This window comes from Maylandia zebra, linkage group LG15 (assembly GCF_041146795.1).
Source record: "Maylandia zebra isolate NMK-2024a linkage group LG15, Mzebra_GT3a, whole genome shotgun sequence".
NCBI classification, from domain to species: domain Eukaryota; kingdom Metazoa; phylum Chordata; class Actinopteri; order Cichliformes; family Cichlidae; genus Maylandia; species Maylandia zebra.
In genome coordinates this window covers 5,906,115-5,978,203 of record NC_135181.1, presented here as the reverse complement: position 1 = coordinate 5,978,203, position 72,089 = coordinate 5,906,115, and the positions used below count along the sequence as shown (strand labels likewise).

The 72,089-nt window shown below is 38.3% G+C and overlaps 1 protein-coding gene across 1 annotated transcript; it reads left to right on the top strand.

The window, feature by feature from the left end:
* Positions 1-25,816: 25,816 nt before the first annotated feature.
* On the top strand, positions 25,817-71,744 carry syndig1l (synapse differentiation inducing 1-like). The gene is made up of 4 exons (XM_004542079.3): positions 25,817-26,356; positions 33,241-33,884; positions 57,969-58,106; positions 67,818-71,744. The coding sequence occupies exons 2-4, from the start codon at positions 33,372-33,374 to the stop codon at positions 67,974-67,976; spliced, it is 810 nt and encodes a 269-aa protein (XP_004542136.1). The 5' UTR covers positions 25,817-26,356; positions 33,241-33,371; the 3' UTR covers positions 67,977-71,744.
* Positions 71,745-72,089: the final 345 nt, after the last annotated feature.

The following is a 72,089-nucleotide window of genomic DNA, read 5'->3' as shown; positions in this document are numbered from 1 at the left end:
GTAGGCACACTGAAAAATTCAGCCCTATCCTCCTCTGCTTTTTGGAGGTGGTCTACTTGTCATACCTGCATGCATGTCTTGCAATGCAGATGAGCTGTAAGATCCAATTTGTTTGTGTGGAGATGACTCGAATTCCTTTGCCACAGAACATTAGGGCTGCAAATTAATATCCCTGGGCTCACTGGCTCACAGGTCTGTTTCGAGACAGAAGACAGGCATTCTGGGATAATGGCAGATGCATGGAGAGAATTCTTTAAGACCCGCAGTGCCTTGTCTTTATAAACCCTTCTCCACTCCAACATTTTCCTGCTTTCCCCTTATGGTTTCATTTGTCACCTGTAGCGACCTTCTCCTAAATGAGTGCAAAAGAAAGCGAGCTCATCTCTAGTGTCGTGCTCAGAGTTACAACATCTATAGTCTCTGTCATTCTCCGCAGACACTCACGGGGAACGACTGGAGGGAATACAAATGAGCAACAAAGTATTTGAGGGACAAAAACCTGATACAGATCTCAGCTAGATGACAATATGTACAGGTCCTCACTGGTTTTACTGATACTGCTATTTATTTCAGTCATTATTAGGATTTTCTTTTTCAAAACAGAAAAAAAAAACAAAAGTTTATTTAAATAAATAAATGTTGACAATCAAGAATTAAATTCAAAAGGAATAACAAAAAGTATTTATTAAGATTATGTAGGCTCAAGTTTAAGCTTATTGTGCCTACACTTTAATACATACAGACATTTTTTATTTGCTTTTGTGTTAGGTATTGAAAGGTTACTTACACTGTCTTATTTTATTTATTTTTTCATTGCAAACATAGGCAGTGATGTTGAAATATGGTACATGAACGTAATTAAATGATACATTTACTCCATGTCATAATGTAAATTTGCTGCTGGCAAAACTGGTGCAGTCTACCATCTGTTCTTGATCATTAACATTCACTATGCTTCTTACAGTACATGATTGTTTGGCTGTTGAAAGGCTGCACATAATACATAATTGTTTGGTTCTCTGCATTTTAGATACAGTTTTAAGGAAGCTGGTTTTCCCTACTTGACAATAGTTGGATAACAACTGATGCTACTCTCAGGTCTGTACATATGCCCCGTAAAAAACGGAATTGCTTTTAAAATTTATCCTTTTATATAATTTTTCTTAAATGCAACAAGTGAGATACTTGTTGGTAAATCTAATGTAGACACACATTCAATGTTGGACAAAAGGCTCAGCTGAAAAAGAAACGACATTCTACCTCCCTGTTAATGGGTTTGTACCAGCCTGTTCATTATGAGCAATGTATTCTCACTCACATGTGATCACACACTCATGCACTGATGATGGGTTAGGAGCATATTCTCATCATAACAAAAGTTTTGGTGTCATTTTCTAACATAAGAAAGAACAATAGTGGACAGCAGTATGAATAAGAAGGCAAGAGAGAGGACAGATGCATAATCAAAAGGCAAATCTTACCCATCTCTGAGAAGCACCTGACCCATGTTCTCAGTTACCATATAATTGGATATGCACAAGGTGTGCTTTGGCCACAGTGTTATGATGTGCCAGCTGAGAAAACGCTGAGAGCCTTCCTGGGAATCATACTCTCAACTCTTTGTTTAGGACACTTAGCCATCACAGGTAAACGTTTTCTATACCCTTTGGATCAGCTAATTACTCCTGTACAGGAGGTCTTGACCAACTCCTTCTTCAAAGGGTTCAAGTTTCTGATACGAAGAATTGGTCCCCAACAGTTAATGCAGAAACTGAATTGAGTTGGTAGTGAGAAGACTCAAATAGCTCTGACTTCTTACCTCTGGATGTCTATCCCAGCCTAATTTTTTAATATGCAAGCTTAATTGTGTGAAGGCTTATCATATGAAACTAACCAAGACATCACAAACCTCTAAAACAGGACATAACCAAAGCTGAAAAGGTTTTTTTTTTTTACACCACCTCCATTGCTTTTTCCTCCTTTGACTCTCTTGCTTCAATATTTCTGCAGTCAGTGCGTCAAGGCACCAGCAAAAAGACAGCAGCATTTGATGCCCTGGAGAAAGCACTGGTTTTCCTCAAGAAGTCAGACCTTATCAGGACAAGTAACTGACCTTATCACATACTTCTATCAATTGTTTCTTTTGTAATGCTTATCCTGACCCAATGCTTGTGATATTTTCAGTCTTTTTACTTCCTTATTTATTTATCTTTATTTATTTATTAGCACACATGCTTCAAGGTTAAATTAAAGTACCAAATAATAATGTTCAGTTGTGCTATGAGCTAGCTTTTAACACATGCAGCATATAATAATAATAATAATAATAATAATAATAATAATAATAATAATAATAATAATAATAATAATATATACCTCCAGAGTTTGAAAGTTGTGAGGAAAATTTCAGGTGTCACAGCTGTGTTAAAATATTAATGTTTATAAACAGGAGAAGTTGCTGAGAGTCTGTGAAAAGTTGGATTAAATTCCACCTGAATATATTTGTGACTTTGACACTCTTGTCGGAAGTTAATAGCTGCCAGGTGGGTAAAGTCTAACCTTTTTGTTCGCGTTTAATGTGGTTGAAGGTTTGCATGCAGCATACTAAACACAACCAGCTCAAAGTAAACAAAAAAGCTGGTGTTGTGGGCTGCTTATCTCTAAAAGCCTTCCTCTGAAGGTAAGATCAGTAGGTAAGAACATCAGTCACGTACGCTCCTCTACAGCATAGTGCCTACACAGTGCTGCTGCATTTTTTAAAAGATACCTCTGGACCATGAACAATGATAGTGTATGTTTATTGCATGCCAGACCTGTACAGTAAGGGAAATGATGATTTGATCCCCTGCTGAATCTTTAAGTGTGCTCACTTACAATGAAACAAAGAATCCCATGTTTTTAGGGTAGTTTCATTTTAATGGAGAGCATCAACCAAAAATTCACAGAACATAAACAAATATTATATAAAAGTTAGAAATTGATTAGCATGTCAGTGAGCGAAATAAGTATTAGATCCCCTATAACCCAGACCCCCACAGATTGCCCATGTGACACACAGATTCCAATCAGTTCGAGATACTCCTGATCGAAACACGTTACGTGTATGAAGCACGCCTGTTCAAGGAGATCTGTCAAAGGACATCAGCGACAAGGCTGTAGACCTGCACAAGGCTGGAACGGGCTACAAGACAATCAGCAAAAAAATTAATGAGCAGGTGAAAAATTATGCTGTGATTATTTAGAAATTGTCATGGCTGTGTAGAGGCAGGCAGGATGATAGACCCAAATCCAGGAGTCCAACCACGAAAGACGTAAACTGAGAAAGGCAGCTTTTATCGCTGTAGAAAAACTCATCTTTACAAAAAAACGTGACAAAATAAAACAGACTTCAAATGCTGAACTAGAACCTACACTGGGGAACAGGTAACCGAACTAAGACCACTTGGGACACGACGAGAGGAGACACACCACAACGAGTGTAATAGCAGTAGTTGTAGTAGTATGACGCAACAAAGAGCGCCGGAGGACACGCACTATAAATACACAGGCAGGAACATGAGGGAACAAGGAACAGGTGGGAACACAGCCAGGAGAAATTAGACCTAACAAGACAGGGGAAGCAAAATTAGAATCACTCACGTGAAACAGACTTTCAAAGCATAACAGGAAACACCCAACAGACACAGACTTGACACTGATCCAAAAGGGACGCATGAACAAAACCTAAGAACTAGAAATCACCGAACAAAGAACTAGAGCACTAGAAATACAGAGAAAGAAACCTAAACACTAATAGTGATAACAATGATGAAAATCAAACATCAAATCAGAACACAAGTCAATTACAGCAAAGAAATCATAGAACAATAATAATAACAGACAAAACACTGGGACACCGACCCAGGACAGTGACAGAAATAGAAGATATATAACTGACGATCATTTGCTCTTGCCTCATGGAGTGAGGATGATCATGAGAAACGTGGTGGATCAGCCCAAAACTACATGGTAGGAGCTGTTAATGATCTTGCAGCACCCGACAGGTCACTGTGCTCAAGAAGGCGTTAACTTTAAGTTTGCCAGTGAACATCTAAATGATTCAGAGAAGGCATGGGAGGATGGAGTGTGTGGAGGGACAGAAATGCGGAGCATGACTCAAAAAAAACCACGCCCACAGTGTTTTTCTGCTAAGAGTGCAGGACAAAACAGAATTCTTCATCAAGTACTAAGTCATATTTTCCTTGGGGATGAAATACTGTAATGAAATACTGGACATTCTGTCCCTCTTCATTAAAATAAAACTACCATAAAAATTAAAGACTAACATTTCTTTGTAAGTGAGCAAACTTACAAATTCAGCAGGAGAGCAAATCAGTTTTTCATATACTCATACTGGTTGTCAAAGACCAAACTCAGCCATCAGGGGCAAAAGCCTCAGTGCAATCTAGGACAAACATTTAGGAGTCAGTGTTTTCTGCAAACGACTGCAAACGCACATCTCAGACAGCTTCGAATTGAACTGTGTAAAGAAGTCTTAAGAAAAATTCATGCTTTGAAGACACAGAAACTGCGGCCTGCATGTTATCAACACACCACTGTCATCCCTCTGAACCGAGTACAAAAAAGACAACCAGCTGAAAGCACAGAGTATTTTTTTAATTGCTGTTTCATCCTTTGACGTGTCTGTTTAAATCCGAGACACTTGTTTCAGCAGTTTAAATGAAATACCACTCTTTTTAAAGGTTACTCTTTGTTTACGCATTAATGGGATTTTACAGTCAGGATAAAAGCAGATCACAGCAGCTTTTCAAACAATGGGTTTTGTGTTCTCACCACCAAACAAAATAAAGAACAAAACCGGTCTGAAAATAATCAAACTCAAAGTGGACCCATCCTTGGTCCTCCACACACACTGTTCTGAAGGGGCTTTGGAGGTCTTTCATGACTTTTGTTCTCGTTTGAATAAGAATTGAGCAATCATAGCATATTATTGGAGAAGGCTGCGTCTAGACATATCTCTCCACTTCAGCGATGTCTTTTATGACCACAGTTTAATTTAGGCAAATCTTCAAAAGTGCTCATGAAATGTATTTTCTTGCCCTCCCCCGTGTTAAACATTAATTGTTTTTATGCTTGTAAGCACCCTTCTGTTTATGGTTCCTAGCTTTCTACTAATAAGCTTCACTGGGAATCCATCAAGCCTTTCATTTTAATAGTTTTCCATTTTTTTGTTAAGACTGACGGTTTTTTGTTTTCGCTTTTTTCATTTACCACCTTTAAATCTCACGCAGCAATGTATCATTTATCCCAAGACATCATTCCTCCCTTTTATAAGACTTGGAAAAAAAAAAAAAAAAGCTCCTACATCCTTTTTGTTTGCACAGAAAAACTACAGGTCTATTTTAATGATATCGTTAGTACCATACACGGCACAATGAAATGGATTAAGACCAGTCACTTGTTAAAAAATTGAATAAACAATGAAAGGATTAAGAAAAATATCAATTAATTCTGGCGAATAAAATTGAAAGGGGAAAAAAAGGTAATCCAGGCATAAAGACTTACTGGCACTAACATTAATTCTTTATCAAAAGGTCTCCTGTCAGAATAAAGTGAGCAGAGTGCTCTGTTCAACTGTGCATTGTAATTTTTCAATGTCACTTGCTTAAATGAATAGTTTAGATAAGAGAATTAAGAAATCACAGATTTGTTCAGTTACCAAGGGAATAAGCTTATCCAGTGTGTAATTTACTAGACAGGTATTAGCGTTATGACTGATGAGAGTAAAGTAGCTCGTCAGTTTTAATTGTGGTCATTATGCTGCATGGAAGGTGAACAGACTCTAAAAGACTGGCATGCTAGAGAGCCTTTTTGTGAAAAAAATATGTTAGTGTTGGCCTAAAGGTGAAAGTGTTAGGCTGGGTCCTTTGCTCAAAGCTTCTTAAAAGTGTCTTATGCTTAACAACTAGTAGCCTTGTTAAACAGCATTTCTCTGGAACTAGTCTGTTATCTTTCAGTGGCTAATATTTCCCCAGGTGGTATGTCAAGGCATAATCTGGATTACAAGCACATCTCATGACTGATGGTCACTCTAAGGCAAAACAGCACCCTATAGTGAGGATACATTGCATCACATTTAAAATACATAATATTATTGTCATGAACTGGCTGTGTGGATGCAGAAGAGGACCCAAACGCAAAACTCACGGAGACAAAAAGCTGAACTCAAAATCACTGCCTTATTGCAGGCTTCACAAAGAAACAGAACTAAACTGGGAATGCTAACAGAAGACCGAGGGACCACAGAAAGACACACAGGTTCCGGGAGGAGACATTGACGACGCGACACTGAACTGAGGGAGACATGCACATAAATACACAGAGGGTTAACGAGGGAAGTGGGAGTACACGGGGAACACAGCTGACACAGATAATCATAATGAGACAGGGCAGGAGTGAACACAACATGACGCATACTGACGAGAAACTGTCAAAGTAAAACAGGAAGTACACAGAGGTTCAGACAGGAGGAGACAGAGCACAGACATAACGGGCTGGGGAAAACATTAAATGAAACACGAGGGGAAACGAGGGCTCACAGATACACAGAGGGGCACACAGGGGGTAATCAAATAAGGAACATCTTTAACAGAACCTAGGAACCACGGCATACGGAACAAAATACAAAAATACAAGAAAACTAAGAATGCTGGGCCAACATGGCCCAGGACCATGACAATTATGGCAGTTCTTTGGAAACACATCTCACAGATGAGTTCTTTAAGGCAATTTCAACCTTTGCCTATAGCCAGAGTTACTTTATCCTACTATATATTATATGCAAGAATGAAAGAAATATGATTACAACATAGTTGTAAAACATTGGTCTCAGCTAATTTCTGTATGGGGTTATTTTTTTCAATTACTGATTAGATATTTGCCATGTTATGGTGGAGGAGCTTTTTTAGTTTTTGTAAGTGTCATTGTCTTACAAATAATATGTTTTTTTGTACTAACTTATGTGCCCAATAATTTTATTAGTGGATAGATTGATTAGCCTACTGATAAAGTTAGCATTGATTAGCAGGTATCTGACTGCAGTATACCCATACAGCCTGTAGATGGGCTTTGATCAAGAAAATATGGTCACTTGGGGCTCCAAAAGACTATAAGACAGAAGTCATGTTATATATTGTAGATTATACTATTATATATCGACTTTGTATTATAACTAATTTGACTTTGATACTGAAAAACACAGAGTTGGCCAAGAAAATTTGCGGTCTGGTTGGCAGCCAGGTGGGGTCTGAGTGGAGTCAGATTCCAACTCTGAAATATAAATAGTCTACCCCGGCCTTCAGCTCTTCCTCCTCTTTGATCAGGAACCTCTACATCTCTGGTGCACTGCTGCAATGCTTTGGGTCTCTTATAAAGTGCCTCTCAGGGCCCTTTGATTCCACCACCTACCTGCTCTTGTTTGTGATGTGCCTGGTCACGACTGTTTCAAACCCCAACCAGCCGTCCTCTCAGCTTCATGTGAAAGGAATCCCTACAGACTTCTCCACACTCACAGGACCACGCCACCAGTGCATACTGAACAAGTGAGTCTGGGCAAGTGTTTGAATCTCACCAACAAATGCTCCCAGGTGCATTATGACTCTAGCATCTCAGTGTTCTTGGAAATAACCAAACTTTTAATTAAATTATCATGACTGTAATATATTTTATAAAAATGGTACATATACATAGATCTTTATATTACCTTTTAAGTCTTGTGTTAATTTAGTGTATTCTCTTTAGTTGTATAGTCTAATTTTTATATAGGAAAGTTTTCACGTTTTTACGTGGGTGCAAAATTAGCTTTTATTGGGGATAAGGAATGAGCATAAAATCAAAATCAAACCTTTTTTTTCATATTTTTCAGTTGGCACTTTTAAAATAACTGCACCTTGCAGAATGACAGGCCTAATTTCACTGTCCCTAAATGCTCAGCCAAGCCTGCAGTGGCTCAGTCTGACTTGTGAAGATCCTGGATAAATGATTGGCAACTGTTTAATGAGGGCCTGCATACCTTTGATTACTAGGCCCCACTAATGAACAGCATGTCAGTTTTGCCCTATTAGCACAGAATACAGTCTTGGCTACCCTGGGTAATCAGTCGAAATGCCAGTCAAAGGGCACATTTGATATTTCATGCAGCTCCCTGTGGAAAATCTGAATAATCAATTCAAATTTTTAGATAGTATTTCTCTGGGGTGATGTCATCTGCTCTGCGTTGATGGCTAGAACACCTTTGAACACACCATGATAGCATGATTGTAGTTAATGATGATCTCCCAATATTTATCATACAAGTTACTGTTGACATTACTTTTTCTTTTCTTTTCTTTTTCAGGAGTGGAACAAATGCATATTTCCATTACAGACAGCCACTCACAATGTATTTTCCCCACCTTATTCATTTTTAATCATGCTTTGAGCATACATTTCTGCTCATATGCAGATGATAGTTATCCCTATTTAGCAGTATTGTGCCATATACCCCGCCAGACCAGAAAAGGGATCACACATTATAATATTTTGTTGGACCATCTTTAGCTTTGATGATGGCACCATTTAACATGGCATCTGAACAAGTTTATGCAAAATCACATTATTTTTTTCCACCTGGCGATCTCCTGATACTTATGATGGAAGACTGTGACTGCTAAAGTCTTCTCATTAATATCCCAAAGATTTTAAGGGGTTAAGGTCTCTGTGGTAGCCAGTCCAAGTGTGAAAATGAGGTCTCATGTTCCTACAACGGAGAACAGGAAGGCTGAGCAGAGGGTAATTAACAAAGCCCAAAAGAATCATTGGTTTCTCTTTGCCACCCCTGGAGGTCATTGCCAGATCCTGCCAGACATCCTGCCAGTTGTCTCAAGAAAACCAGGGCCCTCACAGGTGACTGCGTGCACCCTGCCCACCACTTGTTTGATCCGCAGCCCTCGATCAGCACCTCAGGTCAGTCAGGTCCCACACCTCCAGACTCACAAACAGTTTCTTCCCCTGGGCCATTCGGACTGTTAACAAACACAATCATGAAAAATGCAAGAATTCCCCAGCAGTGTAAACCTGGTTTGCTTGTGCAGAAAGATGGTTATTGGAGTCACCTTCATTGTGGGCAGACATCTTAAAAATGAGTCAGAATGCACAATGAATCACTGAAGAAGGAATATTCAGAACTGAGTGCTGAATCACCACCCAAAACTGAGTTTTCAAATACATAAAAAGACAGCAACACAGGGCTAGACACCCACACCTGGGGAGATCAGGATTTGTACAAAAAAAGGGCAAAGAGTCAGGACAGTTTTCATTTGTCTCCATTTCATATACTTTATAGCTCCCAGCACATCTTGAAATAAAAAACACAAAACAAAACACAAAACACAAAATGTATTTAAGCTCTACCTTTAGAGACATTTTGTGAAAATGATGATATTTTGCTCATTTAAAAAAATGCTTATGTGCTTGTTTTGTTTGTCTTGACTGTTTACCTTCATATAGACCAACTGGGCCAACCAGTGCCATGTTAGTAACAGCTCTGGTGAAAATCAGTTCTCTAAGCATAGACTGTGAATGTCACATACACATCTACATACTGTACTCACTGTTTACAATGCAGCAACACAGCACACACTCACAGCTCAGTGGCATGTGGTTTAACAGGAATTAATACAGTTGTGGACATATGTCTTGTAAAAGCTCCAATTTCTTTAAAGCCTCATTTAAGCTATCTCATATGGTCAAATCATTTTGTTAAACACGTAGACTACCAAAGGGATTTATATATGTAAGAAAGTCATGACACCCTCAGGCCACTGAGATTATGAGTGAATGACTCAGCTAGAGGTGGATTTTGGAAGAAGTAGAAAAAAAACTAACTTGGGCTTACTATAACATGCTCATAGAATCTGGCTGTCAAGTTTTTTTCTTCTTCTGTGAATTCAATTAAAATGTCAAACTCTGTGTTGGTTCATGCATAACACTGAGGTATATTATACATTTTCTGAGACAGAGGAGAAGAGAAATTGAGTGGAAAGGTTGGTGAGTCGAGCAGTAGCTCTTTGAGTAAATTGGTTTTGCTACAAAACAGTTGCAAGAGGTTTTCAAAATTATAGGATAGCAGTTAGGGGAGTGAAAGAAAGACTTATTTATTTCTCACAGTTTAGTGGAGTTACTATAAAGTAGATTTCTTGGGCATAATGTATTGAAATTCATCAAGGAATCGAACCGTACCTCTTCACCACTGAGAAAATCTGACATAAGTTCAAAACACCTCAAACTTTTACCCTTTGTTGGTGCTAGAGTTTGAGTATAGTCACTTAAATCTAATGGACTCTTCCTTTAACCATGATCTAGATGTCCCAAATGCAAACAAATGATCTTCTTTTTCTTCTTTCATCTGTTTCCTTTATGGGTCACCACAACACATCATCTGCCTCCATCACTTCCTGTTTCTAGCATATTCTGTCACACCATGCTGCTGCATGTCCTCCTTCACTAAATGCATGAATGAGCTTCCTTTTTTTCTTCAACCTGGCAGCTCTATCTTGGCTTCACATCTTTTTCTCAGTTTCACCCTCTCCAAACCATACATCATAGCAGGTCTCGCTACTATCTTGTAAACCTCCTTTTTCACCCTTGCTGATATCCTCCTGTCATAAATCACCCCTGACACCCCTCTCCAACCACTCCACCCTGTGTATTTTAGCTCACTCCTCTCTACTCCTTGGATCATCACCTTTCCCTCTCTCTTTCTCATTCTCACACATATGTCTTCTGTCTTGCTTTTACTAACTTTCTATTGCTTTTCTCTCCAGTGTGTACCTCCACCTTTCCAGGCCTACTTCTACCTGCTTGCTACTCTCACTACAGATCCTAATGTCGTCTGCAACGCCTCGTCCATCAGCCGATCCCTGAAGAAGATGCTGTTCTCTGACTTAATCCCACATCCATCGTCCCATGTCCCAACACCTCTGTGACTCCTGCACACCTCATATATATATACATACATATATATATATATATATATGTGTGTGTGTGTGTGTGTGTGTGTGTATATATATATATATACATATATATATGTGTGTGTGTGTGTGTGTGTATATAGTATATATATATGTGTGTGTATGTGTATATATATATGGTTTAGTAGACACAGACAGACCGAACGACAGACAGACAGATATACACAAATAGGCCATGAATATTATAAATATGCCATTTATTTCCCAGATGAAGATTAATTAATTCAGCTGCCAATCCATTAGTCATGCCATAAGGGATATGTATTCATCCGTGTTGTTTTGTTCTGATTTGATAACAATCAGAGGTTATCAGTATTCCAGCACCACCCTGCTTTAAATACACTATCACTCAAAACACTGGTGAAAATGTCCTTTGGTTTGAATGAAAATATGATGTTTTATCTAAAACAACTTATAATTGATCAGGCATGTAAATAATGACTCCGATGTGCAGCCTACAGACAGATTGGCAGACCGTCTTCTACATGTTGCATCTTTTCACTCTTTCCATGGGGTCAGTGTCCCAAACCACCCTTCTGTGGGCTCTTACGCTATTGTTGGTTCTTCAGCCGTAACATAGAGATTTTGTCTTTGCTGTGACACTGTTTTTTTCCACTTCCTTTGTTCATGGTGAACTTTGCTATCGCTCCCTTTCCTGTTCCAGCCCACTTTCAACCAATGAGGATTCAACTTATACATAGAATCATCCATGTTGAGCTACATCCTGCTGTTTTTTTGGAAGACTGCACACAGGCACATTTGCCTAGGTTGTCTAGGCTCTGTGCAGGCAAATATCTATGCCAGTGGACACAAAATAGTCTTGAGAAGACTCATAGCAGCCAGGAAGGGAGAAAAAAATTCTACCTCACACACATGCAAAGGAAAACTGACACTAAAGGACGGGGTTGTCACAAATTTCCTTAATGAAACAAACAAAACTGGACAGAAAATGGAACAGAAGAGTTAAAGAGTCAGCCAAGGTTATTATTGTATTGCATGCTTACAATATTATTATTTTTTTTAATTAGGTTTTCAAATGTTGTTTTCCTTTCAATTTGTTTTAAGTCAATACATATATTTACATAGACAAATAATGCCTAAAATGATGTGTTTGTGTTTGTGTTTGTGGCAACATGCCCTACTCTGCTCCTGCCTTCCAAAGTCCTCATCCCTGAACATTTTCATGCCATTATGCAGCAGGAAGCTAAACAGGCTAAATGAACAAGCCAAGAACAAGCCAAGCCATTTAAATGGCATTACATGCTATTTTTAAAACAGAATAACAGTGTGAATCAAACTGCCTGTTTAAATCATCTTTTTGTGTCCTCTTTCTGTGCTGCAAATTTTTAGAACAGCTTACCTGTACCTCAAATGACCTCTCTCTCTCTCTCTCTTCCTCCCTGTTTGTTCATCTCACCAAAATAAGCACAAGAACAAGGAGAAGACACATAAATTCTGGCTTTTCTGAGGGACGACGATTGACAGTGCCTGTTAGAACCTAGTTAGACAAATATGTTATGAGAGGCAGCGTTTTTGGCATCAGAGTTTGATATGTTTTGTTTTCTTGTCTATCCCTGCCATATGGGTCTTTTTGTCTTGGCAGCGCTTGTCTCCCCCCCCCCCCCCCCTTTTTATATTGCAGACACTTCTCGGAGGTATTGCTACTGATGCATTGTGTTCAAATAGTCATTCACCTGACAGTGATGTCACATGTCTTCCTCTGATATTTGTTGTTGAGTTCATATAATCGGTCATCTCACAAGAAACAGCATTCATTGTAATCACCACTTTTATTTCCACCATAAAAAGAGATATGTTTACTTTCAGTACGATTTAGTCATTCACAGGAAATTCTATCAGATTCATTTGCTAAACTGCATATACATGAACACATAAACAGGTAGATTTTGAGGTCTAAAAGATGTGTTGTCTGTAAAGTGCTATACAGTCCTTCTGAACATAGGATTAAAGGGATAATATTATGTTTTATTGAAAGAGGAAGGGCTTTTTGCAATGCCTTTTTCATTGCATGGTATTTCAGCTAAGTCATAGGGGGCATGTTGTGTGAACTGACAGAGTTCTGCAGAAATGAATGAGCCTCAACAGTTCTGTGTGAAACAAGAGGCAAGAGTCTTTGTACAGAGAGATGAATTTAGGAGCGAAAATGTCAATTTCTGTTGTGTGCTAGATTTGAAATGCACCCAAGATGTGAAGGTGAGGCTGAAGGTAATGGTTAAGCATGAAGAAGAAATAACGACCTTTCACTGCATTTTTGCAATGTTTGAGTCTTCTGGCAGTGTTTTGGAAAGAAAAACAGAGTCTTACTTGGATTTTTATTTTTGGACTTTTAATCCATCCATTTTCTTAGAGGTCTATCCAATCTAGGTTGATGGGGAGCCCTTCCCACCTGTCAGGCTGAGAGGCAACGTACACTCTGTATAGGTTGCCAGTGCATCACAAGGCTCTAAATCATCCATCCTTCCGCTTATCCTTTTCAGGGTCGCGGGGGGCGCTGGAGCCTATCCCAGCTGTCATAGGGCGAGAGGCAGGGTACACCCTGGACAGGTCGCCAGTCTGTCGCAGGGCCAACACACAGAGACAGAAAACCATTCGCACTCACATTCATTCACACATTCACACCTAGTGACAATTTGGATTATCCAATTAACCTATCCCCACAAATCAATTTAATGTAATAATTTTAAAAGCAATGTAAACAAATACCTAAAGTGTTTGGAGGATTTTTATATCTGCATAGAAATTTTTTTTAAAGATTATTGCAATTAGGCCTACAGTAATTGCCATTTTGATGAAGTGGAAACCAAGTTATTTGTCTATACAGCTTGTTAGATAACAACAAATGAAATGCAGTGGATTTAGAAGATTATAATTCTAATCAATAAATTAATGCTGTTACTGCTAAAAAAAAAGGGGGGGGGGGGGAGCTGCAAAAACATATTATGCTGAGCTTTGTACATTACTGTAAGCACTAGATAATGTTAAGCATATATTGACATGAACAGACAGATTTATTAATAGTTTGTGCGAGCCCAAAACTCTGTTTTAGTATTTAAAAAAAGACTGTCATCATTACCTAGCCGTGGGGTGTTATTTCAGTTTTGCGAATGAAATGTGTGGACACAATTTGAACTCTCTTAGGTAAGATTTCTTGAAATTTCTTTAAGTAGTCTTCAGAAATAGTTATTCATACTTCTTAAAGGCCATTCAAAGCTCTTCTTTGGATGGTGGCTGCCTTTTGTTCCATTCTCTGATGAGATTATTCCACACTGCTTCAATAATATTAAGGTCCCTGCTCCAGGGAGGCCGATCTGCAACTGATCTTTCATTGTGTGTCTATCCAGGTATGCTTTTACTTCATTGGCAGGGTGTTTGGGATCATTGCCAGGCTGAAAAATGAAGCTATTGTCAGTCAGATGCTGGATAAGCCTAGCACTCGACCTGAGCTGTCATTTTCATCCAGGGGACAGTTGTGTCAACCTATAGGACCACACAATTCACAGTGACTTCTAACAGGAGTTCACCTGTATAACAAAAACATATCGATTCTCCTTCAGCTGTCTCTAATCTATGTCAAATGCTATGTTGATTTCAAACAGAACCACAACCTTTTGGTACATACCTCTACCCCTTCATTAGGTCTGCTCATTTGTTACTCACTAATGTGCACTTCTCTTTGTGGAATGTGTTTGTGAATACACAAATAAATTGGCTATGTCTTTGTTGATAGATTACTGCACTATAAGTAGATAGCCCGCAGAACTACTGTGCAACAGCGCAAATCTGGCCCAGAGTGTCTAAATATGCTTCTGTTCATTGTAACAGACATTCAAATGTTGCTTTTAATGTTAGAAGAAAGGAAAATTAATCTTGGGTTATTGCATCTATGCAAATTTCTCCCAGCTCTTCCACACCACTACAAGGAGCAGTAAGCTAATGAGCAAGCCTAGCATACAATTTGACAACAACAAACATGGCAAACTGCTCGAAATGACTATAAAAGATGTCAGTTAAGGTTTTTCCATGCTGATTAAAGCATGGGAAAATGGGAGGGGGGAGGGGGGGAGAACAGAAATTTATATATGTTCTGCGGGTATATAGATAGATTGGTGAATTTATTGATTTATGTGAACAAATGTTAGAATGATGATCATCTGGGACACCCCTGGTTTAATGTTTCTAAGCTTCCCCAGAATAAACATTGTCATATCTCATGTACTCCAGGCTTTCATATCATGGAAAAGTGGTTGCATAACATTAGTGATTATAAATGGTTGGTGTTCCTGAGCCTATCTGTTTGTCCATCAATGCATCCATTGAACAAGACTTCCAATATATCTCACTCTGTGCTGTGTCTGTTACATACCCAAAGGCATTCCATGTCTGCAGAGACCGATAGCAGGGAAATCGACTGAGCTTGGAAATCAGTTTTAATGAATCACTGTACACCCACACCCCTCCCTTCCACCTCCTTCATTTTTTCAGTCTCTTATACTTATAATGCTTTTCAAAAAATAAATGCAAGAGAGATGAGTTGTTTACCACCTTGTGCTGCTGCCTCCAAGTCTCCCTACCAACCATTCCTTCATCAAAACCACCTGATATGAAAGACGAACCAGAAGCAACAACACCCACCCAGTATTCTTTTAATGATTTCAAGCGAATTGTAATAAGGCACCACACACTCTAAAACCTTTGTAAGTTTATTCTTTGATGTGCCATTGGCAGGCAGGCCAGATAAACAGATTGTGGAGAAAAAGTTTATTAAATGGATTGGTTTCTTTTGCCTCTGAGGCAGTTTGCATTATCACTCGCTGCTTTTGAGATAAAGGAAATTCAAATACCCTTTCATGTACTCTAACATATGTTTATTACAAGTGGTGAAAGGAAAACAAATCAAGAGACAAATGAAATCCGGCAACCAAAAGAGAGCAAGGAAAATAACTCGGTGATGCTAGTGTAGATATGTGGTTTTCCCCAAGAGAATAAAAGGCTTTCAAGTCATGTTAAACTTCCATGTTGTTCATGGAAAATGTGCTTTTTGTTTAAATCTTCACCATCAATTTGTAGAACCGGAAAGAGCTGCGTAATTCATCAAAAGAAAAAAAAAACACTGACACAGTGCACTTCCACAGAAACCCTAAAACAGCATCAGAAAGTATTAGACAGATAAAACATATGTCCTTCCATTCAACTCACACATTACCCAGACATGCTCAGTGCACGTTTTCCCAAGGGGTGTGCTGTAGCACACTTTTTTATACATACAGGTTTGTGCTCAGAGGAACTATAAATAAATAAACGTGTCAACATTTATGCTGATACAGCAGGATAATTAGTGAAGTGTGTTTTATTAAGTTTTGTTCTTAATTTCTGGCCTGCTTTAACCAAGCATATGGAGGAAAGTTGCACTCTGTTCTCTGTCTCTAATGAGTGTGTGGTCTACTGGACGCTATGCCAATACGCCATCAAAGAGAATGATCATCAGTGGCGCACACTTCATTTACTTCCTCGTTTCTCTTTCTAATATTCTCTTTGTCTTCCTCTCCCCCTCACTTGCTCGTTTGCTGTTACCCTCAGCCTCTGGTTCACAGCTCCCTCTCCTCCTCTCTCATGAGTAACATACCTATCGTAGCTGCATTAGGACCACTCTAATCTGTGTGGTGGCGGGGTGGAATGGGATGTTCAGTGGCTTTTTCTCGTCTCCTGGCTGAGAGGACTGTGTAATGTGCTAATGGACTCTACGGCTGCTGTCTGACCTCCACGGTAGAGCATGCAGTCAGAGCTCACAGCTGTGACACCCACCATACCACTATCTCAGCCAAACAAATGCAGCCTCACTGAAATCTTTTTTAAAGTTGCATGAATGCTGGATGTCCACTTCGAAGGTCTCTGGAAAGCAGTGGTGGAAAGTGTTGTCTGACATGCTGGTCCAAAATCTCTCACAAGGGTAAAATTTAGTTGAGATCTTGGTGACTGTGGGGCTTTAGTACATGATTCAATTTTTCCTAGCTGAACCATTCAGTGAGTCTGTTTGCCCTATGGATGGTGATGCTAAGATCCAGGAAATGGCAAGATAGAAAAGTTTGATTTTAAAAAAGAGTTGTTCACTTTGCACTTCTTCCTTGTAAGAGGTAGGTCACAGTGGCACAACAGTACAGAAGACTGTTTCTTTTGGTGTCCGTGCCTTGATGAAGTAGCAGTGGAAAAGTTGTTTGACATGAGCTCAGGGTCTTCTTTTAAAGACTGTGAAAGTCCATATTAGGAGGTTGAAGGTGCAGTTAGGATTATTGATTGTTTTGTGGGGTTTTTTTGTTTTGTTTTGGGGTTTTTTTGGGTGGGGGGGGGGGGATTTTCCCTTTTTACAAAGATGACCCTGTAGACCAAAAGACAATGCTTACCCATTGTTGTGGGATTCTTTCTCAAACTTCTTCAGCAACAGTTGGAAAAGACAATTACAAATATACAGAAGCCTTGAAGGTTCTCAGTCATCCAGGTCATCGTAGTCCAAGGAGCTTGGAAAGAAGCTCTCCAGTCTCCAGTCGCATGATAGGTGAGTCCTAGTAAATAATTTTCTAGTACGTGTACGTTACACATGCTATTTTTAAAAAATTATGATTATTATTTTGCTAGCTATCAAACTCGCTGGAGAAATGATTGAAATGCACTGAGTGTGATGCAGTATGGCAGCGCTATAATGGAATATGCTGTGAACTTGGCTAACATTACTTAGCAGTGATATGAGTTACTTTGCTCAAGTGAAAGCTTTAAACATTAGCCTGATACATAACTAGCTAACTTAAGTCTTTCTGGTTAACCCTCTGGGGTCGACGTCCTAGAGTCTCCATTTCAACTTGGGTCGAACGTGCGGACTTCAAACTATATACCAGTGTTTAAATTGTGTTGATAGGCCACGTAAAACCGATGTTTTTTGTTTTTAATAAAACAGTGGCGTTTACTCCGGGAAGAAACGGTAAAAATGGCGTTTTCTAAGGAGAGCGCTAGCAAATACGCTTTGCTTGTGAGTGAAAAACAACAGTCATTGGTGAAAAAAGAAAAACTCTCCTTCCCTATTGGTGGAAAAATGTACCAATCAAAAAAATGATATGGCAACATGTGGCATTTGGTTGTTTGGGAAGAGAGGGGAGTTTTAGGAGTGAGCGAAAGAGAGAGAGAGACGGTTTTGATACATGAGAAATTTGTGACGTTTACCGTGTTTGGAGTCTCAAGTTAGTGTGTTGTCTTTTGACGGGCGATCGTGGCTCAAGAGTTGGGCGTTCGCCTTGTAATCGGAAGGTTGCCGGTTCGAGCCCCGGCTTGGACAGTCTTGGTCATTGTGTCCTTGGGCAAGACACTTCACCCGTTGCCTTCTGGTGGTGGTCAGAGGGCCCGGTGGCGCCAGTGTCCGGCAGCCTCGCCTCTGTCAGTGCGCCCCAGGGTGGCTGTGGCTACAATGTAGCTTGCCATCACCAGTGTGTGAATGTGTGTGTGAATGGGTGGATGACTGGATATGTAAAGCGCTTTGGGGTCCTTAGGGACTAGTAAAGCGCTATATAAATACAGGCCATTTACCATTTTGTAGTTAGTGTGTAGTGTAGTCGTTGTTTTGTTTTGTGTGTCAGTTCTACTAGTGAATGTGACAGTTGCTGCAAAAAAGCCACCTAAGGCAGATTGCAGTGTAAACGCTGAGTGACACAGCTGTTTGTGACACAACAAGTTTTGCAAAGCTGTCAGACCTGCAAATCCTGCAGGTCTGACAGCTTTGCAAAACTTGTGCATATTTTTAAAAAATGTGCAATTTCTTTTTGCATTTCAAGTTATGAAAATGCCTGTGGTTTTTACAGTCAAAAATATCACTTTCTACTCATATTTTAAATTTTGTCTGAATTTAGATCAATTGTGCTGATACGGTATGTCAAAATGAGTAAATAACAGATAAACAGTTTTTAAAGGTGAAATATAGAGGCCAAATCAAAAGTAGTCAAAAACGGCCAATTATACCCTGGACCCCAGCTTTTTGGAGTATTTGAAATAATGGTAATATGAGTGATCCATATGGTCACAAAGAATAGCCACTTGTTTCTGTGCTACCAAAGTTCCCCGGCTTTCATTCAAAATGTGTTTATCTTCAGTACCTGCACATTAAACTACTTAAAACTCATAAATGTCTTCAAGCTCACACTGAGACCTGTGGGGCACAATCAGCCGCTCAGACAGTACACACATTTATATGTGTATTTGTATATGAATATTTCATACTTTAAGGCTTCCTGTTTATTTAAGGGAGATGAACAAAATACATTGGAATTGTACATAATAATATCACAGATGATAAATTAAATAGATGTGCTGGAGAAGCTTGAAAAGGGACCTTGAAAGTGCTTAAAAGGTGCTTGAATTTGACCCTGAAAAAGGCGTATGAACCCTGTTAATATATTATCATGCTGTTTACAACTACATGAATGTGATTTATTACTATTACTGAAGGTCCGCGGCTCCGAACCGTAGTAAAGGGAGGACCTTTGGCTAATACGTCGGGTTCCGTGTCGGGCTGGTAGCCGAAAAATAGCTTTACTTTGTTGTCTGGGTCAAGTTTGCTAGCGAGAGACAGAGAGAGGCGTTGAAAGGCTGCTCCAACGGAACTTATTGTTTCGGAGGAAAACACGAACACTGTGTACAGTCGAGTTTTAATAGCTTACTTACTCGTCAGGCACTCTTCTTGGCTGCAGTGGTTATTATTATATTTACATGCTTCCAGCTCCCGTTTCTGCTCGATGACAACTCGTAGTTTTCCACTCTCCTTTTTCTCCCCGAGTGTTGCCAACTCCTCAGTAAGGAAAATCGCTATTGGTTGTCCTAAAAGTCGCTAGAAGTCGCTAAATGATGTCATCGCCTAATTTGCACAATTGGTCATGCTAATCTAATTGTAACCTATGTTGTTGGAGAGAGAAATAACATCGTGGAAGAGACATAAAGTGAGTAAAAAACGTCCTAAATGCATTTAGAGTTTATTTAGAACTACAAATTAAATTTCTTTTAGCAATTATTGTTTTTTCTTAATGTCACAATTCCAACCTTGATCCTTTATCCGGGCTTGGACCAGCAAAAGTGACCCGAAATAGGCACTCTGGTGGACTTATTTTGTGTGTGTGTGTGTGTGTGTGTGTGTGTGTGTGTGTGTGTGTGTGTGTGTGTGTGTGTGTGTTTATAAGTAGTTTTAAACCTCGTGATCTACAAAACAGCATAACAGTGAAATAAGAATTGACTGTGTTACAGTGCGGGAGCAGCGGCTTCGTTCATGCGCGATTCATTTGCAGTTCGGACATAGGTGTGAACATCTTCTGCCCTGATAGCAGCTGGGGGAGGACTATCTTCAAAAAAACATAACATAGCTGTCAAACAAAACCCAAACAATCCTGACCCGCGACAACATGAAACAGGAAAATACAGCCGTGTAACTGTATTCTAAATACCACCTTTTTAAACGGTAACTGTTACGGAATACAGTTACTCATATTTTGTATTTTAAATGCGTAATGGCGGTACATGTATTCCGTTACTCCCCAACACTGATCATCAGGGGGTCCTTTGTCCCTCAGACTTAGTTACTTCCCTTTGTATGTTATGAAATGATGGTTTTAAGACAGAGCAGCGACAACTGACAAAGCTGGTGTGCATTCCTTTTTTGATTTATTAGACCATTACACTAAAACAAATTCTTATCTTTATCAGAGCAGCTATTTATGTGCTTTGTTTTTCTTGGCCCTTTTTTGTGAGAAATTTTTCTTATTTTGATGAATAGTCCTCACAGCTCAGTGACACAATGTCTTGAGAATGCTCTATTTCTTTATACTTATAACAGAATTATATGTCTCTGGAAAAGTTGGAAGTCAATTTAATGTTCAGGCAGTGTATAGGGACATATTTTAGACACAGCCATTTTATATCATATCTGAAACTTCTTTATTATTCATTTGCATGCTGAAAACTGTAAAAAAGGCCATAGGAAAGACTTTTATAGCAAAGCCTGTTACCTAAAATTAAATAATTCAATCAAGAAAACATTTAGGCATCAACTTTGCCAGCAGGACCCAACAACAAAAAGAAGAAAAAGAAATATAGAAATATAACATGCACAAAAAAATAAATAAATCAGATTTTCAGGAGATGGAGTGGTATTAAACTGATTTATGCAGTTCTAGTAAGAACAGATCAGATTTTTACCAACAGTAAAACACAAACTCAGTTTGAGGACAGCTGCTGTGTAAAACTGTAAAACACCAACTCTGTGTGACAGCTCATCGTGTGCAGTCTGCAATTTAAAATGTATACCCAGTCATCATAATTAAATATCAATTAGCCTAAATGTGCGCAACACTCTCACTTTGGGTGGTGCCCATATGGATTCGTGCTGATATAGGTAGCCCATATATGAAGCCATAGGTGTTTAATAGTCTCAGTGGAAAGACTCTGCTATTTTTTATATATGCAGTCTTAAAATGAATTAAAAGTCTAACTTTCCACCATAGCTGTGTCCATATGACAACTTCAGCAAACAGAAAAAAAAAAAGAACTGAAAAGATTTCCTTCTCGGTCGAGATACAATTAAAACTTTTTTGTCAAGACATCACAAAAATAAGTAAGGAAAGCATTGTAAATGTAATTGCACAATAATAGCCCCCTCTAATGTCATTATCCCCTTTTAAGAGCTGGAAGAAGCTATAACCATCATTCAGAGCTGGATTTCTGGCTGGTTCTATTTACCTCGGAAAATCCTAACAGAGGCTAAAAAGCATCACTACTGATGAATGTATAACACAATTTATTAGTTCTTTGACTGACCTGAAAAACATCCACACTATTGTAGCTGTATTGTTGTCCTAAAGCCTCTCTGGCGACCACATGCAGTGCAGAGAGGGAAATATGATGTCGGCACCCAGGGGCAGTGTGACATTTTGAATCAAGATATACAAAGCAACACTCAGCAAATCAAAAGTTTTTCTTTCCCTTTGACTTGGACTTTTTCCTTTTCACAGGCGCCTCTAAATTGAGCCACTGGGGCTCTTTACTTTTATCTGGCTGATGTTGTAAGTGGCATCCAGTTGCTTTTCAGCGTGTTTCAATAACCTTGAAAGATAAATGCATGAAGAGTTTAAAACAGTGACAAAACCTCTGCAATTAAAACTGTGAATATAAGCTATTAATGTGGTTATTATCTTATAAAGAGCAAACATGACACTGTGCAAGAAATATAATTGAAAAGTAGGAAAACATTACGCCAAATTTGACAACAGTGTCTGTGCAGTGAACAAACGTTCATTAATTATCATGTACCCATGAATGAAGAAAAGTTCAATCTTTTGATGACTATTTCTATGCTGTACACATTCAGTTTATTCATCACCTCGTACCTTGATGAACACGCTGTGCCTTTGAATTTCTCAAACTACATACAGTAATGTGCAAAGGTTTTTAAAAAATTGCTATTGCTATTTTTCTTTTAAATCACCTAACTCTGACCTATTAATCATTCAAGCATAAAAAAGACACGTTACTCCAGGGATGAACCAGTGTTTTGCCTACAACTTAGCAATTTAAGAAAGAACCAATCTTGAACCGTATCATTAGTCACTTTGTTACTAGCAGCCTGTCACAGCAACACATACTTTGCTCCCATTTCTTAAGTTAAACCTATGAAAAATGCCAAAGATAACATAACTTGAAAGACATAAAACAGTGTTTTTGTATCAACAAGGCAATTACCAAAGAGCTATTAGCCATAAACTTGTCATTTCTCAGCATGGTCTGCAGTCTCTCTTTAAAAAAATCAAATGGAATTGGAAAAGTGGAGTACAAAAGAAGTAGCAGGCATAAAAAGCCATCTACAGCCGATGAAGAGTATCAGAAAGTCCTGTCCTTAAAAAAAAAAAAAAATCCAGCAAATGCCTGACACAGGACCTGAGAAATGCATCTGGCTGATTCATCTACTGTTCATTGAAGCCTCATCAGAAATGGTCTCAGAGGAAGAAGGGTGGCTGTAAAGAAATCCAATTCTTAATGAAGGGAAACAGGAAAAAAGGGATGACATATGCCAAATTGCACAAGAACTGCCCTCAAAATCAGTGCTAGTAGATCTTATGGAGTGATAAATCAAAATTTGACATAGTATGTAAGTATGTTTAGTATGTAAAGGTTGTTATGAGGAGATCAGAGTTACAACAGTGAGTGTCAGCAGTCATCTGTAAAACACAGCAGAGGAGTCATGGTTTCAGGTTGGATTTCAGACAGTAGTATTTGGTATTTTCTCAAATATTGATGGACTTATGAATGCAGAAAAGTGGTGGATCAGATTTTGATCCACCACTTAATTTAGCATGACACCATAAACGGATATCTGGATAGAAAGACACACACAATAGAGCGCTATCAATCATAGATTGGCCTCCCCATAGCCCAGACCTCAACTTAAACAGTGTGAGATCATGATGACAGATGTGTTGAATAAAGGCGGCCATACCAAATATTGACTCTCAAGCTTGTTAGAATTGTACAAACTCTGTTCTTGTCTTATATACACCAAATATATTTTTCCATTTTCCAAGCAAAATATAAAGAAATCAGGGTTAGTTGAAGACTTTTGCACAATCTTTCTTTTTTTAAATTAAGTTGGAAAAGAAAGCCTCACAAAATGTGGGGTTGCTACATCTTTCCTACTATCAATTAAGTATTAAAACAGTCACATAATAACTGTAATTGTCAAACTATGCTGATGTATCTTTATATATCTTTTCAAGAAACTTAAAATGTTCAGATTTCTGTCAACACGTTTCTGTCTCACTGCTTCCTCTCAGTTTAGATGAAGCCTCGTCAGCCCTATTATTTGTTTCCTCTCTGTGCTGTCTCACTGTGCAAATTTAAGCTGATGCCTCAGGGAATGAAGGAGGTCTGAGCTGGTCCTTTTAGAGGAGAAAATGGAGTTCACAAAAACCAGCTGACGTTTAAATTCTCTGAGGATCAGAGGATAGATACAATAAGACTAAACTTTAGACTAGAACTTTCATTAGCAGACAGCATTTTTATTCAGCAAGGTATTTGATGGGTTTAAAAGCCAGTTGCTTAGAAGTATTAAATTGGAGGTCAAATGGCAATTTCACTCCACTGCTGGTTTTTATATGCAATGCATACAGAATAATAGTGCAGGACTGAGTTTCCTAGACACAGTCGACATTTTCAGTTCTAAATATGATCATATTTCTGTAAAAGCTAAGTGAATACTATTGTCCACAGAACCTCAAAGTGTATTTTTCTCCACTTAATGACAATTCTCCCCATTATTAAATAAAACTGAAGATGCTGTAATTAATAACTTGAAAGCCATTGTGACTATTACAGCCCATTGATTTCCTTTATTTTATTTGACAGTTTGCTGTGTTTATAAGTTAATATTCTCTTTTTAAACCTTCCCATGTCTTCTATGCCTCGTCACATGATATTTCAAATTAAAATAGCACCACTGGCATGTTTGTATTCTTTTTCATACTGATAGTCTTCATTATTAAAGTGCTTTGAGAGTTTACAGAGTAATGTGATTGGCTCGCGATTCGGACTTTTAAAACATCACAGACTCTAACGCAACAAGGGGAAACTCGTTGCGCAGCGGTCAACAAAAACTACGGCTACCCAGCCCTCCTCTCTGTCAGAATCAAACCAGTGAATGACAGACTGACAACGCCCTCTTGATGTCACCGCTAGCACCCACGTGACTCTCATTAAACATCACCATAGCAACCAAACAAATGAAAACCCAGTGATCATCAAAATTCAATACATTTAATTATGGCTCCTACACAGACTGATCCCAATATCAATAGTATGGATAACAGCATTGGTATTGGGATTCAATTCGTACTAGTACAACATTATGAATTGATTGTTGTGGAAAGTAAAAATGAATACAGTGAATTGGTCATTAAATGTGGTCAGAACTAGCAAATTGTTGATGGTTTGTTACATAAGTCATGTCACACTGCTCTTTTCTACATAAGCTGCCTTTATAAAATCAGTATCTGATCAATACCAACATTTTTAGTATTGCACGCCATTAAAGGTGTGTGACATCACCTGTACTCAATTAAGCCACGCCCACATAAAAATAAACCTTCAAGTTTACACGAAAAACACAAAATCTCGCAGTACAAAATAATCTACAGCCTACTGCTGTGACTTTGACAATCATATTAGATGGAATCACTGAAAAGTTCATTCAATTCTGCTTTCAGGTCTTTCAAAGTCTATCATAGGAAAGTTGTGGCTCCCCGTGTACTTTGAAATGAAAGATTAAAGTCGCACAGATGTCACAGTGCCTTTACTGAGATCACCGAGTCCATTTTAGCTAATCAAATCAGCAGAGTCACAATAGACATCAGCTGTAGTCCAATCGCTCTAATTGTGGAGGCAGCTTGTGAAAGGTTTTGCTGTCTGCCGTGAAACACTTCGAGATACGACAGTCCACCGCAACTATTTTTTCACGAATAATCACAACAATTACAGAATTATTTTTCTTACTTTTTTTAATCTCTAGCAGAACATGTGTTGTAGTTATTTGCTCTTCCGTGACATAAGCGGCTGCTGTCTGAAATAACTGATTGAAATCATGGAGCGTCTAAATGATGGGCAATTGCCCACACTTCTCAGAGGTGGAGCTTTTAAAGCCTGCCTCTACCTCTTAATGATTTGCAAGAGGAAGAAAACACACACACACACACATCATCATCTGTAAGACAAGATTAACCTCGCTACCGTTTTCAGTACTGTGAAAGTAAGATGCATGCAGACGGGCAGGGGTGGACGCTGCTCTGGGGGCTCTCGCTTTGCGCGCACTGCGAAGCGTGTACACTCCTCACCTCATCTCATCATCCGCGTCTCTAAACCTCCCTACACACTCTCCCGCTCTCTCTCTCTTTCTCGTTCACAGAAGCTATTTTAACTTTGCAAAGACGACAGAATTTCAGTGGCCAAATGGCTTATTGAACAAAGCGACCTTCAAATTTATAGAGGAGAGAAATTACGATACTGTGGCAGGCGGCAGTGGGTTTCTTTTTTTTCCCCCTTTTTTTTCCTGAGCGATTGGCCATTTCTTCAAATGAGAAAGTCTGAGAAATGTCTTTTTCTGTGGGCGACACCATCAGCATCCGAGCCATAATGTACAGGCGAAAACAAGCCAGTCTTTGCGTCCTTCAAACAATATCTGGATTGACGAGAACTCAGAGGTAAGGAAAAAATATGTATAAATCCTTAAAGCGTAAAGAACATTCTTCGGTTATTTGTTAAAAACTGCCTTTTAATAGTGTGCGTTTTGATCTGTTTTTAAGGGTTTTATTTTTATTTAATTGTCTACAGTAAACTCTGTGCACCCAGACGGTGCTTTTACGTGAATACACATGTTCATGTTTAAGTTATAAATAGAAATAAGTAATGAATATGTCGCACTGCAATGTATTCTGTGATGGAGGATGGAGGATGATGCTGATGAAGAACTCTCCACACAGTTTCCACCTGCGATTGCTGGACCAAAAAAAAAAAAAATCCCTTCCTTTTCTTTGTGTGTTTTTAAGTGAGAAGTGCTTTTGGCATGAAGTCATCAAGTCATTCTGTGACCTCCTACTGTAACAGCGCCTTTTGGTTCTTTTGTCCCTCTGCAAATAGACTAGAACACTTGGCCAAAGAATGCACCAGGGTCATTTTTACCTCATAAACATAAACAAAGGGAACCAAAGTGATGATTCTGTGTGCATTCAGGATATATTTTGTTGTTGTTGTTATTATTGTTGTTGTCATGCATGTAGTTAGTTATGGTTTGAGGTACTCTAGCAGCTCTTACACAGTTATAGTTATATCAGAGATTTAGTAGTGAGGGCAAAATAAGGGGGCATACAACAGGAGTGCAAGACCATGCACTCTAACCCACACACTTACACACTTGCACACTCAACACACCCGCACACAAAAACTAACATTACTTCAGATGACTTAAGCCTAACACACACCAACATTAAATCAAGTCATTATATGTGTGGTTTTGCTTTTTGCGGCAGGTCCCCAAAATGTGCCTGTGCAAACAGATTTATGGCCCCTCTATGAGTAACACACACACACACACACACACACACACACACACACACACACACACACACACACACACACACACACACAGATAGAGAGACTGCCCCCTCCCTCTGATCTACCCCTGGTGCCTTTAATAATTGGGGTAGCACAAGCAAAGTCAGGCCTGATCTCTGCTTTAACTGCTTTAATAGATGGAACTGGGAAAAGTGGTACGTTTCAGCTTCCACCTTGTCTTGTTTTTATTGTTTGTTATTTTTTTGTATTTTTTAAAAGGAGATGATTCTCATTCTGTTACTGTACATTCATTCATCTGTCTATCTTCAGAATAACGAGCACGTTTAGAAATGAGTGCTACAGACTAGAAACAACCTAAATGTTGCTATCATCTGCTAATGGAGATTGTGATCAATAGGCAACAACAAAGGCAACTTAGCCAGAGCCTGCATCTCATAAACAACAAAACACTCCAGCAGAGGCATACACGGCTGCTTTTTGCAACGCCCAACCAGTGAATTATTCAAACACGTAACAGAGATGGTGGATTAACATACTGAAGAACACTTTAAATCAACCAACAAAGGTGTGGAAGACAGTAAGCCAGATGATGAGCTCAGGGGCTTCAGAGGAGCCCCGACTTCTATGTTAAAGGGAACTTGCTAAGGGTTTAATGCTTTATCAGCTCACAGATAGACATGTAGACAGAAGGGACAGCAGTGCTGCTGTAAGAGGAATAGGCTTCAGATTAATTTCAAGTGGATTATGGCATTTTACACAGTCTCCTTTGAAGATAATAGTTCATAAAAGGATCAGTCAACATGGTGTTAAGTCAGTTACTTCACTTTGTCATTTTCTGTCTCCTAATCTGTCAGTGGACCTTCACGTGCTGAGGCCGGGAGTAAGATTCACTGACAAATGTAGCCTATGTTGGTATTTGCATTTTCAGCAATAAGATCTCGTGCATTATCCCGATTTGTGATCATCAATAACTGCCGGGCGCTACCTTATTATGCATATTATATGCCAGCCGCTGCCTCTAAATTAAATTACAGGAAGATGAAGTTGTTGTTGTCGGGTGCAGCGAGCAGATCTCTACATGCGGTGCACAGGAAAAGCTGTGAGAGACGCAGTCTGGATGGAACGGATTGGTAAACGTGGCCGACGGATGAGACACATTGGTATTCAGCTGCTCTTCGCCGCCGGCTGAAAATGCCCACGCTTGGCTTCAGGGTCAGAGGTCCAAGGTTGATTGGCAATGGGCTGACATGGGAAAATTGATTGTGCTGACTGGAGTCTAATGGGGTTGGAGCGCACAGACGTATCAGCGCGTCTGACATGTTAGCAGTGCCACAGCCTCATTCTTACCCTCACGCACCTGTATTCTTACAGGTTGTTCTCTAATCTTTTAACCCCTTGTCAGACACCTCTGAGATGTCTTACACGGCAGCACTGCAGCACACAGGCCCCCTCTTGTGCTGTCGCTCTCATGCTGAACTGTTTCCCTTGCAACAACGATTGCTCTGCCTCATTCGCTTTCAGCTATACCTCCCAGCTCCTTACGACTCCATAACCTCTGCTGCCCGCCAACATGCCCAAATGCACTCGACCAGAGAATAGCACAAAAGTGTGATCTCTCTCTCTCTCTCGCTTTCTCCCACCCATCTTCTCTCTCTGTCTCTTTGCTACTCTCCCTTCCTTTCCAAACACCTCCACCCACTCATACACACGTTTATTTACTCACAGCCGCACACGCACAATACACATCCTCCAACAAACAAATGCGCGCACATTAATAAACACACAAATCTGTGGTTATTTCTTCAGCATTTATCATCACCCATACTGAGTTGTCTTCGGCTTGCACTAAAATACTGTATTCACACTTTAATTCCTGTTTGCAGCCAAATAACCCTTGCTCTGCACCAGCATTGTGGCAGCAATGTATTTGCAAGGATGACAGCACCAAAAAGATTACTCAGAGCATCCCTAAGTAATGACACGAAAAGTAATCCGCTGTCAGCTCGTAGCTTTGTGCAGAGTGGGAGTTTTTACAGAAGCAAAAGCTGGGAAGTTTAGAGGAAATGTTTTTTTGGGCTGTGTGCATCACAGCCCATCGTATCTCGTTCCTCAGCCCACGTCAGAGTGAATTATTTAGCATTTATTTTTGCATTAGCTGATGCACTGGTGTGTTTTGACACAAAAGAAAGCAAAATGTTAATTTGTGTATTAGACTCCACCATCTGTCACAAAATCTTGTGTACCTTTTTGGAAGATGAAAATCCCATTTAGCCGTTATCGGAGCAAATTCACTTAGTGACGCAAACTTTGTGTTTTTAACAAAAGAATAGCTGTAGTTTTGAAGTTAGCTGCTAATTGTTTTTGGTAAATACGACAGATTTTTGTCTGTCCAAACTGATTTTTGGTAATGTTACTTTTAACGGGGAAAAATGATCCCGTCTGCCGCTGTGATTGCTGGTCTGATTAAATTTACATTTGCTAAAATTTTAGTTAGTTGGTTCCAAATGAATTAACAGCAAATTCAATTGACTTTTTTATGTTACTCTAGCTTTTAATGGACTCTGTTCAATTCTATTTCATTTATAGAGCGTCAAATCACAACAACAGTCACCTCAAGCTGCTTCCTCCAGGACATATAGGAAGGAAGGGGCAACCTCCCTAACTTGCCTCCCACTCCCACATAATGATTAAATGCAGAGTGGTGTATAAACACATAGTGAGTAATGAAAGGGGAATGAAGAAGAAATACACAGTGCATCGCGGGAAGCCTAACCCTAAAAGTAAAGAGGGTGTTTGTCTCCTGAATCCCAATCTGGGAGCCTGTTCGACAGAAGAGGAGCCTGAAAGCTGAAGGCTCTGCCTCATACTCTACTTTTAAATATCCTAGAAACCACAAATAAGCCAGCAGTCTGAAAGTGAAGTGTTCTGTTGGGGTAATGTGTTCTATGAGGTAGAGTGCACTCCAATTCATCTGGCAGATTTAGTAAATGTAGCGATGACATAACCCCAATAACTACCTCCCACCACCACCATAAGTTGTATACCCAACCAGTCACTGGTTGAAGGGTACATACAATTTCACTCAGCTGAGGTTTCATTCAACTTTGCCTTCAACAGAGCCTACTCACTACTATCCCATTGAAGCTCTCAGGCTTGGTGGCAGTCCCACATGATTATGGTAATCGCAGCTGTACTTTAGTATTAATGCAGTCGTGATTTATTGATGTTAAAATGCTATTTGTGGCCCCTTTAAGTCTTGATCCTTTGATGTCCTTTGACATTTTGAAAACACTTGGACATGGGGTGTGTTATGTAACGTTTATCACTCACTCCCTGTTGGAACCAATTAATATAAAGCAGTAGAAATACTAAAATATAAATTAACTTTGTGTCCACAAAATCTGCATGGATTATTCATTAACCCCACCAGGGAGATTACAGCTGATTTTCAGCAATGCTTGTAGCTGTCAGGGCTGCTAGCTGTGGATTTTTGACACTTAAGCACACATGGGTCAGAGAGCATCCTGCTGCTTAAACAACAGCACGTAACACACACAACATCAGCATCTAAAGTATTTGGCAATCCCAGGGCCGGCTCATCTTTTTTTACAAGGTACTCACACTTATCTGACGAACTGAAGAAGTATGTGATCCCCAGGGCTATGCGCGGACCAAAAGGAGCACTGTCATGGAACAACAATGTCAGCATATTCAGACGCAGGAGGTCCAACAGGGAGGAACCATGAAAACTTTGCTGGCTGTCCAGTGCTTACAGAGCTTCAGGAAATCTGGGAGCATGGGGCTTGTGTTTTATTCATGGCGCAGAAAACATAAAAAGGATAGCTAACAAAAATCCTACATCGAGGTAATTTGAGGAAGCGAAAGAAAGAAAACTGCAACATATAAAGTAAATAAGGGAAGGGGAGTCGGGGAATCTGAGAAGGAAGTGATGAATACGCAGAAAATTAAAGAGTATACAGAGTATAATGAGGGAGCTGTTACATACAAAGCATGGATGGAGGAATAAAGAGAAGAAATGTTAATAGAAAGAGTCTTTAGGTGATTCTAAATCAGTTTCCCCTCCAGGAACCTGAGTATGTTGGACTTTTATAGGGGCTTTTGTTCTTTTGTTCTAGAGTTTATTCCAAAAACAACTGCCTGTTTTGAGATGAATTATTTGTCAGAAAAAACAAAAACAAAGCCTAAATATTTTCACAACTTCTCCTGATCATCTCTCATCTTCCTCTAAGGGAGGAATAAATGTATGGCACAGAACACAAAAGCCTACACAGTATGAAGAATTAAACGTTATTCTAATATGATCACCAGTGCTTTACAACCACAATCAATCTACAAAGAAAGTACACGAATCTTCCGTGACATTATTAACCTATGAACTGACAGACTATTATCCTTATCCCATCACCATAATGCCAGTTTGCATTTTGTGTAATCTTGTTGTCTTCAATTGGAAATACATTACCTTCAAGCATTTAGAAATACGCCAGCAAGCCAGATATACATGATTGGGGTCAGGACCCCCCAGAAATAATCTGCTCTTGGCATTTCTATTTTAAACGCAGATTAATCAGACAAGAGTTCAGGGTGCCGACTGGGAGGCAGAAAACTCTGGACTATTTTTGCAGTATGGAAATAGCTGGGAAGGGGGGAAGTTTGTAATTTGGTTTGGATTGCTTTTTAGGACTGACTGAGGCCTATAAGTCTGGTGTTAAGTATTTGGTCCATCCTCTGAAGCTCACACTTTTCTTAGCTTTGCACTGCAATCAATATTATACCTACATGTTTATAATGCTAATAATCAATGTTGGCTTCAGTATTACAAGCCTGTAGCTATTTAAGGCTGCACATCTGCAGTATACATTCATGGCAGAATACCAGATTTTTAAACAGATATAACAACTATATTTATATACATAGTTCCCGCTCCTAAAATATAGATATATGGAAGCCAATTACAAATGTAATTTATGTCTGGATATAAACTTATGAGAAACTGTTTATTAAAGTATAATATTTAAGAATGTTAAATTCAAAACCCACTTCTAAACTGCAGGTTTATACACAATCAAAATAAGAATTATTTTAAAATCTGCATTTACATGTATCCAACTTGGAGTCTACTCAAACACCAGGTAACTCCTGTTAACAGGGGATCATTATTTGCTCCCTAACTAATGAGGCCATTTAAGTCTTTGGGAACATTCTGCATGTTCCCTTATTTCTCAAAGGGTCTCTACAGTGAATGTATCCACATGTTTGATTTGGCACAGATTTTATACCATATTTTTTCAGGGGGGGTTGTGACCCCCAGAAGCAGTAATTCGTGTGTTCGAGTGTAAGATGAATGTGTGAACCACTATTATGAATCATCACAATACAGTTACAGAATACTAGCAAGTCATTTTTAATGCTCTACCCGCTGTGTTATGTCCATCGTCAACCGATTTTATTTATCGTACATTTCATAGCCGATGTGTAACTGATTTTAGTATAATGAGTCATAAATTTATACATACATGGGAGCCTTCTGAGCTTTATATGCGTAGGAGGCCTCAGCTTATCAGGATCAGACTGTGACAGTAATGACACCCCAATGATCTCTATAAACAATGTAGTGATAAAAATCAAATTAGGTGGACAGAGAACACATGGACACTGATGGTGGAGGTTGATATTTTTAGTAGATGGAAATTTCTATGATGTACTGCTGTTAATACTCCAGTGTGTGTGTGTGTGTTCATGTTACTTTATGTGTCTAGAGCAAGGAAGCAAATTAAACTTAATTGAGTCGTCTGCAGGGTGCACCTCTCGACAAGCAGAATGTTGTAAAATTTGTTTCTGCTGAGGAAACGACAGCTAAACTTTGATCTGATGCGAGCGAGATTTGAGTAACTGCTACCTGCTGGTACATGACAAATAAAATTCTCCTTCCAAGTTTTCCACTGACTCTAAAAACGCTCCCCGTCTCTATTGCTGTTTCTTTTTCCTCTAGGTCTCAGAGTGCTTAATGCCATTAACTCCTTCACTGACATAAACCAGTCACCGAGGAGCCTCTTTCACATCACTCTTTCATCTCCCTGCTGTCACCGAGAAGCTCCTTCCACTTTTTTACCCCTGCTGATTATGGAGAATCTCAGTGAACTCCAAAATCCTTTGCTGGACAAAAACAGTAAACACATGATCAATGGTTACGGAGGAGAATTCCCCAACAATCATTATCAGGAAAACATTATAAACTACTTTGCTGGAGGAGGAGGAGGTGGAGGAGGTGAAGGTGGAGGAGGAGGAAAAGTGAGTAATGGCAATGCAGTGAGCGGAAGTTACAATACCAACGGGAAGGTGAAATCCCAGCAGTTTTTGGATGCCACCTCGCTACATCTGGCAGTAGAAGCCTTCTACAGACCCAATTTCATCCTATACAAGGAGGACAGTGGCAGCATTAAGGCTAAGGAATACAGAAATGAGTGCTGTGAGACCACCTTCACTGAGAAAAAGGCAAAGGAGGTGTCCAACACAACAGGGGCAGACACGCCCAGCACGGAAGAACCCCAGACGAAGCTGCTGGAGGACGGCGAACACATCAAGATCCAAACGGTTTCCTATGAGGTGGAGGAGGAGGAGTATGTGGAATATGAGGTAAGGGCAAAAAATGCATTCAGCATGGAAAGACAATGCATGATAGAAAGCTTGCATTATTTTAGATACTTTTTAAAATTTGCTCTGTTCTTAACAAAAAGCACGTAGAACTAAAATTAAAATAGAAGAATCCAAAAGTAATAAAAAAATGAACTTGTTTAGCGCCTTTCAAGAAACCCAAGGGTGCTTTACATGCTTTACAAAAGTATATAAGTAAACAAAAAGGCTGGAGGGTGAACGCTTTGTTGAAGAGATTATTTTTGAGAGGTTCCTTAAGAGTTCAGTGTGGGGTGTTTCAAAGTTCAGATTACAGAGAGTTCCAGAGGGTGGGGCCTGCCACACTGAAGGCTCTGTCCCCAGAGGTGTGGAGGGTGGTGCGTGGGACAAAAGCAGGCCCATTGCATTAGAGACTGTTTGTATGGGTGCAGCAGGTCAGATAGGTACCGAAGGACCAGAATGTTGAGGGATTTGTAAGTGAATTGTACCGAATAGTACCATATATATAATATTTTAATATACATATAAATTTCAGTTCAGTCATTCATAGACGCATGTGCAGTTTCGTAGGAAAAACCCAAAGCAGGCAGCTAATGTGGGTGTGCATGTGTTTCTGTTAATTGACAGCAAGCTTGCTTGTATTCCTGTGGTAGATCTGCATTTATATCATCACACCAAAGGATTGAGCTTAGCTCCTGGATCAGTCTGCCATTTTTGCTAAACACAAATCCATTTGATCCACTGACCTTGGCCTCAATTCCCAACTCTTGTAAAATTCATCGTTAGATAATAATAAATCACCCATGTCTGCCTCACACAGGAATATTAGGTACCACAGCTTTAGCCACAGTATTTTCACTCTCAACCGACATGACCAATAGCACAAAGCACTCCAAAGGATTTAGGGGATTGGACTGGTGGAATAGGGTGTTAAGAGTCGACCAGTGTCCTGCAACGCTTGATGGACTGGCTGCCACACACCTGAGTCCACTAGAATGAACCTGGACTGCAGTGATAAACATGCAGCTGCAGAAATGCTGCGTGAAATGGGTATATATAGCTCATAGAAATTTCCTCATCCTGGCAGGATGAGCTGAGGAAAAAATTTGATGTGCAAATGTCAAGAGCAAATAAAATCCAGATTTTCTGATGTGAAGGTTTATTCCATTGTAGTTGTAGATTTGCACACAAAATAAGAGCGAATACATGAGTTACAATTCTTACTGAATTCACACAAAGTCTCTATTCATAGACTTCTAGAGGTTCCTTTTAACCCACTCAAAGGTTAAGCGAACACATTACCATATAGTTCATATTTTTCCACACACTTCCTGTTTAAAAATGAACAAGTGCTTAAAAAAGCATCATCAGGCCCCACAGCCAGATTTGAGATGTAAAAGAGGCAAATACACAGTGGGACTCATTATGTAGCCTCCCAACAGGAGATCATTGACACCACAAAGTGTGTGGTGTCTCTACCACCAGGCCCACAGTCTGACACAATGTGCAGAAGGAAGACTAGAAAGCCCCTACACTGACATGCAAAAACTCGTCTGTGTCTACCATTCGAAACACTGCCATACAGGATGTATTTGCAATGTAACTAGCAAACAGCTACCAATCAATAGCATATTGATTTGTTCTCTCATGCAAAAAAAATACACATCAGTAACTTGCACAGAATGCAAGTTACTAGTTTTTGTATTCTTCACTGCCTTTGCTAGCACTCTGCTATAGTTTTTATGTACTTTTATTCCAAACAGTAACCTGAAAGTCACAGCAGGACTGTGGCTATGGACAATAAAAAACACATGGATTTAGCTTATAGGTTGTAAAAATAGATCCAATATCAAAGTGCCTTATAACTTAATTCTGTCTAAAGGCCTTAAAATGGGAATGGGTCTATGGAACGTATATAGGAAAACCGCTTTTTGACTTGACCTTTATATAAACACCCTCTCTCTAAATTTCTTACTTACTTTATTGGCTTAGTCAAATTTGGGTCACACTGAATTAAAACAAATTGAGCCTATTTTGCAAGTCTCGGCCTTAGTGTGTTTCAAAATGAACGACTATCTGTGGTAGGAAATTGTATGCTTATTGGCTAACAACTTGCCAGTATCAAGTTGTTAGCTCGTGAGCATGCAGTTTTCAGTCAGACTAGGGCCTCCTCGTCATGTAATTTCTTTTCATTGTTTCCAACCAAGATGATGATGGCAGAAACTCCCATATTGAGGCTCCAAAACCGATGGGTAATATCACAGCACCTATACCCACCTTTTATACAGTCTATGATTTTGACTCCCATATAACAGCCCATATAAATCCCATATAAAAGTTTGTTCTTTAGAGATCGTAGCAGAAACTCAACAGGGTGCCTTTAATGACCCACCTGAAACTGAAAATCCTAAATCCTAAATGTGAAGAGGTACTAGATTATTTTGTGTAGCACATGTGGACTTTTAAGGCATATTGTGAAATATGAAAAATACAGTTTGCCTAATGTAACACAATTTTATTTGTTTAAAGCATAACATGGGTGCCAATTTGTGTGACACTCTGCAAGCGCTGCCATATATTACCATCCTTTGTTTTAGGCACTAGGTCTTACATGACCAATGCTCAACTGATCCAAAATCCAGCCTCGTTTCCTTTCACAATGTAATTACAAAGAAGAAGAAGTTTTCCTTTTCCTTTTTTTTTTTGTTTACTCCACATTGACTTTTTGGAGTTTTTAATCCTTTTATCTAGTCTGCTTCTCTTTATTTGCAGCTCCTCCTTAGTGAGTTGTATTGATTTAATAAAGGGATCAGTAAGGTGTAATGGTTTTTGCCTGACTCAGCTGAATAGAGCAATGAGAAAAGAGTTTTTCTCTATGGTTTCTTTCTTTCTTTTAGAACCATTGGTATTGCTTAACCAAAACTACTTCTTTTGCGATGTCTAATCCATAATCATCATTATTCCTGTAACCAGGAATGATACCACCAGTGTAAAAAGCATATTATCTATAAAGTTTCTGAATTACTAAAACTAATAACTAGAAAGCTAATCAACCAAACTCAGCAACAAAAAAATTTGCAGGCTTATAGAACAGCAAACATTGAAGTGCAGTGCTTCCGACTACATAATGTGATCTATGTCTGCTTGAAGCATGATTCTGGTGATTAGAGTTGTGGTATTTTTGTCAGCTTGGTTAAGATTTGGGCAAAAGCCTTTTTACTGGTGCGCTGGACCTTAATACTACTGTATGTGCCGGTTTTATATAAAGACAGAAATATGAATGCAAATTCTTTAGATCAAATATATAAAGCCCATTCGCTTAGAATCACTTATAAACAGACCTTTGCAGCGTTTCAGGCAGGCACAGTGTTAGCATTAGTCACAAACCCCATTCCTGGCCAGTTGGGCCCATCCAAAAACATGCTTTATAAATCAGGCAGTCTTCATTTACACAGAAAGCTGTTGGGGTCATAATTTGTGTCATTCTCTCTGCTGCCATTTTAATATCACCACCTGCCGTTTCTCTTCATTTCTCTTAATTGGATGCCATTTTGAAAAGGCTGTTAACCTGATCCACCCAATCCCAAAAGAACTAGTATAGCAGCTGATATCCTCATAGATCTTCTCACCTTTTTGGCATCATTTAAATTAGTATGAACTTTATCTGGACTGCTAGTCATTTCCTTCACTTCCCATTTCAATCAAATGAGTTGAGATTTGCTCTTGTTGGACTTTTTTTATTAACCAATGTAAAATGATCCAATTTGGCAGTCCAGCTATGGGTTATTCTTAACAATTAGAAACTTACTTGTTCACTGTCATCTAATAATCATAATGGGTTTAAAAAATATATAAAGAAACTCAAAGTTCCTGATCTCAAAATTGAAGCTGATGTGAAAGTGTAATAAACCAGCTTTTTGATTCCTATTGTAACAGACTACAAAAAAGTAACCATGTGAGTTAATGGTCATTTTCAATTGTGTATGATATTTATTTTGTAAACTGTTTCCATTTTTAAAATAGACAGCAGACTACCGTGTGTATGTTCACTGTCTGCTAAGGTTCTACCTTGGAACCATAACTCACTCATGATGTGCAATTTCAAGAAATGTGATGATGTGATGTTACCTTGGCTATATCCTTTTCTTAATACACAGTGTTTATAGTATGTAGAATCACAAAATACATTTAAAAGTCTAAATTTTGATATATAATTTTTTAATCATATAATCCGTATCTGCATTGTGAATCGATACATCACTCATGCTAAATAGATTTATCCCTTAATTGAGTGAAAAACTCATTTATAGGGTTCTCTTACGTTCCCTATAGTAAACCCCAGATTGTCATGAAAGGTATTTGCCTTACCCATTACACTACACAGCCAGCTGTCCTTGCCCGCATCGCCCTTATTAAAAGCCTGGTGCCATCACATGTTTTAAACGTCTGGCGCTGCTTATAGTATTAAACGCCTGGCACCAATTACAATGGAATTTAAAATGGCAGGTGGCATTAGTACTGTAGTTTTATTCTGCTTGTTCTCTGCTTACCACATTGCCCCTACTTTGGTAGCAGTTTGGCAGCTTTGGTTAATTCACTTTGTGTTCCTGACCTCGTGTTGTTGTGACGCACAGTAATGCAGACAGGGAGCATTCTTTTTTCAGCGTGGATATTGCTGTTTTTGATGGTTGCAAACAATTTCATGGTCCATTACCACAATCACCTGAACTCATAACAACTATATATCTGTATTAAATTTGGTCTTTTCCAAAATGTATATAGCCCTCCATCCCACACTCCCTCAATTTAGTTCTCTCTTCTATGTGAGTGTTGAGTGGTTAAGGATGACTTGTGTTGTGAAGTCACACAAGTCATGACGAACTGAACCTCAGGTTGTTTAAATATCTTCAGTTCAGCTTTTGTACACTTAAGTGAATATTGCTGCTGATGGATGCTTGCATGAATTCAAACAGTGCACTTTCCACTACAGCTAACTTAACTCTCATATTCCCTCTGTCAGTGTGTAGTCATGTTAGATCTGATATATTGCCTACCTTAACCCTTGTGTGGTGTTCGTATTTTTGTTACTCAGCCAGTGTTCATGGGTCTGGTGGACCCGCTAGAGTTTTGGCTTTCCAAATTAACACTATCAAACAATTTTATGTTAAATTACTCAACAGATGTTTACTTCATCCCAATTACAAGACATATGAACAGCAAACATGGTTAATTTTTTCCCTTTACCTTTGTTAGATCACATTTATGAATTAATGTGCTTCTCGTTTTTCTTTTATATAAAATGTTATAAATAAATCAGTTATAATCAAGTGGAGTGAGTGGAAAGACACAACACATTTACACGTGAAAAAATAATTAATTGTTTAATTTTTCTTTTGAAAAAAACTGAACACGGGTCTCACAGACCCGAACACCATACAAGGGTTAAATGGTAGTTCAGTCACAAGATGTTAGTCACAAGCTCCTTTCTATCCAACCATTTAAGGCTCGAAGCTGTCTCACCCAATTAACACACTTTATACCTGAGGTGGCATTCATACTGCCTGAGCTGTGCTCACCAAATTGTTCTTATATTGTCCCACTTCAGATCTGTAAGTTCCCGAATTCCTTAGTCTTTTCTTGCAATAACAAAAGTTTCTTTGTTCATAATATATACATTTAACTGTATAAGTCTCCTATGGTCCCAGGGACAGTGCGTGCCATGCCTACTCAGATTGTTCCAGAGAAAAACTCCAAGTCATAGCCAAATTCAAATGTGTGCTGTAGTAAATCTGTCTCCTGCCTGACTTCTCAGTCCTTGTCGAACTGAGTGCACATGCCAGAGCTTCATTTCCACTCCACCAGTTATCCACTGGATATAGAAACGCCCTAAAACATTCAATTAATACTTGTGCCTGCTTCACCTCTCATTAAACCTGTCAATGAGAAGAAGTACAGTTTAACTAATTGTATGTCATTGCTGAGCGTCTACAACAGCAGAACGGCTGTCTTTATACACTACAGCTACACAGATGTGGTTACTTATAAGGCTTCTACCACAAATGTATCACATTACTCCAGCAGTATTTGAATCTTGATTATGAAACACAGAAGGGTAATGAAATAGTTTTTTATACCTCTCATATTGTAACAAATTCCACAGAATATAGTGCATTAAAATGAATAAAATACAAATAAATAATATTAGGGTTTAAATCGGAAGAAGTTCATCGCTCATTAAAAGCAGAATTAAGTGAGCTTTGAGTTGATGAATAATTAAAAGTCTAAATTAGTGTTTTCCCAAACCTTTGGAGCCACGGCATATATTTCACATCAGAAAAATCATGCGGCGCACCACCAAACAAAAATGTCACAAAAAGCATATTGATCATTTTTCCCCGTGCCCCAGGTATAGCGGGATTGGCTCGGTTTGTCCGTAGTATACATTTTTTGCTTTCTTGTGACCACTACTCATGCTAGGGCCTTCATCTGTGTCAGAATTTTCTCCAGGACATAATAATGGATTGGATTTATATAGCGCTTTTCAAGGCACCCAAAGCGCTTTACAATGCCACTATTCATTCACTCTCACATTCACACACTGGTGGAGGCAAGCTATGGTTGTAGCCACAGCTACCCTGGGGCAGACTGACAGAAGCGAGGCTGCCATATCGCGCCATCGGCCCCTCTGGCCATCACCAGTGCCCAAGGACACAACGACCAGGACAGAGAGCCCGGGGATTGAACCGGCGACCTTCCGATTACAGATGCAACCCCCTGAGTCACGGTCGCCCCGACATATCTTCCTTTAATTTTTAATTCCCAATATACTATATATCATGAAATCTCTCAGGGCTATGCAAACACATATATATTTTCATAAATTATAATATGCATAGGGTGGCTCCACTCAAGTTGGTTGGATTCCTTTCTTGGACATTTCAAGATCACATTACTGAGAAAATCTTTTAATCAGGTTTCAGGTTTTAATCAGGTTTACCCCCCCCCCCCCCTTTTTTTTTAACTTAATGAATGAACAGCTTAGCCAGTACAGTATGCTCATGTTACTTTTCCTTTATTTTGCTGATTATGTGTGTATATGTGTGTGTGTTTAAATTACAAAAAAGATAGATAAAAAGAGAGAACTACTGCAGTGGAAAGAAGTATTTTATTTTTAAAAGGGTGGGCCTGAAAAGAGTTATTATATAAAGCACAAACTCTCCAATGATCAAAGTGCATGAGTAAATTGCAGATAGCCTCTGAGGAGAATCAGTAAAGTAGAATAGCAATTTCTTCAAGTACGAAATTAGAAGTAAAGCAGCTCTTAATGATATTACTGGAGAAACTGAAATCTCAGTATGATTCAAAGTACCATTTGTCTTTTTTAAACACTTTTAGAGCTCAGTAACATCTCAAGTGTAAAAAAAAACCCCAATAATTTATTCAAAACACTAAAACATCAAATGATTAACTTTTGTTTACTAACACTTACATTCCTTTTTACAAAACGCATCCTCTGTCCAAAAGCCCCTTTTAAGTCTTACATCTCCCATTAGAGTACTTTATTAGTTTTTCCCCTTTATTAGTTTTATTTTATTTTGAGTGCAATATTAAAAAGCAGAGCAGTTTGTAAGCAGAACATTTGCTGAATAGAAGCAGCATAATGGCATGCACCAGAATTATTGAATCGGTCCCAGCTGCAAGGTCACAGTTCTGCATTGTGACCTCCATGTAGAACATGAAAGGTGAGAGGTTTGCCTTCAGAAAACACTTTACGTGTTCGAGGTGTCTGTTCCAGACAACTGAGGCAACCTCACCTGCCTTCTCTTTTCAGCATCAACCACAGGAGGGCTACCAAATGAAGCCCTCTTTCTCTGCCTTGCTCCTGGTCTCACTTTTGTGAGGTGGGAACATACAGTCAGCTTGATTTGAAAGAGCTCCTGTGTTTTAGGCACTGATTTTTCCAAAATTATGCAAAAGGCATGCCTGCTCAGATCCCAGCTGTAGTCACTAATCTTGAATGCCAATAAAGTATGTCACACGAGAGGTAAACTATTTATCTATTTGTTTATTCTTTTTTAATTTATGCTGTTAGACGATGTCATTATCATGTCACGGTGACTGATACAGGCCGTCAAGATGCCAGTGCTCATATTACAACAGTTGGCAAGTTACTGCTCTGCTTTATTATTTAGTTGTGTGACAATATAATCAAGTTAAAGGTGACGGTTTTGGTGTGCAGAGTCTGAGTAGGGGGACAGTGTAACTGATGTTTTTCTAACTGAAACCAAAAAAAAGAGGGAAGAAAATGCATTTAGAGCATTTTTTTCACTGCAAGTCAGGGTTGAGAGAGAATCCTCTGCAAAAAATAAATAAATACATTTGAGTGGGAGGTGCAACCTTTGAATTTGGTGGTGAAAGATGTTTTTTCAGGTAAGCTCTACACAGGGGCAGGTAGAGACCTGGTGGATAGGTCTTGAAGAGAGTGCATCAATCAAATAAGTGCTTGCAGGAAGCATGATGTGGCAGGACAAAATACACCAAGGCCACAGTACTACCTGAAATCACTCATCCCGTGATAGTGGTGGTGGTATCAAATTGAGAAGACGGGTGGAGTTAATGAACCAGCAGAAACTGATTTGCCTTGATCATAACCCGTTCCCATTACTTACCATTTCACACATCAGTATCTGGGTTTTTAGATGGCAAATACTTCAGTATAATGAAATGACACTTAATCATAACATGATTGCTAAACATTGTAGTAGGGTGATTTAGTAGGTATTATGGCTGTGGTTTAATTTCATTTTTGACTGGGCCCCAGAGGTCTGTAAGTGTCCAACTGACTACTTATAGGCCAAATAATTGGGGCAGTTTTTAACTTATACATTAAAACTGTTCTTATACTTAAGCTGCAAACACTAATTTAGCTTTGTACAAGTCAGTTTATACTGTTGGCTGAGTTAAAACTAAAGAAGTTTAAAATTAAAAGAGAAGAATTAAAATATGTTGTCTTATTACCGTTTTGTTTCTTCAGCTGTCATCCTCCCATATCCCATCGTCTCTCTTTCACTGTCCACAAAGCATCAGCAGCTCTGCACAGAAGTACAGAGAGCTGCAATGTCAATGTTCAACTGTCCTGTTAATACCCCTCCCCCCAAGGTCCTAAATTTCACGCTAAAACCCTGATACTAGTGTAACGATTATGTGTGTACTATACATATATAGAATCAGGGATGAACAGGCTTAACGTGTTACTGGCGTTGACATACTGGAATATGGGTGTTCTTTAAATCATTTGAGTAAATGCGTCTCTGTCACAGCAGCAGCATTATGCTAGTGTATGTTGTTTGTAGTTATATCACATATTGTTAATTTGAGAAAAACCTCTGACCCTCGCTGGTAAACATACTTACATGGTGTTAATGATATGAACAGTTCCATTATAAGTGCTATATTTATGACTCCCTTAAAGCATGGAATGTGCTTTGAGAAGCTACATATTCAGAAATATAACAGGAAAAGAAAAACGCCTGGTGGGCTTTCCTAGAATGGGAGGACTTCACCAGCACAGTGTTAATGGAAGAGGAGAATAAATGACAGCAACAAATACTACCAAAACTTGAGTTTGAAAATGGCTGCACCATCTGTTGCATGTTCTTCAGCGTACAGAATTTGCATTCATCAGTGCATATCATATTCAGTGGCAACATTTCATTAAATCATTAAATCCTGTCTTTCTTCAGCTTTTCCAATTGAGATATTGTAATTTTAAAACCCTAAGCCTTGAAGAGAAATCCAGAGAAAGAAATACAATAATTGACCTCTGTTGCCTTTCTGAATTTTAAATCAGACCAGTTTGATTGAAAAGGTTATCAATTCTGTCTAAATCTGTGGGAATATTAGTGCCTATGGCTTAATTAAATCCAAAATGTAGTCATTCTTCAGTTCACTGCACGCACATTGTTCTTCCTCTGAAAGGTCTAACCATTATGACAATGTTTCATGTATTCTAGTGAAATCTTTCAGACATTTCTTTGTGGCAGAAAATGACAGACCAATCTCTTGAGTCATTCCCAATTCAGCAAAATGAAAGTGTTCTCTTTTCAAACTAAAGATATTTATTTCTCAGCTTGGAAAATCTTTCTGATCTATCGAAATCTTCTGGTTCCAAAAACTTGATTGAACATTGTAACTTTCCAGAGTCTGTGAGTCACTGCTTCCATTGGCCGAGAATAACTCAAAAATGTGGTCATGATAAGCAGAAACCTTATCCTTCATTAAAGATTGTTTTTTTTCTCCTTTGATGTTATATTCATTTGGAATGTCAGTAATTTACACTAATTCCATATTAAGTTTTTCTTCAATGTTAATTTATAAAAAGATTTAGGAATGCTCATTTATGTGTATTTATTAAGTCGCTCTGCTCTTGGCTGCCTTTTTACATCATTTAAAGAATGAATCAAATCTCGTGCCAAAACTACTTTTGAAATAGTAGCTCAGAATTTCTCCTTAAAATTGCAAAAGAGTTCTGACAGATTGCCACTTTGTGTGTGATAACATGCATGATTAGTATATTTGAAGTTGTAAAGAGTCCAGATAGGTATGAAAGGCACCACTGCAAAGGCAGCGGATTTTTCCATTCTATTTAATAGGACACTAAAGTCCTCCTCCAACCACATGGACACATTTTGTTGGAGGAGTATTAATAGCAACATCATAAGTCCTTGGGTGATTATTAAACGGAAAAGTATGGCAGTGATGTTCTGTCTAATGCAATACTAAGTCACACACAAACAAAACATGCCAACCAAACTCTGTTTGCATTCTGACAATCTTTGCTTCCTGGGATCGTGTGGTATTAAAATGGGATATCAGTTTGAGTCACTGCATTTCATTAATTGTTTGGCATGGCCTTGCTCTCTTCCACTCAGCATGCATTAATACATGGCCCTATATATTATACAAATGATCACTTGGAAAGCCACAGGGTTAGTTCCACAGGAATTATAAAATTAAGCAAACTTGGCCTTGAGGGAGTGTGAATAATGACATATTTTTAAAGTTGCAGAATTTTATATAAGGAATTATTTTTTATAGATCTTTTAGTTACATAAACCTTTGTTTTTCTATTAGTATTTTCCTACCTGATGATTATGGAAAACATTTCCACTGCACTTTGAGCTAATACAACTTAGAAACCAACTTTAATGAACTGTGTGACTACAGGTTTGTTTGTGCCTCCTCCACCTGAATTATCTCCTAATATGACAGTGTTTTACCAAAACCCTGAGTCTGCCTCGAACCTAATCATAAATACGTCAAATGAGGTTGTTGTAGAGACACAAACAGCCTTTTTAGTCGTTTATTTAATCTTAAAGATCATTTTTCTTTTTTATTTACCCATAGCCACTGTTTAGACAAAGGAGCACACCAATTTGGGTTCTAAGAATAGGCAGAGGAAAAAGCATTAATGATGGTCATCATAGTGATTCAAGTGCATGTTTGCACAGTCTCTACCCAGAACAGGAGTGGGAGTCAGTAAGCAGCAGCAGGCATAATTGGTCATCCTAAATGAGGATAATATGATATGTGGCTTTCACTGTTAATTACAGAATAAGGAGTAAAAGACTCTCCTTATTTTTGGTTCTGAATAAGATTCCTGAAAGAGAAACGAAGTAGCACAGATTTTCTCTCACCAATTTCTGTGCTCAACAGCACAGTTTTGCTTATGCATTTCAACCTGTTTACACAACCTGATGTGAATGCTAAGCATGATGTGTAGTGTTTCCCTCTTGCAGCCTCATTACACGATCCTAAATTGCACACCTGTCAACAAGAAGCAACGGGGCAACGAAAAGGAAAAATAACAAATATTTTGTTCATTAATCCAACACTGCAAGTACATCCCCTTATAACTGCAATACATGTTTGGGAGAACGACATCATGAAAAGCTCTTAATACTGAATATGCCTCTCACATACAGGAGTGTCGTCGACCCAGAGTTTGTGCACTCAGGTACTGTGTAAATCTTACTAATCATATGGTAAAGATTATATTATTTTTTACTTGGTGTTTCTTCTGTTATTCCTCTGAAACCCCTAAAACCACACATCTAGGGCATCTTTTTTTACTAGCTAAATGGGGATCTGACTGTGAGAACAAGGGATGGTGAGCACTCATGGTAGCAAATTGTATCTGCACCCTAAATCATACTTTTTTTCACTCTAAATGGAACCACAAGTTACAGAATAAACATTGTGCTGTATTGATAGACTATAAACTAACATCTGAGAAAATATGGTTATTAGGAAAATTTTTACTGAGGTCATATATCGAATGTGATGAGGCTTTTTTTTTTAAATAACCAGAGCAGTGTTGCTCTATTAGTTAGAAGAAAATGCAAATTTAGACATTACATTAAATTAAATTTGATACTTTATGCCATTTTCAGAAGCATAGGAGTGAAAAAATGATTGTGATTAGAACAGTGCAAACAATAACCCCAATGACAACACTATTTTTTTAGGTTGTCTGATGTGGTGAAAAATAAAGAAAAATACAGTTGCGAAACTGTATGGTGTTTGTATGCCAGATATTTGATTTGATAAGTAGTTGGTAATGTAGGCTAGCATTCTTTCTGTCTAGTTGCTGGGACGTTAAGAGAAACATAACTGTTTTTGGTGTTATCCTGTTAAATTAACTCTGTGGATGGACCTGCATGGTTGAACTGGCACAGATTTTATGTCTGATGCCCTTCCTAACGCATTGCATTTATCTTGATAGCAGCATTAGCTGTATGCTAGCTTATTATGCGCTGAGGCTGGGTTTGTTATCCATCTGGGAATTTCTGATAGTTAAATGGTTAATGGTAATGGGTACACTGGCCAGGTTAATAGTTACATTAAATATTTAATATGCCAATGCTGCTGAAATGAGTGCTTAACTGACCTTGAAGTTCATTGTTCTATTGTTGCTGTTTGTGTTCAGCTGCTAGCGAGGTGAGGGGCTGTGTGCCTACCTGACTGTAAAGTTGAGTGTCAGCTAGAGGTGAAGACACAACAGAGTACCACCAAATGTGCATGTGGTTGTTATGGCAATACCCCATAATATCATTTCTATGTGATACCTGCTACTCAGTCTGTGGCTCTTTTGTCAAACTCCAAGACCAGAGTATTGTTTCTGTGCAGCCACTCCCCTCATAGTTTCATAAATGGTTGTTTTGATTTCTGTGAAGAAGATGCTTTCATAAATCATTGAGTGATGCCACTGACTAGCCAATCCGTGGCATGCAGTCTGCTGATGTCACATTTTTGGATCGCCTCAGATAGCTTGAAACCCCGGTCGAGTAGGTATTAAAAAAAAAAAAAACCTGGTACCAGGTACTATGACCTAATGGAAATCCCTAAAAACCATTTTGAGCTGTGCCGAGGTGACCGGAGTAGGTACTAATGGAAAAAGGTCATTACGGTTGTTAATATAATACAATAGTGCTTTTTTGTGTCGATTAGTACTGAATCGCTAGTGGCTACAGACTTCTGCTTGTTGCTTTAACGTTCTTTGTTTTCTTGCACGATTTCTTTTCATTTCACCTGAATTCATATTCACCACCCGAAATATAAATATTCTGAATGTAATCTATTTTTTTAAGCAGGTAAATAATTCAGTGCCCTGTGGCTGTTAAGTAGTTTCTTTCTAGAGACCATCCTGTAGTACTTTACCTTTGCGTAGCCTCACACAATTAATTTCTGTTATTTAAACTGCTGGCTTTTGCTTTTAAAGTAGTTGAAGATATAACTTTCATTTTCTTTTATTGCACTGTTTTGGATATTAGTGGAAAATGATGTATTTAATTTTGTTCACAAAATAATGGCAGAAGTGCATACTAAACTATCGGGTAGACACACACACAATGGGTTATTTTATGAAATAATACATGTAATGTGTAATAAAATAAAATGCTTCGGTACCCAAATTTGTGAAAATCCTCCCTATGATTTTTGCAAAGATTAAAAATGATCTTGCTGTTGTCATCAGGAATTGTGACATTTAGATGACATCAGATCTGATGAAAATAAATCAATAAATAAAACATTTAATTAAATTCTACAGGTTGGGGGGCACATTTCCTGTAGTGAAAATTACACAAGCTTTTGTCTAAGCTGTCACAGCAGAATGGTGAAATCATCAGTTAGCTGTTCATTAACTGTCAGCCAGTTACCGCATGTTGACAGGATTTACACCTCGTAGGAGATATCTGAGCACAGATAGCATCATCTGCATACACAAGTCATTAGTCCTTTCTGCTACTGGAGAGATAAACATTTCATAACAAACCCACATGCGCATTTGCTCATTTAAAGTTTGGCAAAAAACTACAAAGCTGTTTATACTGAAGGTATAATCTACAGCATCTTCCAGATAAATATGTCTGTAATAAATAATATAAAGGTTTTCTTACTTAAGCATCTCCTATTACAAACTAAAAACGTGTGGTGGTGTATTTATCTGGAACTCTTGTGGTCTGGGTGTCTATTTAACTTAGCTGAGCTTAACAGAGACACAGAGCAGAGGTTAAAGCAGCACGGTTTGCAGGGTGTGTTTTTAGAAGCAATCATTGTGAAATATCCATCCATCCATCCATCCATCCATCCATTCGCTTCCGCTTATCCTTTTCAGGGTCGCGGGGGGCGCTGGAGCCTATTCCAGCTGTCATAGGGCGAGAGGCGGGGTACACCCTGGACAGGTCGCCAGTCTGTTGCAGGGCTAACACACAGGGACAGACAACCATTCGCACTCACATTCACTCGCACATTCACACCATTCACACAATGGCAATTTGGATTTTCCAATTAACCTATCCCCTCAAGCTTTGTGAAATAAATGATGATAAATAATGAAATGTTTCTATTTCTATATATTTCTCCAGTTTTTTATTTATTGCTGCTGCCTTGCTATTTACATTTTATTCCTACACAGTTGAAGTGGATCAACCATGATTTCATTGTACATGTACAATAACAATAAAGGGCTATTCTATTCTGTGATTCACTGTGTTGTTCTAGGTAACGCGGTCCTTTGTCATCATTCACTTTCCAGTTCTAATAACCATTATATTCTAATAACAATAATAAGCTTTTGTTGGGCCAGGAAGCAGGGCTAAGTTTAAATATTGTGGTCACAAACAGTATCCAACAGTTTTTGTTGATGGGTTTTTCTGTAAACCCGGTAAAGAAGTTTGCGACCCGTAACGTCATTCAGCTCTTGATTTGATTTCATACCCATCATTAATTTTGAGAAAAATGCTGTAAAAGATAAAGTAATTTCACTGACAACTGAGACAGTCTTCCAGACGGGTTAGTGGCCTGTTTTACTTTGAAGGTTTGTGATTAATGACCTTCCTTCCTTAAACACAGACTTATCTGCAGGTCTGCACTGATTTCAGACAACCTAAATCTTCACCTGCCTGCCTCCCCTGCTTCCTGAACTTTTCTCCCCACAGTAATCTAAGCCAATAGAATCCCTGGATGATGTGTGTTTTGATTCTCCAAACAGCCAGAAGGCTGTGCAGATATTGTCAGGGAGCTCTAAGGCACAGCACACAGCAGGGCTGGCTCTGCAGAGATTGCACCATAGTGCTTGCTTAAGGCCACAACAGCAGACTGACATTATGCACTCTTTAAGCTGCATTATGTTCATGTGTTGCAACCTTCTGGTGTCCACATGTCATTATAAAGAGCATGAAAATATATTGACCACCTAGACAGGGGCCCGTTTTTGCAGCTTTTAACGGCTTTGTAGGCAAAGCTTTTCACACAGCGTGGCATTGTCTGAGTGCACAGAGAAATTAGAAATGTTCTTCTGCGGCTCAATTACTTTCTCTAATACGGTTGCATTCAAAGGGTCTATTTTTGGAGACGATTAAACCAGTATTTCCCCCTCCATCGGTGGGCAGGGCCCCCATACATCTCAGCCACCCACCCGCTAATCCTCATCATCAATCAGGCAACATTGTTACAAGGAGGGTGTGTTATTGAAATTAATTAAAAACTGTTTTGCCCTCAAACCAAATGTATTTCCAATACTCTAACATGTTTACAGAAGCGTAACTTTCAATATAATGCTAATGTCACTGTTCTGCACTCTTGTTCACCGATATGAAACACAAAAATAAACATCAGAAATGCATTTTTAAGTAAAAACTGTACACTCTTCTATCAAGCCAGCCATGGTCTAGGATTGGTTCTTGATACAATATCTGGAATCAACGTGTGAGCGATAGGAAAGGTGGTAACTTCTAAAAGTACTTTTATTGCACCATGTTCATTCACTCATGAGCTTCTGTAACATGAATCAAATGGCTGAACTGCCACCTCAGCATACAGTCAAGTTCTGTAGTCTTCTTAATGACCTACTAATTTTATTCAGGTGTGCTGCAGCAAAGTTTCAGGACACTGGCCCTCCGGGACTGGAGTTTGACACCCCTGCCTTAACCAGAACTTGTATAAAAAAGAATAAAATTGTCACTATAGCTATCTTAAAAAATAATAATTATTATTATCTGGTCAGATCATATATCATAACGATTCTCACGTACTCTGCCTTCCTTCCCTGACCTTTTGCCTGACATCCAACATCTGTGCAGACATCATCTCTCTTATTGAAATGTTGAGCAAAATTGACGTCTATTTATTTGACACAATAGTCACCCACAATTTGTTAGCCTTGATTGTATTTTTCATTTATTTTCCATGTTCCACCCTCATGCTGGATCATCCTTCAAACAGGATAATGTGGGAAGGATGCAGCTTAATGTCTCATATAGAAACTGTGGCCTCAATCTGAGACTTCTTTTCATCCCTGGAAAATAAATCTCTGTACTTGGTCTCGGCTTCGTCGAAGAATCCAACAACAAAGCCGCAAGAGGAACGTGTTTGTATACGTGCATGCTAGAGAATGACGTAGTCAGAACGTCCTGTACCGACTTGTGAATTGTAACACATACTGATCTTTTCAGCTCTGGATCAGGACTCTGAATTTGCATCATCCTAAACTGTATGCAGATGTATGAGCATCTATTCTCTTTTGCTGCAGTTTCTTGTGAGAAATGTTGCATGGAGCGTGAAATAGTTTCATAAAGCTTTAGGGAGGAGGTGTGTTTGATTCATAACTATTTCACATCTGAAATGGGGTGTACTTTCAACCGTAGTTATTTTTTTCATGCCATCTGTTGTTTAGATGCCAAAATGTAGGAATCTGCATATCTCAGAACTAATGAGAAACTAATGGGCCATTACCAAAAGTCTATAAATGTGAGCTGTGACATTATGTGGAAGCAAATGATCCTGCATACGCTGGTATGTTTTGTTTCCCATTACACAAATGCCTTTTTCTTTCTCAATAAGTGGAGATTCTTTTCCCACCCACTCAACTTGAAAACCAACTCTACCTGTACAAAGACTGCTGTACCATATAAATGAAGTCTTACTCATATGTATTTTAAAGTAAATCCTGTTTTTATCTGCATGTTTGTTGGCAAATTTCATCATCCAGTGACAGAAAATGTACAGAAGTTCCACATGGTTGGACTTAGGCGCCCAAAAATATACAGGATGAGGTGTCTTGGTGATATTACTTGTATTACCTGTATTGCTATGAGTTTGCAATGAGAAATTTCTATCTCAGTAGTTAGAAACTGTTCAACGGTTAATAATGCTTGTGCTTTCACTGAGGATTAGAGGATATTGAATCTGTTTTAAGAGTGATACCAATATCTAAAACTGAGATATTTCAATATAATGGCTGATTATTTTTTTCTTTCTCACAAACCTAATATAAACAGATATTGCTAATATCTGTTTTGTTTGGTTATTGTGTGGATGCCTTAATAGGCATCCACACTATTGAGTTCCTGTTTCTCTTTATTCTTTATTATTCCGGGTGTTTCCGTACACTTTTCGCCGTGGATCTACTTCCACAATTTTTGTGCTATTTTCACCGTTCAAACTCTAAACTGTTCTGCTCTTTCTGCTTATGCCGGCTATGACTTTTGGTGTTTATTACTATTATACTTTTTAAAATATTACACTTTTTTCCTTTAATTTGTCCCATTGAAATGAATGGGAAACTTCCACAATTCTGCTAAAACTTTCTTGTCTTTGAAACTTAACTACTGCCTCATACTTTCACCTAGAAACTCCATTCAAACTTTAAAACGTTCTCAAATGATTGGGCTATTCCTGTATGATTCAGCTTTTTCAGATCTTCTACTGTTTTCATCTTATCTCTCTTTAAGTCTTCAGTTGCAAAATTGTGATTTTTCAGAAAATACATGCGTTGCTATGGTTGCTATGCAATTAACTCAGAGGGGACAGTGAAACTGTTTGAATTTTCTCTTCATGTCCAAACAACTTCTTGCTACTCACTCAATTTCCACTCAAGCCCCACAGATTATACACCAAAACGTAGGTATTTTTGCTGGCTTTCAGAAAATGTCCCTATCATTGTTGTGGGACTCATAGTTATTTTGCAAATCTCCTCAGAGTAACACAAAGTCAGAAAACTCTCCATATAAACTCAATGGAGAGTTTGTTCAAAATCACCGCTGGATTTCTCTAATGAGAGGCATTTTCAAATTGTCATATCTCCTTAACGAAGCGAAGTTAAGACATGAGGCTTGTCCCGGTATATCTTCAGACACTCCTGATGCTCACAATTCAAGAATTATTTTCTCACCTATTACCGTTCTGAGATGAGTTAGACTTGTTTGAGGGTAGGAAATTTGTCCCTCGCTCAGATTTCATCAGATTTCAAATTCTGGAAATGAGTCACTTTTTTCTCTCATCATATCTTTTTGATGGATTTCCACAGAGCCCTGAAAATTTCCATGACTGTTCACCAAAGCCTGCTGTTTCTTACGGTGAAAGAATGATTTTGATGCTCCATATAGATTTAGAGTTACCAAAGGTTGTTTGAGAGCAAGTCAAGGCAGTTTTTGCTTCGCCTCTACTCAGTTACAGTGTATTACAAGTCATATATCTTTAATAATTTATATTTTATCTCTGAATTATGAAGACCTGAAGATTCCCCCATCTCTTCTGAACAAAACAATGTCTGAATGACCGTTCTAGCCTCTACGGTTAGGAAATTATGGCCATTTGTTCGAGGGGAATCCTGAATGTCAGAAATACACTGAAGAAAACTCACACCTCTCTCTGTGTCTGTGTGTGTAAGGGCTGACTACAGCAGGTGCAGCTAATTTAACTGACCTACATATACCAAGCCCAGACTCTCAACAGCTCCTGTTCCCTTTACTGTCTGTGTATGTGTGTCTGTGTATCAATATTTCTCCTATGTTTAGGTATTACTCCTCAATCATAGTATTTCTGCTAAAGCAAAGTACTTCTACTACATCTTAGTACTTCTGCTAAATCATAGTATTTTTTGAAAAATCATAGTATATTTGCCAAATCATGGTATTTGTGCAAAATCATGGTTTTGGGGCCAAATCATAATATTTCTGTTATGTTATAGTATATGTGCTGAATATATTATATGTGCCAAATCACAGTATTTATACCAAATTATAGTATTTATGCCAAATTACAGTATTTCTGCTAAAAAGCAGAAATAGTCCTTTTTAGCAGGAATTTCTGCCAAAAGATAGTATTTATGTTAAAACATAGTATTTCTGCTAAATCAGAGTATTCCTGCCAAATCATAGTATTTGTACTGAAACATAGTACTTCTGCCCAATCACATTATTTGTACTAAATGATAGTACTTGTGCCAAATCATAGTATTTGTGCCAAAGCATCGTATTTGTATGGAGTCATAGTATTTCTTCTAAATCATAGTATTTCAATCAAATCTCAGTAGTTGTTGTTAAAACGCAGTATTATTGCAAAATCATAGTATTTGTACCCATTCATAGTATTTCTGCTAAATCATAGCATTTGTGCCAAATCATGGTATTTGTGCAAAAACATAGTATGTCTGCAAAACCATAGTATATCCCTTATGTTATAGTATTACTACTAAGGCATAGTATTTCTGCCAAATCATAGTATTTGTACTAAATCATAGTACTTGTGCCAAATCATAGTATTTGTTGCACATCATAGTATTGGAACCAAAACATAGTATTTGTCCCAAAGCATCGTATTTGTATGGAGTAATAGTATTTCTTCAAAATCATAGTATTTCAATCAAATCTCAGTAGTTGTGTTAAAATGCAGTATTATTGCCAAATCATAGTATTTGTACCCAATCATAGTATTTTTGCCATGTCATTGTATTTGTGCCAAATCATAGTATTTTTGCCAAATTGTGGTATTTGTGCCCAATTAATAATTCTGTTATGTTATAGTAGTACTACTAAGTTGTAGAATATCTGTTATGTTATAGTGTATCTGCGGAATATAGTATTTGTGCCAAATCGTAGTATTTATACCAAATCACAGTATTTGTGCTAAAACATAGTATTTCTGCCATATTGTGGCATTTGTGCAAGAACATTGAACTGTTATGTTATAGTATTACTACTAAGTCATAGTATTTCTGCGTTGTTATAGTATTTGTACTAAAACGTAGTATCTCTGCCAAGTCATAGAATTACTGCAATTTCATAGTTTTTTTTAGGAAATCTGTTATGTTATAGTATTACTACTAAGTCATAGTATTTCTGCCAAATCATAGTATTTGTGCCAAAGCATCGTATTTGTATGGAGTCATAGTATTTCAATCAAATCTCAGTAGTTGTTGTTAAAACGCAGTATTATTGCCAAATCATAGTATTTGTACCCAATCTTAGTATTTCTGCTAAATCATAGCATTTGTTCCAAATCATGGTATTTGTGCAGAAAACTTGGTTTGTCTGCAAAACCATAGTATATCTCTTATGTTATAGTATTACTACTAAGGCATAGTATTTCTGCCAAATCATAGTATTTGTACTAAATCATAGTACTTGTGCCAAATCATAGTATTTGTTGCACATCATAGTATTGGAACCCAAACATAGTATTTGTCCCAAAGCATCGTATTTGTATGGAGTAATAGTATTTCTTCAAAATCATAGTATTTCAATCAAATTTCAGTAGTTGTGTTAAAATGCAGTATTATTGCCAAATCATAGTATTTGTACCCAATCATAGTATTTTTGCCAAATTGTGGTATTTGTGCCCAATTAATAATTCTGTTATGTTATAGTATTACTACTAAGTCGTAGAATATCTGTTATGTTATAGTGTATCTGCGGAATATAGTATGTGTGCCAAATCGTAGTATTTATACCAAATCACAGTATTTATGCTAAAACATAGTATTTCTGCCATATTGTGGTATTTGTGCAAGAACATTGAACTGTTATGTTATAGTATTACTACTAAGTCATAGTATTTCTGCCAAATCATAGTATTTGTGTGAATTTGTATACTGTAATATCACTGTAGTATGTAGTGGCTAAGTAGGGGGTGTTTACAGTGTAAATAGGTCATCTCTTGTGTTGGAGTGCCCTCTTGTGGCGCCTTTTGGGTAGTGCCTTAGTAAACGTGAACCCTGTAAGAAGTGGTATCAGACTGATTTGTAGTGGAGGAATTTGTTGCCAGTGTTCTTAATCATAGAAACCACACCATATCACCTCTCCACATCCTCCTACTGTATGCCGTGCCTCCCTGTACCATCCATCTGACCGCCAATAAACTCCACCTGTGGTAATCTAATCCCTGGATGTCAGCCTCTCCTTCTGACCGAGGATAGTTACTATTGCAGCACCACCCAGCATTAAACTGACGTACACCATTCTGTACAATAGTATTTGTGCTAAAAAGTAGTATTTCTGCCAAATCATAGTATTACTGCTATTTCATACTATTTAAGCGAAATTACAGTGTTTCTGCAAAAACATGTTTGAGGGGTGGAAATCTGTCCTCCTCTCATTTTTCAAACTCCGAAAATTAAGCCATTTCTTCTCTCGTCATGTCTCCGCGACGGAGATACAAAGAGCTATGTAAATCGTAGTCAAAGTACACCAAAGTCCGCTGATTCACCCAGTGCAAGAATTATGCTTCTATCCCACCTAGTTTTTGAGTACAAATTTATACACTATCACAGACCGGTAATTCATATTGATAATTTATTACAATTCTGCAAAGTTTTATGATTTTAGCAGCTTTTCTAATATGGACCTCACATTCTTGTTAACAGTCTATGGCAGAAATACATACAAGTACACAGCCTGATGAAGCAGACAGAAGCAGTACCTCTGATTGGTTCAGCATTTTCACCTCTTATCAGCACAAATCTCAGCCTCTTCTGCTGTTTTCATTAGAATTGTAAGCTTTTCCACCTTTTTTCAGTTACGTGAGAACCAGTTTGGCTCAATGAGTAGCTGAAAAATGTCAGCCTCTTCTGCTGTTTTAGCAGGATTTCAGAGTTCAGCTTTTTCACTTGTTTTAAGCACAAATTTCAGTTTCTTTACCTCATTTCACAACAAAGTTCTTCCTCTTCACCCCTTTTCTGCTAATTTGAGCTTCTGCTCCACAGTGCACATTGTCCCTCTCATCATATCTTTGCTTGTGACCAGAACTCATTTGGCTCAGAGGGTAGGACATCTGCCGTGAGACCCGGTGGCAGAGGTTTGAATCCTACCTGTGACAGTTGCTACACATGTTCCCTGCTTGCATGCGCTCTGCTTTCTTGTGTGTCACTGCTCTCCAGTGTGTCATTACACATACAGCCATCTTCAGCAAGTACTTCTGCTTCTACACCTCTTTTCAGCTCATCTTTTTGCTTCTTTGCCTCTTTTCAGCAGAAATTCTTCTGATTCACCTCTTTTCTGCCAAATGTTTAGCTTTTTCACCTCTTATCAGCACAATTCTAAGCAGCTTCTGCTAATTTCACCACAATTGTCACTCTCTCCACCTCTTCTTTGTGTGAATGAGTTTGGTGCAGTGAGGTGAATTGCCGCCTTTAGACCAGAAGGGCCAGGTTCGAATCCTGCTCAGGGCAATGTTTTTTTTTTTTTTTTTTTTTTTCTTCAACTTTTTCAGCTTTTTTCAGCAGACATCTTCAGCGTTAAGGCATCCACACAGCATTTTCGCAGGAAATGCAAATTTTTCTAGTTTATTTTGGTTTGGATCAGCTGGTTGCTATCTTTTTAAATGTTCATTTTTGGGCTATTATATATGCCGATACCAAAAGACGAATGGCTAATATCTAACCTAAGTTGGTCAGGTTTTAACTTTAGTCTTCAACCAAAAACTGGTTAGCACATAAAACAGAGTTCTGTCAAATAGAATCAAAGTTTGCCTACTTACCATGGAAGCTTTATTCTGGCACTAAAAAAGCAAACAAACATTTTTTTCTCATTCACAAGTCAACACAAATTCCAACTTGGTAGCTTGAAATTTCAGGTTATTTTCTCCATTTGTAGTGGTTTTTTTTGTTTTTAGCTTTTTAAGTTTTTTCTTTGCATTTCAAAATTTTGAGATCTTAACTCAAAAATTTCAGATGCAGCAAAAACTTTTAGCAACAAAAAATTTTGTCTTGTGGGTTGAAAAAAATGACCTAAGAAAATTAAGTAACAAAAAGATCCACTCCACTTTCAACAACAGAAAAATGCTTATCTCAATCATCCATGCCACAACTGATACCTCTGACCCCACATACTTCATGTTTATTATTTTTACTTTTGTTTTTACTATTGTAAACAAAGTCACAATTGGCATAACAACCCATCTTGTCATTGGCTATGAGTTGTGACAAAAATATAGCTTTTCAGTTAATGAAGTGCTTGTGGCCTTTTGTGCAGGGGTAGATTAGCTGTTAGTCTCTACAATTCTCCAGGCTGTATACTAACTGATTGTTGTCAATAGCCTTAAATTTTGCAAAGCATAAGAGTGGCATCAGTCTTTGTCTGCATTTTGATGCAGCTGTCTGCATCAAAAATCAAAAGGAATCAATTCCAGTGTTTTCTCAAACCACCTGTTTACTGCTACATCGCCACTGAAACTACACAGTCTGCCCATATACATCATGAAATTTTAAATGGCTATATGTTTTAACATTAACTGCTGTTTTCTGTGCAGACAGACTGTTCTACCGACAGCGAGAGTGAAGACAACTTCATAGTTGTCCCTCCACGAGATCATCTCGGCCTGGCCATATTCTCCATGCTCTGCTGTTTCTGGCCTTTGGGGATTGCAGCATTTTACTTCTCACAAGGGGTGAGGCCACACATGCACATATTAACACAGGCATGCAATGCATACCCTTTCAAAGTTGTGGTCTGTCACACATGAATGATGCAGCATCTGGTTGTCAAGGTCTAGCATGCCCCCACCCCCTCCCCCCCAATCACCCATACACATGCTTCTATAAATTCGTAGAGATGGGAACACACAAACATGTAAACACACACATCTATCCGTCTTTATGTATGACTCATTACCAAAAGATTAAGAGCCTTCACTCTTAAAAAAGGACTGACAGCTGACTCGCTTACTGCAAGGCCAATTTTTACTGAGCTATGCATCAATAACTCAAGGCCAATCTGTAATGGCTGCTTGATGCTCTGTAAACAGGCTGAGAGCCTCCTTTAGGAAGAGTCTATAAATCACTTTCAAGGTTCTATCTGTAAATGCCAAGAAAGGTTGTATTCAAAATAATAAGATGAGAGAGGATCTCTGAACGTGTAGACTTTTCAAGAGGACTGAAGATGAACACAATTAAAGGCGGGCTGATGTATTAAAGATGGTGAGCCCTTGGGAAAGATGAGCCGTAATTATTTTGCAGACACACTGGCATTCTTTTGACTGATGCACTAAAAACGAATGTTTTATTGCAGTCCAGCATAAAAAAATACTAAAAATGACCCTAAACAACGTAATCTGAAGCGAGAAGCTTTACCAATATTTTCTTTTCCGTAACGTCTGCAATCACAACATAATAGGTATCTAATAGATTCCAGCCAGACTTCCTCCCTCTTTTCAGTTCTCTTTGAAATGACTCTGATGGTGTTATGTCAACCAAAGAGCACAGGGAGTGCCTCTTGTCTTGCCGCTAATCAAGTCTGTCCTGTGAATCATCAGCATAATAAAGACAACACATTAAAAGGCTATCAGCACAAGCGTAAACACACAGTATGTCCGAAAATGCATGTAAACACACGCACTGCTCATACAAACACACAAACATGCTAGAGACAGACAAGCTTTTCATTAAATTGCCCTGCGTCTGACCACAAATTCTTATCAAAAGCTCAAGCATTTAGCTGCCTTATCTTGGGCGCAAGTAGTCTAAGCCCGTCAGTGAATTATCTTGTCAGGAGCTAATTTGATTCTTCCTGGGTAATTATGGGGAAGTGATGGCTGTGTTTAGGGATGGATGATTTTTCTGCCAATCTCCCCCCTTTAGAAGGTGCTTTCCTGAAGAGCTGTCAGGATTTCAAAGATATGGAGGAAGTTTGGGATCGTTTAATTTTATAGTTCAATAACCCACTTCACTGGTCTTCGTTTCATGCCGTTATTCAGAAGGACCAACCTGAAAGTGGTGATTCTATAGGAGCTAGCAGAGCACATGTCTGAGTATGCTTACCGGTGCATTTGCACTGCACTGGTGGCCAATAATGGCAATATCAACTCAACATGTAGGTAAAATCAGAATCTTTATCAGCTTTTACTTCATAAAAATATAATGGCTGAGGAATATATGACTCATTAAAAGAAGCCAACACAAACCATAACTAGTTGTAGCTGAGTCAGATTTCCTTTTTGGATTGGATGTTATCTAATATAATTAAAGGATAATTTTGATTTTCTGTGTTTTTGTTTTAGACATGGGTTCAAATAGCAAGATTAGCAACTGGTCCTCCTAAACTGTGCAATCATCACACAATCAATAGTATCATTCTGACTTTGTTAATCTTAGAATCCTATCCTTAGTGATACCAACATCCCAATCCTGCGAGCATTCAAGCGAACCCTGTTTCAATTTCCAAACCTAACCAAATAGCGGTGCAAGCGAAGCAAAGAGCAAAACAAAGTCCCTAAATTCAAAGCCATGTTCTTCTGGCTGATTATTCCACTGCCACTCCAAATGAGTACTTTGTAGATCTCAAAAATAAGACAGCTATTTTTCCAAATCTAATATTTCCATGGCACGCACCCTGTGTGCATCTCTGCCTGCGTCATTTGCCGGAACAGCAGTAAGTGATGCCCTGGGATGAGAATGTGCTGTCCAGAACTGATGAGAGAAAACAATAAACAGATGTTGCATTGTTGCCTAAGGTAATCTGTCTGTCACAATGATGTTTGGGGGTAAAAATCAGACAAATGGAGCTTTCAGATACAACAAAGCATGCGTTTCGCTCGCTGCTGGGTTGAGGGCACTGTTTTGGAAGAGCTGTGGACCACATAGCAAAATCAGTTACGTTTTTGAAATTTCCAATCAGTGCATCAAGAAAATTCCGTATATGAAAACTATATTGATTTACCCTTTACTTCAATCAGAAAGCTTCAATAGATCTACTGAGAGAGAATGCTTAAGCAACCCTAAGCCATGCTTATAAATATTGCCTACCTACAACAAGCTACCTGACCGAGGCTGGGCAACTAATTGTCTCAAGGGGCCGCTTGAGAAACTGGGACTGTTGTAGAAGGCTGTACCTTCCACAACAGTCCCAGGTTCTCATGTGGCCCTCTGGGAAAATGAATTATCCACTCCTGTACCTGACTGTTAAAACACACCTAACATGCAAACTGGGATGGAAATCAGTTTTCTAAGATAGGGATTTACCTCTGTCGCAGGTTCCTTTCACATATACACACCCTGCTCATTTCATTGCTTTGGCAGAGCTTTCTGTCTTTGTAGAACACTGTAGATGTGACAAGGGCAAAGAAATTTATTTATTTATATTTTAGAAATGATAGCACATCAGCTTCACCACTTACTCTAAGGACATTTAAAAACAAACACGTTAGCGACTGTAATAGACTCTGTGGATGGCAGATCAATAGTGTTTTTGTTCCACTGGAAGGTCAGGCCTAGTCAAATACAGCGCCGCTGCTTTGCCAAGGAGACGAGTGAGTGAAGGCGTCAGCAAACACCTTAACACAAAAACAGACATGCATTCATATGCTGCTGTAACGCTGTTCGCCAAAGACAACGGCTTTTATTGTGCATAATGTCTTTATGGTAACTTGTGGTGCACAATTTTGAGATTCAGTGTTAACCTCCCCCCACAAACGCACGCATCAGCTGATAATAACTGGAATACCATAAATATCTGAGGGAAATTAGCTTTGAGCATTTGATTGGGAAGCGGAATTGAGTTTCAATTATTGCCGCTAATTGGGTGAGTGTTTTGTTTTGGAGATGCTGATAAATTCGTCACTTAGCTCTGAGACATCTGCACTGGAAAGTGCAGGGCTGAGGAGCAGCAACAATCTATTTCACGATCTTGCAAATAAGACTCCCCTGAAGTTATCGTATGGCGTACGAGCCATAATAAAGAATGAAAATGAATGAGCTCGTTATAGTGAAACTGTTTCTCTATTTGTGCCTGTCTGTGCGAGGGAGGCGGAGACACAGACACAGAGAAGGGGGCGTCGAGTGTTGTTTGTTTGGAAGAAAAACCTGTTAAGGGTGCCGAGTCTCCATGCAGCCGAGTCTCAGATGTTATCTTTTTTCTATGACACCACATTTCAATCATTTTGTCAAGGTGGTGGAGATAAAGCCTTAAATGCTTCTAACCATTTTGCTCTCAAGGGTATTCAAGGAAAAATACAATGATTGACAGTGTTAAAAGTTAAGCTGCGATATTTTCATCACTCTCAGTCCACATTACAGCATTATTTCAGTTTGTCACAAAATGCCTTGATTTCATTTTAACTGACAAACATTGCGTATCATATTTGACAAATGCACCAGAGAAACTGACCCTCGAGTGAGTGCCCTTTGAATAGCCTCTGTAGAAAAAAACCCCTCTTCAGTCTGAATCTCAAAACAAGTCAGAACTATTTTAGTGTCCCCAAAGACCTCTGTGGGGTTGTGCTAATATATTGTCAGAGGGAGAATGTGCTTTGTGTCATTTTGAAAGCAAATTAAAGCCTAATTTCCCATAAACCCCTCATAATGGTGCTTCTGTTCCAGTGATTACTGTATTGATGTGGAAGCTGAAGGCTGCCTCGAATGCACATATTTCGTCTGGATTTTCTTCCTGACCTTTCGAGGCATTTGTCTAAAGAGCCTCTCTCGTTGGCTCTAATCTAGCTGTCTTTGTCTTGGACTATTAACTTTGTCTTCAAAAATCTGCTCAGCCTTAGAGAAACAGAGCAAAGTGGCAATACCTTGTGCTGTTTTTTTTATTAAGTTCAAACAATCAAAGTGATACAAGACCCTTCCTAATGGCCACTCTGCGTGCATTCTGCAAAACTACAGAAGGTTCTGACAGATGCGTTGTGTCTGAGCCAGGGCTACATCCACAAAAGTCAGGAATTCAAACTAGTGATTGGTTTTTCAGTAATCTGCAGTGAAACATCTTCTTCACTTGCTGTGGGCACTCGCAGAAACATACAGAAAGTTTTAGGCATCTGATTTTGTTTAAATGCTTCGTAATTGTCTCCGTACCCTAAAAAACAACCCCAACACAAAGTTTTCCGTCCAGTAAGCATCAAAAAATCCTCTTGAGCTCTGAGCTCATGGCAATTAACAATGCTTCCTTAAAAGCAGAAAACAACTGATTATTAATCCTGTCTGCATTTATGTTCTTAACAATATATTGAAATGACTACATAAACAATGCCTGTCGTTCTGTTCTAATATAATTGGCTAAAGCCAGACTAAATATGCAAAATTCATTTATATCTGCTTCACTGGAGTTATTTTACCCTGGTGAGAAACTGCAGAGAATGAGATCCAGAATTTCGAGCTAAATGGAGGAAGGCATGAGTAACTAGAGGTCATATTCTGGTACAGCTGCTTTGTCGCTGTTTGCATGACTGTAGTGCAAATTGGCAGAGACTATGAATAATACAATATTTTTGTCAGGAGAGAGCGATAAAGCAAGACACTTAAAGAGTAATTAAAATAATGTATTCGACTTAATATGCACAAAAGGGAAAAGAAATATGCCATTAGCCTTTTGTGAGTAGACCCCATTGTGATGTCATTATTTTAACGGGTTAGTCATTTTATGGAGTCTAGACCCTGGTGGTGGACGAGGAGTGATGACATGAGAACTGGAGGGATGTGAAGAACCCACCAGTAAGGTTGAAGAGAATTGCATTAATTCCACACTAAAATAACACCTGGCAGTGGGAGAGAAAGCACAATCTGATTGGTTTGGCAGAGAATAAATGACCTCAGGAAAAAGTGATGAGTTTGAAGTGGGGAAACGGGAGAGAGGGATGTGCAGTAATCTAAACAGAGCTAGCATCAAGACAATCTTCCTAATAGAAATTTCAATATATATTTTACATTAGATTTATCGCACACTGCACTCATTCTTTGTTATCACTGTATTTCTGTAAACTGTACTGTAATGTGCGAAAGAGTTGAGCCTTCCGATATTTCCTTATATTTTGCTGGTAGAACAGGAAGTAGGTGCGGCGATTTATTAAAACGTGCAAACATAATACAGTTTCTAAGGCAAACACAGAGTTTGCACAATTCTAATAAGTTTGAATGTCAATAATTGGTATGAGCACCTTCATTATTGAAGAAAGACTGAACTAAGCTGTTTGCATGTATTAGAGCCAATTTCTTAAATTTGTCACTTTGTAATATATTGTATTATTTAATTTAGTTCAGTCTGTTACTGTTCTTATTGTCTTGGAGCAACTGTGACCAAATAATTTTCTTAGGGATTAATAAAGTATTCTGAGTCTGATTGATGAATAGTTCTCCAGGCTTCTTGAAGGACATTTAAAGCTCTTTTTAGATGTGTGCTGCCTTTTGTTCTGTTCTGTCAAGATGTTCCCACACTGCTTCAAAAATGTTGCGGTCCGAACTCTGGGGAGGCCAATCTATGGCTGATACTGTTCCACTGTATGTTTCACATGGTCTCCCAGTAAGACCATTTCTAATGACGCAAGTAGATGGATCAACTGAAGAGCCAGATGCATCTCTCGGGTCCTGTCAAACGTCATTGCTGGATTTTCTTCTTTGTAAATAGTAAAAAATGTCAGCATCACCTTCAAATATAGTTTAGGAAATAGTCTTGCCACTTTTTATTGCATCTTCCACTCTCTATTTTCTCTACTATCCTCATTTTCCTGAAGGAAAATGTCCTCATTTTGTTTAAGGACATGTTGCACTCGATGCCAAGATACGTTTTCAGCTAACAGCTATTTGGGAATCACCTTATTGCTACAAAAATACTGTGTTATGTCATCTTTGGCTTTTTTTTTTTTGTAGATTCAACTAAAGAAATTAGAATAAATTATGTGTTTTTGTTACAGGTGGCTAAAAACAGTATTAGCATTATACAGTACTGTATAAAATATTAAATTTTAAGTGCAATACTTAAACATTATACTGGCTTAATGTTACAAAGACAGATTTTGTTTTACTATTTATATGACTAGCACAAGAAAAAACCAAACAGCCAATCTTCAAGGAAAAGCAACTTTGAAAGGCCTTCAGAAAGCCTCGAGAACTATCTCAGATTATACTATGTTAAAAAAGTAAACTTCAAGTAATCCTTACTCCAGTCAGTATTTCTTCTCTCCCCTCAGATATCCAACAAGACCACACTTAAATAAAGAAAGATGCTATTAGACTACATACCTGAACCAGCTCGCTCTTCTCAATGAGAAGAAGATTTCAGAATTCTTCTCAGTTTTCCCTTATGTTGAGCAAAGCAATTCTACAAAAGCAACTCATATGCAAGACTTTCAAAGTCAAAGGTCAAACCAAGTATAGCTCTTTTTTTTTTTAATGGAGACTTTGTGTTTAGGGTTCCACTCCCTGCCTCTGCCAGATGCAAACTCTCTGACTACTGAGAGAGCTGCACCTGAGTAGCAGTGCAATCCCTGTTAACCTTGATTTTTAGTAAGAAATGTTACCTCATGTACTTGGTGCTGTGGCTCACCTCCAAAATGAAAGTGGCAGAGTGAGCTAGTGTGACCCTAAGGCCAACTTCATCATACTCACATGCCACACATCATTATTAAATTGGATAGAAGAATAATGAAGGCCATTTCATGCATCCACACAGTGCATTTCAAAATTCTGTTAGCACAGGTTCACACCCATCTGACTGTGTTGTGGGCACATTGAATTATGGTTGTAATTTATAAACATGTTGAACACTGGAGACTGCTGAATCTTTGACTGCTGTGAAGAAAAAAAAAGTAGTAAATACAGTAAGGCATTGTAATAAAAAAACTGAATTTATTTTAATTTAGTGGAAGAAAAATGAAACAAGAAACTTAAAAAGCCAATACAAAGGCCAAAAAACGCCAATATAACAGTTTATGCTCTGTAATTTCTGCTTCAGGGATAACCTCCACTCAGTGAACTAAATGAAAAAGAGAAATCAAAATAGTCTATTTTCCCTTCCTTTCCCTTCTGGCGAGGAAATCCATTTGAACAAGAAGATAGCTAAAGGTTACATAGCACAGCAACCACAAGTCTTTATACCTGCTCCTGCTTTAGAGAGGAGATTCTCTATTTACCATTATTAACTAGCAAATCCCCCGCCCTATGTGTGGGAGATAGGAAACATACATGCATGCATATATTACAATAATTATAGTGTGATGATAAATGCTAAAAAAATGTATGTTTTGATGTAGATTCCAAATACTACATCCAAACACTGCACAACTCTGCAGCTCCCTGCTTTATAATCATTTTCAGCTCAGTGTTTTGGAGCCCAGACTTCACATTACAATCACCACAAAATTAGGATGAATTTTTCGCCTACATGATTACATTTAGATGTGTTTAAATACAACCAACATGTTTAATATACATCTACAGTGACTAATGAGGCAGGAAACGGACCACTTCAAAACATAACCAAGTTTCAGTCTGTTTATTTCTGAAGTTATTACGTATCAAATAATTGTTATTTCTGAGAATGTAAGTACTGCCCATTGTTAATCTCACAGTGTTCATTTAGTTTCTTCTTTTACCATAGACTCTTCTAATACACTTCTAAAAATACACTATATTAATGCTCAAGCTTATATTCATTACGCTGAATCATGCAACATAATCGCTTCAGTGTTTGCACTGTAAAACACAAAGTCAGTAGTTTCCTGGAAACGCAAATCAGACAGATTAAATATACAAATCAAATTTAGTCAAATGGCAAATCATATATACGTGATTATATTGTAAATGTATACATACATATATATATTTTTCTTTTTGTCAATTGGTTTTCCAGTTGGCATATATACTTAGAAAAAAAGGCTGCAGTACCTGCATGCGTGTCATCATTCATGTCTGTAAACACAGAAAAGCTCAAAGAGTTTTGAATCACTTCTGATAAAACTTTGTATGTGTGTAGAGTTGGGTAATGTTAACAATTCATTAAAACTTGGCTTTCATCCTACAAGGTCTTAAAGGTCAGCTTAATGATTAATGGATTTAAAAACTGACAAAAGCCTTATAACTTCACCTATAAACTATGATTCTTAGTATTGAAAGTACAGTGCAGTATAACGATATAAAATATCATTCCCCATTTGACCTTTGACCTTTCCTTTAATGTTAATAGGTTGATCTGAAAGTCAAAGTGATAGTAAAGCTGTAGGTATTTAAAAATATGTTTATCACTGCCATTGTTTGTATTGACAATGTATGGGAAAACAGTGAATAAATATTATATTTATTATAATATTATTAATATTTTATTTTGATGTTGTTATATACATTACAGTAAAAGGCTAAGTGTTTAAATACATAACAATTTGAATACATGCTCATGAACAAGTATGATTTTACTTGGAAAACAAAACTATCAAACAAAAAATCAATAGAAACGTTTTCGCTTGACATTTATCACTAAACATTTAAAATTAAGTTTAGTAAGTAAAGTAAAACATAATTGTACTGAAAAACATGTCAAGTATATTAAAATGGGTTTCAACAGAGAAAAAAGAAAAGCCTGAAATTACTTTTTATTGTACAACACACTTCTTAAAGAATGAATAAAAAGAACAAAGAAAGCAAAATTAATGCATAAAGATCTCAATGCCATTTCCCATTTCCTTGAAACCAAATACTGCCCAGACAACGAGAAGCCTTGGCAGAGGTTTGTGCTCTCAGAGTGGTTTTTGTTATAAAAGCAGATTGCTTGAAAAATAAATGTATGTCAGAGGACAAAATATAACACCAATTTTAGGATTCTTATTTGATTGAAAACAAAAACTAGTATTTACTGCGGTTTAACGGCTGCTTTTTCTAGCTACACTAACAGGGGCTCGTGAAGAGGATCTATATGTGCCTGTTGTAAATGGGTCATGTCAGTGGGAGTCACTCTTTGGAGGGGGAAAAAAGCAGTGTGGGCACACAAAGAACCAGCTTTACACTCTGTGACTTGAAAGCATGGATTAACTGTGTGATATATAAATATGAAAATAATTATTATTTTTTTAGTTCAATGATAAATTATCTATCTTGTTTCCCCCCATACGATTTTTGTCATTCAGTGATAGCAGCTGAGGTGACCATAACCTCCTGTCCTTCACATTTTCACACTGATTGCGATTTCTTAGTCCTGCAATGCATTTTTTATTCAGTTCATGTATTTATTTGCACAGGTCAGTCAGTTGGTCTCTCCATTTCCATGACTTTAGGTTTTACATTGCAATAGAAACGATAAACAACATATTTTTCAGTGGCTCACCATTTCTCTTGAAGTCGTTGCAAATGATATCAGCCTCTGACTTTCTTCTTCTTCTTCTTTGTTTTCTCTTTTACAGACCACTAAGGCAGTGAACAAAGGTGACTTCCCGCTGGCCAACATCGCCTCCCGAAGGGCTTTGTTCTTAGCTGCCCTCTCCATCACTATAGGCACCGGTGTGTATGTAGGGGTAGTGGTAGCGCTCATTGCCTACCTTTCTAAACCAGGGCACATATAGCAGTCACACCTTCTTTCCAAACACCTCCAGGGAGCCCAGGAAGAGAACACCGTCCTCTGGGGAATGTCACTGCGCCTGCAGACTTTGAGGAAAGTTTTTCCAGGATGTACAATTTGTACAATGTACAATTTTTCCCCCCCTCCACCTTCCTCCAACTTCTCTCCCTGCAGGCCCTCTGTCAGCCAAGATTTGCCACAGTGACTGGAGAGAGGTCAAGCAAGAGGGCAAGAAGAGGGAGGCCTGTGGATTGAGAGAGACTGCTGAGACAGAGGGTTTGAGTAAAGGAAGCATTCCATGTTGGAGCCCAGTTTGCATTGCAATGGCTTAAATCCATGTTTGCTTCATCCTCTCCTGACGGATTTTTAGGTTCCACAAGCCCTAAAGAAACTTTGAAGAGAGAAGCTCATACAGTAACCTATTGAACTTAACCAATTATTAACAAGCAGAGGTTTAGGAAGGTTCAGATCAACACAGTGTAACTTATTCACCTAAACCAATACTATACTGTTGTTGTTTGAGCTGCTGTTAAAATTGGAGCTGCCCTGTGGAGTCTTGCCCTGTATCATCTCAGTTTGCCACCTAGGATTGTCTTTAATATACTATAATCTGCCCCCATCAGCTCAAAAATGCATTTGTCTCTGGGCTGACTGCCTCACACCGCAAGATTTAAATAAAATAAAAAAAGAAGATGTGAGAATATTTACACTTTCTTAAACCATGACAAAGGACTTATTTCCAGAGGGACATAAGAAAAAAAATATAGAGCGTTCATCAATAAAGGATCAAACTCTTGAAAATCAAAATAATAATAATTATAATAGGGAACACGGTTCCCTTCTCATTAAAACAAATGCACTGGCATGAATCAGAAAAATCTCAATGGAGCCACAGGCCTGCATTTTTCCTCAGTAAAGCTAGCCATCTGTCAAATCCCTAGTACTCCTAAAATCTGCTCATGCAGATATGTTTGCCTACATACATACAAATTTGCTTTATTTTGTTTGTTTTTTTAATGTTTGTCCTTTTGTGTTCTCTACTGTTTAAAAAGTGTCTTCATTAATACTGCTTAAACTAATTTTCATTTATGGCCTTTGAAGTAAAGCACAGATGTGAGATGGCCAGATATTCAGGGCAAATGGTGTCCAGTGTTTCTACAAGTGATACATCTGATAACACAGCATGAAATATGAAATGAAGCATGAGCCATTTAAGGATGCCATATACATCAAGTACATAATGTCAGTTCAAAGCAGGACTTACATACAGTTAGGTTCTTGGTTTTTGGACAAAGACTTAATTGTGTAAATTCTGGTTTGTTGGAAATCAAACGATCAAGATGTGCAGACTTTCCGATTTCATTCAAGTGGTTTAACAGAAGTATTTAATTAGTATTTAATTTCAAGAGGCTCAAAAAATACTTATAATTGGACAATGGACTAACAAGCAGTTACACAGCCAGGTGAGGCCTGGTTTTCTGCACCGTTGTATTATAAATTAAGCAAATAAAAGATCTGGAGTAGATTCAAATGGTCAAATGTGGCATTTGGTAGTGGAACTGAGTCACTGGTGTTTATTGATGATAATGACACGACTACACTCTGCTCAGATTCAGCTGTAGCTGTAAAACTGATCACACTGAACTTCACAGTGGAAATGGAAAGCATACTGCAAAAGCAACCCAAGGCAAAACAGTTACATATCCTTCAATGGTGAAGTAATTCGTGCGTATCTGTCTGAACCGAGCATGTTGTTAAATACAAACCCAATAATAAGCAATTAAATGTGACCACAGTAAAGGCCTAGCAGTGAATCTGAAGCAAGGAAATGCAACATTTGGTGACGTATATAGATTCCAGACTTCTAACTGTGTATATATATATATATATATATTAGGGGTGCAACGATACACAAAATTCACGGTTCGGTTCGACACTTTGGTGTCACGGGTCGATATTTTTTCGATACAAAAAAATGTTCATGCCTTTTTAATATGTCATTTATTAAAATTATGAATATATATTTTAACTCAAAAGTACAGTTTTAAATTTAATGTTGCTGAAACAACAAAAGCAAAATAATAAAACAAATAAATCTATCTGATCGAGGAATCACTCATCTTTGGAAAAGAGAGTTCAATACAGAGAATGAGGGTGGGGGAGGTTCAATTTCGGGTAGCGTTGAGGCAGTTGCCATGTTGCAACGAGCTTAGCTTCTGTCTTGCTAGCTTGTGCTGCGCTCAGTGGATCTGCACTCGACAGTGCAGCCTAGGCGGAGTAGTCGAACGCAGATCCACTGAGCTCTTAACACAGACAGCATCGTCAGAAGAAAAGTTGATAAAATAAATAAAAAATTTGGTATTGTTCAAACCGAAAGCACTGTATCGAACGGTTCAATATCGATACGAGTATTGTTGCACTCCTAATATATGTATATATATATATGTAGACTTTTCCAAGTGTGGTAGTCCTGATTTTAGCTCTGATCATTTATTTGATTTAGAGCTTTCCTTAATCATAAATTCAACTGAGTTAAATTAAAAAACAAACCAAAAGGCTCATATTTTGCACAATGCCTTTTCCCACTTTCCCTTATTCCAGCTAATAAAACAGGGGAGATTTCGCTTTGTTCCTTCACACTTTGAGGAAGACGTTCAACAGACAAGTTCACAGATTGTCTGCAAGAAGGGCTTATTAATTACTGATATTTTAGCTTGTGTTTTTACACAAGTCTGGCAGATACTATTTCAAGCAGTGAAGCCTCAAGAGGGGATGATATACACTTTGCTACCCTGCACAGGTCCTGCATTAGTCATACCTGACAGTTATGGTGCACAATTAGCTCCCATTAATGGCTTTTTCTGAAGGAATGCATATTCTCTGGAGCATAGCCCTAAAATAGCACAACCACATTAATTTCACTAATAAGCCACTTTTGATGTCACTGCTTGCTGTCAAACCAGGCAAGTAAACAATCCATTTACACACATCCTTGGTTCTGTGAAATTTTTAGGCTAAAATGTAACTCTGTTCTCATGTGCTAATGACGAGTGAATATCTTTACATATTCTCTACAAGAGGAAGCTTGAAGTTTGGGGTCCGAGCTGCAGTTTAATTCAAAAACCCCAAAGTTTCTTTTGAATGTTGTCTTTGACTGCCTTTATGGGTAAACAATCATCTTCTGACTAAAATAAGTCAGAAATGGACCACAGTGCACTCTTAAGGGGTTCTGAAGACAGGATAATGTATCTGTATATGTTTAGTCTGATAACCTTTGACACCTTTTTGACCACTTGTCCCAAACTTAACTCACAAGCTACTGATTGCAGTGTATGCACACATCACCATCACTGTACCTATAGCGAAAGTTTGTTTTCATCTCACGGAGAAAGTTTTATTGCTGATAGCGATGAAGATACTTTGTGTTTTGTAGCGTGTCATTCAAATGATGTGTTTTTAGCTGGCTTCTTTGGCAACATGGTATTGTGCAAAGTGTTACAACAATACGTAAGTTTTAATGCTGTTATTCTTTTTTTTCCTCATTGTGATGAGCTACACATCCATGCAACAAAGAAGTTTGCTGAATGCCAGGTTGATAGTGATCTCTTTGTGTCGTGCTTTAAGCCGCGTTAAAGAAAAACAATGTTGTTACATTATCTTTGGGATTTCTTTCCTATCTTGTGTGACGGCAACATGTACATATTGCAAATAAAGACATGTTCAAATGTAATGACAAATAAATCAGGAAGGATGGCCTTTCCTGGAAGCAAAAATTCTTTCTCTGATTTTTGTAATGTGAAGTTCTATAGTTGGATTCATATCTGAAAAGCCCTTCACAATCTGAAGGAACTGGCTGAGTAATTGAGATGCTTGAGTTGTTCTTAAAGCAAAAGCAAACACAGACTGAGTCATGGGGTGTAGGTGGTTTTGCCAGAAAGAGACAGAGGAGCAGCTTTGAAATCTGTATAACTGCACCATTCTCTTTGCTGCATGCAGGAAAGTACATTTCCCTTTGTGTTGTCAACCATTATGATTATTGAACAGCAGAGCTGTAGCCTACCCAGCTCAAAATTTCACACAGTGAACAAAATGCCAACAGAACAAGCTAACATTTCCC

What these genes read in the sequence shown, in the direction of transcription:
- syndig1l (XM_004542079.3), top strand. Translation starts at nt 33,372, where the DNA reads ATGGAGAATCTCAGTGAACTCCAAAATCCTTTGCTGGACAAAAACAGT. An exon ending in AGGAGTATGTGGAATATGAG is followed by an intron (nt 33,885 to 57,968) that starts GTAAGGGCAAAA and finishes TTTTCTGTGCAG; the next exon opens with ACAGACTGTTCTACCGACAG. An exon ending in CATTTTACTTCTCACAAGGG is followed by an intron (nt 58,107 to 67,817) that starts GTGAGGCCACAC and finishes TCTCTTTTACAG; the next exon opens with ACCACTAAGGCAGTGAACAA.